General features: G+C 46.0%; 1 protein-coding gene across 1 annotated transcript; it reads right to left on the bottom strand.

Annotated features, from left to right (window-relative positions):
• Nucleotides 1-26,463: 26,463 nt before the first annotated feature.
• LOC140910956 (uncharacterized) lies at nucleotides 26,464-58,911 on the bottom strand. The gene is made up of 5 exons (XM_073343169.1): nucleotides 58,813-58,911; nucleotides 58,279-58,367; nucleotides 30,368-32,691; nucleotides 27,593-29,022; nucleotides 26,464-27,005 (listed from the first exon to the last, which is right to left on the bottom strand). The coding sequence occupies exons 4-5, from the start codon at nucleotides 28,149-28,151 to the stop codon at nucleotides 26,464-26,466; spliced, it is 1,101 nt and encodes a 366-aa protein (XP_073199270.1). The 5' UTR covers nucleotides 28,152-29,022; nucleotides 30,368-32,691; nucleotides 58,279-58,367; nucleotides 58,813-58,911.
• Nucleotides 58,912-72,089: the final 13,178 nt, after the last annotated feature.

Below are 72,089 nucleotides of genomic sequence, written 5' to 3'. Positions count from 1 at the left end.
TGTTGATTGGAGTCTCCCAAGGTCCACTATTAGCTAAGTACTCCCAATTACTTGAATAACCCCTTTACGCTATGTTAACCAAATCTGCCTTATGTGCTTCCTACAGCAAAACACTTTAAACACAAGCAATGAACCAACGCTCATAACTTCAGATATAAAAATGATACATGCATACAGATAGGATGAATATATTCAGTAGTTCATAACCTTTGCAAAGATATGTTACATGGCAAATCTAGTATAAAACATATTCCAGTTATGTCATATTTACACTCATAAGCATATTTCTATAAAGCATTATGGGGTGCAACATCACAGCCCCCTCATCAGTTGGTCATGTTGTGGGCCCTGTTTTCTCTTGGTGACTTGCAGTGATCCCTCTGTGTGACTCAGTCCTCCAGCCAAGTCACTACACAGCCCCCGCAGACAAGCTGTCCAGAGAGTCCACCACTAGGTCCACCACTAGGTCCTGTGCCACTTCCCAGGGGCCTGTATGGGAACTCGGGTCCATCCATAATGCCAAGTTCCAGCCCAGGAACCCTATAACTAGCCATCCAGATCTGCTCAGTCTCAGTTTCCATGGGCTCCTTCCTACCCCACCTCTCTACCTCCTGGATATCTCTGCGATTACCAACAGAACTTCCTCTGCCCCCTCGGGATACTTCACTCCTCTTGGCTTCTTGCCGGACTCCATAGTCCAGTGCATGAATCCAGGACCTCTGGACTCCCCGCCCTTGTCCCTGACTGAATCACAGAATCATAGAATCATAGAATATCAGGGTTGGAAGGGACCCCAGAAGGTCATCTAGTCCAACCCCCTGCTCGAAGCAGGACCAATTCCCAGTTAAATCATCCCAGCCAGGGCTTTGTCAAGCCTGACCTTAAAAACCTCTAAGGAAGGAGATTCTACCACCTCCCTAGGTAACGCATTCCAGTGTTTCACCACCCTCTTAGTGAAAAAGTTTTTCCTAATATCCAATCTAAACCTCCCCCACTGCAACTTGAGACCATTACTCCTCGTTCTGTCATCTGCTACCATTGAGAACAGTCTAGAGCCATCCTCTTTGGAACCCCCTTTCAGGTAGTTGAAAGCAGCTATCAAATCCCCCCTCATTCTTCTCTTCTGCAGGCTAAACAATCCCAGCTCCCTCAGCCTCTCCTCATAACTCATGTGTTCCAGTCCCCTAATCATTTTTGTTGCCCTTCGCTGGACTCTCTCCAATTTATCCACATCCTTCTTGAAGTGTGGGGCCCAAAACTGGACACAGTACTCCAGATGAGGCCTCACCAATGTCGAATAGAGGGGAACGATCACGTCCCTCGATCTGCTCGCTATGCCCCTACTTATACATCCCAAAATGCCATTGGCCTTCTTGGCAACAAGGGCACACTGCTGACTCATATCCAGCTTCTCGTCCACTGTCACCCCTAGGTCCTTTTCTGCAGAACTGCTGCCTAGCCATTCGGTCCCTAGTCTGTAGCTGTGCATTGGGTTCTTCCGTCCTAAGTGCAGGACCCTACACTTATCCTTATTGAACCTCATCAGATTCCTTTTGGCCCAATCTTCCAATTGGTCTAGGTCCTTCTGTATCCTATCCCTCCCCTCCAGCGTATCTACCACTCCTCCCAGTTTAGTATCATCCGCAAATTTGCTGAGAGTGCAATCCACACCATCCTCCAGATCATTTATGAAGATATTGAATAAAACCGGCCCCAGGACCGACCCTTGGGGCACTCCACTTGATACCGGCTGCCAACTAGACATGGAGCCATTGATCACTACCCGTTGAGCCCGACAATTTAGCCAGCTTTCTACCCACCTTATAGTGCATTCATCCAGCCCATACTTCCTTAACTTGCTGACAAGAATACTATGGGAGACCGTGTCAAAAGCTTTGCTAAAGTCAAGAAACAATACATCCACTGCTTTCCCTTCATCCACAGAACCAGTAATCTCATCATAAAAGGCGATTAGATTAGTCAGGCATGACCTTCCCTTGGTGAATCCATGCTGGCTGTTCCTGATCACTTTCCTCTCATGCAAGTGCTTCAGGATTGATTCTTTGAGGACCTGCTCCATGATTTTTCCAGGGACTGAGGTGAGGCTGACTGGCCTGTAGTTCCCTTTCTGACTCCCTTTCTCCCTAGGAAGTGACTTCAGGTCTCTTCCCTGCAGCCTATTCCGGCTCTCACTTACTGGCTTTCTAATCCTGTTCCAGCTGCCCCCCTCCCAGAGCTTGATTGCCAATAGGCTTTACCAGGAGCTGGCTCCCCTCGAGATGCAGCATATAAGGCTAATTGGCCCCTTCTGGCCCACTTTAACCGGCTCAGGGCTTGTGCGGGGTGAATGGCCTGTCACAAGGATGCTAATGCTTGTGAGGAAAAGCTGAGACAGAACTGAACCCTTTAAAAAAAAAAAAGTTGAATTATGTAAGTAAAACAGCATTGGGGCATTGCTTTGTCTTTGTTTACCAGAAATGGAGTTGTGGTCACTGCCATCCTTAACAGGTGGATTTGTTTCCATCACTTTCAAGCAGTTTTTAAATTTGTTTGAATGTTAGTTTATACGACCCTTCAGATGCAACACCCACACTAGGGGGATGGATGAGGGTGGAGTTTCCTGTACCTGCCCTGATGTTAACCTCTGCTGGAGACAGAACGCTGGACCAGACGGATCCCAGGTCCAATCTCGCAGGCAATTTCTATGATCTTGATTTTGAAGAGTGACCAGAGATTTTGAGAGCCCAACTGGTAGGGTTGCCAACAGTCGCTTATTACAAGGGATGTCCCTTATTTTTTCCATCTCTGTACAAGATCAGGAGTTGCCAAGTGCTACCAAAAGTGGCAGAAAATACCTCTGGCAAATGTGGGCGAGTGTTGCTTGTTAATTAATATTAATAATATTGGGAGAAGGGGTGGGGGAGGGATACAAAGAAAAAAACATCTCTTATTTTTGAAAGACAATGTGGGCAGCCTTTCTGAACAGTTTCTGGAACTCAGGCCTGTTTAAAGCATCTCAAGTTAAGCACCCAAAAATGAGGCACCCAAAATCACTAGCCCCTTATGAAAAACGTGGCCCCAAGCAGTCTAAAAAACCTTTTCCCTGCAGCGCAAGCTGTCCTGCTTGCATGAGAGCTGGTAGGGATGGGAGAACAGGGCGGGAATATGAGGCTAACAAAACCATTCATAGGGACTTTCTGAAAATATTTCCCTGCTTTCTCAAGAGAGGAAATCAAAATACCTTAGTCCAAGCAGATCGATTAGTAGATATATTTATTACAGTATGAAAAAGGACACATCGCACTGTCAGCCCTCTGGCTTGATGGATCTCCCAGGGCTGGCTGACTCATCAATAGCCTTCTCTCTACTCGGAGGACTTAGTTTCTATCTCCCTTGCTGCAACGTCCTTGCCTGTTTAAGGTGTTATCCTCTCTCCACCAGCTGCCTGGACCGTACGTTTTGGTAGTGCTAAGAAGCCATAACAGAGATCAGGACCCCAATGTCCGAGGTGCTGTATGTACACCTATATTGAGATGGCCATTGCCTGAAGAGTCGACAGTCTAAATCGGCAAAAAGGAAGCATGGGTGCTCCTATGTTACAGGGGGATCAAAGGGGAGATTTTCAAAGGTTCGTTTGGAACCTAATTGCCAGTAGAAATCACTGACCTCGCTGGGGTGGGATGAGACTTATCTACCTCAAGGGGCTGTGGTGATGCTTCTTTAATTAAATGTTTGCCAAGCACTTTGCAAAATCATGGCTGGATCCAGAGAGAATTGCCTGTTTACTAGTGAATGTGAGAATAATTCTTTAGCTTCTGGACACTACAGGACAATGCAGCAGCTTTAGAACAAGAGAAAAAACAGTTTTTCTTTTTGAACTAAGGAGAGGTGAGGATTTTATTTGAAATAGAGGGGATGCAAGCTGAAATGCTCTTAATCTCCCAGCAGACATGCTATGTCCCACGTGAGAACAGCATGCCACTTACGGATCTGACCGACTATTGCACATCATTCGGCAGGGGCAGAAGCTACAAAAAGTTACAAAACAGTGTAAGGCTAGAAGCACATGTACATTCCTGTGTTGTGCTGGGCAGAAAGAATAATGGCTCGGTTCTGGTTCTGACAAGTTTGCAGAGAGATTTTTCAGACAGCAAAAAGACTAAAAGCCAAGATTGAAATCCTAACTTCCACAGGGCCAGAATTTCATCAGAGATTTCTAGATTTTTGAAAAGGTGGCCGTATAGTTCACGGACCTGATTTTCTGTGAGCAGGATTCAAATGAAAATATTCCTATTTTTTTCCTCTCTCTCTCTCTCTCTCTCTCTCTCACACACACACACATGCGATTAAAAGCTTGAAAGAGACAAGGATTCCAAGCTATCATGATTTAACTAACTACCACTAACTGTGGTAGACTTCAATAGCTGTCTCTTGTGCCTAATTATTCTTCAGGACAACTAATGAATATGCCAGGGTCCCAATTCAGAAAAGTTCTTCATCATGTGCTTAAGTCCAGTGCTATTCAGGAAAGCACTCGCCATGTATAAATCCAGTGCTATTCAGGAAAGCATGTGCATAAGTCCATCAGTATTCAGGAAAACATATACACACTTGTTTAAACAGGTGTTTAAAGGAATTTCAACACATCCTTAAATGCTTTCCTCAATAGGGATGCGTGCTTGAATTGAGGCCCAGCTGAACTGATGTTTCCAATTATCATGGAGCCATGTGCACAGCTCCACAGTTAATGTTATGACCAGGTTTCACCCAAACTGAAACTGATAAAAAAAAAAAAAACACACACAACACAAGGGGGAAAATACTGAAATATTTCATGCAAATTTTTTCCTTTACCAGAATTTGAAATGGCAATGAGATATCTTGTGGATATTTCATAATTTGAAAAACAACCACCCACCCCAGAGGTGGCCAAAACCCTTCCTTGTAAAAAAAAAATCTAGTCCAAATTTTTTCATGAAATTTGAAATTTCAATTAAAATTCTCATCAAAACGTTGAAATTTGAAAAATTTCACCAGCCCTAACAACAACCTCCACTCTTGCTGGTTTTTCATTTTGACTAGAAAAGTGGGTTTTCCTTGAAAATTGGCAGATTTATTCTGACAGCAAGAATTGTTCTGAGAAGAGGAGCTGACAGGAGCAGTGGAATCTAGAGAGGCTGGTGTTCGTTTCACAGCCTATTAACAGAGTAGATAAAAACCTTCCTGGAAGCTTGCAATACAACATTACTTTAGGTCTAAGAATGTAGAAGAAGAACCCAAAACCAGAAAGAGAAAAAAGCAGGCTGCCACCTAAATCAGAGAAGCACAACTCTATCCACTTGTATTAAGTTGGCTATTTGTGACACTTTGCTGCAGAACCCCCTAGCCTGCAGGAAAGACCAGTGATAGCTTGCAATTCCTACAGTTCTTAATACAACACAGCTGGATTCTCATTTATAGTAAGGTGTTTTCAGGCTAGACCTCAAAATGGATGTTAATGAAGGATGCAATTTACACCCACTGCCAGACAACCTTTGTGTAAATGAGAATCAGAGCCTACGTGTTTATTGAATAGCAACAGCACAGATTCCTAAAAAGGGAAAAACTTGCACAATGCCATCTTCTTTCCCCTAAGCACACTTGAGTTGGTTGAAGGACACAGGGCCCATCTAGCCTGGGTCCATACAGTGACCTTTACAGCAACCTTTACAGCATTTGTCCATTGGTCCGTCTGTCTAAATGATCTGTATTTATGAATTTCCTACAGCTCTAGGAAGTGGAACAGAAATACAGGGAAACTGTGCTATTCATCTAAAAGAGACTCTGCATTCTCTGGCCTTCTCTTTCTGTTGGTTTCTATTGCTCTTTGAGGGCAGCAACTGGCTTTCTGTAGTCATTTGCCAAGCGCCTTCAATCCAGGAGTGAGTCTCACGGTGAGCTGATGACAAGAGCTGGGAGACCATGCTGACTGAGGACATGCAGACCTGCATGTTCTGGGCCATCTCATGGTTGCTCCTATGTACAGTAGATGTACGCATCGCGTCACAAAGGAATCTTGTGAGAACTATTGACGTGGAGACGCAGCTGCCCAGAAAGACTCACTGAAGTCTGATGGGAAGAAACAACAGTGATTCCATCCATTCCTGCCCAGAAACGCAGAGGACTCCAGCAAAACCTTGTGATCTACAGTCTAAAAGGCAGCCGAGAGGTGGAGGCAGCCAGTATTTCTCTTTGGTCCCTTGCCACAAGGAGGTCATCCATAAGCCCATTTCTGAGCCGGACATCCGCTTCACGGAGATCTGGGATACATGCGCAGGTATCTGCTGTTGCTTGAGCCAGCTTGCTGGGACTTTTTTGAGAATCCCACCCAGGAATGAGAGATCCGAGTCTAGGCAGCAGTTGGTGAGGGCAGAATAATTTTCGTGACAAAACACAGCTAGTTTTACCCAAAATTACACATATTTAGATGCCTGCTCTCAGATGGCACCTGAAATTGGGGTGGGGGCAGCAGACTTATCCCAGACCCTTTGTTTGAACTCACTGTGTTATTATTGGTATTACGGTAGCACCTAGAAGCCCGAGTTGAGATCAGGGCTTCACTGTGCTCGGTCTTGTACATCCACGTGTGCTGAGATAGCTGCTGCCCCAAGACTCTTGCAGTCTAAACAGACGAGGGGAGGATGGGAAACAGAGGCGCAGAGAGATTAAATGACTTGCCCAAGGTCACACAGCAGGTCAGTGGAAGAGATGGGATTAGAACAACAGGCTTAGGCAGGTCACCGGACACCAAGTTCGCCGTCCAATCCTCATTGCTTCATCTGAAGAGTGACACAGCTGGTACTTCTAGTGCCATCTGCTGTACAACAGGCTGTCACAAAGGAACCAGGCAGCCCCAAAGGTGTCGTTTCTACAGGCAGGTTTGTCATGTTCTCCTGCAGTTCTAAGACTGAGATCTTCACAGGACTGTAACGGGCCCGCATTCTTCCTCACCACTTGCTGCGGCTGTTACTACAACAGCCATTCCACACCAGCGCTGCTCCTCCGTCCTGTGTGTCTCACTCGCCGCTCTTCCTTCTCCGAACCAGTTTTCTACCCAGACTGTGACTGTCACAGCTCAGACCCCGACATTAACCTCATGCCTGGGCTGCTGTCAAAAATGCTTTGAGTCCCCCGGGGGGGGGGGGGGTCACCTGACGTACAGGAGCTGTGGCTAGCGTTCAGAAGCATTTCCCGTTCGGATCGACACGCTGGAGCCGATTGATTTCGGAGCCCTCTTGGGGTGGAGCCAGCGGGATTTCTGAGGCTCATCACCTCAGTGGGTCGGTGTAAGGAAGCAAAAGAGCCCAAAGCAAACCTCTGCAGGACATAGACGAGTTACGTAACAGCCCTACTGGAAGAATATGCTGACGCACATGGGTAGCTCAGAGAGTATCTGTTCAGGATGCTCCTTATGCCAATCCCATCCTGATCTGTCACCACAGTGGGCTGCAAGACGTGCAATGAGCCACCCCTCCTTCCTCACTGGATTCCCCACTCCTCCCCTCCACCCCCACTCCACTCACGGCTTCTCCTCCCGACCCATACCCTGGCACTGGGTTCTCTGCCTTATCCCCCCAGTAACACTTGTGAGGCCCGCTGGAGAATGATTGCAAAAGGGGCTGGGGACAAAAGCACAGTGGGGCAGGAGCTAGGGTTGGTCCCTGGAGCAAGGGAGGGGCCAGGGGTAAACTGCAAGTGCAGCAGGGCTGGGGAGGGGGTAAAGAGAATCACAGACACACACCCCCGCATGGACCGGGTACCGACCTGGCTCTAGCCCATTCTCTTCGGCTCTCTCTGCACCAAGCTGCCCCTCCTCCCGCAGCAGCAGGACCGGTTCTCTTCCAGCCCTCTGGGGTGGGTGTTGGGAGCAGGAGGAGCGGAGGCTAATGTGGTTACTCCTATAACCGGACTTTTAGTTTCCGGTCAGCTCTGCTAACCGGACACTCAGGTCCCGTTTTCTACTGGAGTTTCCAGGCTAAAACTGGACACCTGGCAACAGGGCTGCCAGAAAAGCCTGATGGGGGGGGGGGGGGGGGGAAGCAATCATTTTTAAAAGTGAGAGGGCTAAGCCTTAAGCTGGGGGCCGGGGTGGGAAGCCAGTGGTGGGTGGGCTAGGGAGTGGAGAGGAGCCATGTCTGCTGCACTGCCCAGATAGGTTGGAGACTGTGCGGAGCAGCTGACACAGTATCCCCAGCCCAGGTGACGTGACAGCCAGTGGCGGATTTAGAGTGAGAGTGGGGGGCCCCCAGCCCTGTGCTCAGCTTCATTTCTGGGGCCCCTCCTTGGGACCCAGCCAAGAAAAAGAACGTTCTCTGTGATCTCCCCCCGCCCCTGTTTTTCATTTTTTTTCCTTCATCCTCCTATAAGTAAGAGCAAGTAAATGAAAATAAAGCACGGTACCTTGATTAGTCTAACTTCTTTTTCCCACAGATCGCTTGAAAAATTGCAGAGGGTCTCGACGGACCACTGAATGATCTTTAAATATTGTATTTAAAAAGTTGGGGTCCCGGGCCTGCCCAGGAGCTAGGGTGAGGAAAGGGGCTCAGAGTTGGGGCAGGAGGTTGGGGTGTGGAGCACTTACCTGGGGCAGCTCCTGTTTGGTGCGAGGGGTGCAGGTGGGAATGGGGAGGGGGATGCAGGAGCTCCCATTTAGTGCTCAGGATGGGGGTGGGGCTATGTGGGGGGGTGCATGGGTCGGGTCAGGGCAGGGTGTGTATGAGGGGGGTGGTAACAGGGTGGGCAGAGGGCTGGGGTCGTGGGGGTGCCCACAGCAGGGGGCTGGAGGGAGTATGCCCCGATTCCAGCCCCTTCCCCAAGGTCCCGCCCCTGGCTCTTCTCCACCTCCTCCTCCTCCCTGGAGCGGCGAACGCGCTGAGGCTCCGCTCTTCCCCCTCCCTCCTGCTGGGAAACGGCTGTTCAGAAGCAGGGAGAGGGGAAGGGTGGGAACACAGCATGCTGGGGGGAGAGGCGGGGGAGGAGCTTGGCCTGCTGCAGCAGGAGCTGGCAGCATCAAGCTTCTGCCCCCACAGAAGAGAGCAGGGGCCGGAGAAGAGCAGGCCAGGGCCCCTTTGGACCGTGGGCGTGGCGCCATGGTAAATCCAGTACTGGTAACACTTCTCTTTTACCCTGTCCCCAGCAGCTGGTCCCACACATGAATCCAGTACAGCTCAGCAGCTCCCTTCCCTTGCCAGGATCAGCACAGACTCTAAAACCAGGTTCTTCTGCTTTGTTTAGGGGACAAAGGGGGTGAGGAAAACTGCAGCATCGGGATGGGGGTGTCAGATATGGGATGTGAGAGTTGCCTGAGGAAATGGGGCAAAGGGATTGGATGCAATCTGTGCATCCCAGCCTTTGACCCAGTCAGTCCACCCCTAAGGTAACTCATGTACCAGATCTTTAATTGCAGTGATCTCCAGATGAACACAATCTAAAAACATGCTAGCTGGGACCAAAATCCAGAGGTTGGTGGAACTGTGATGTCAGAGGCAAGTGTCCCCGTTCATTTCTTCCTGCTTTGTCCTCCCCCCCGCCTTTTCTTCCTCTGCACCTGCCCTATAAATAGCTCATTCTTGAGGGACTAGCATGGAGTGCAACCTTCCTTCTTATCATCATAGCAAAGACAGAGAGAGAGACTGTCTAGTGGATGGAACTCGTGCCATCCCGATTTCTAATCCCAACTCTGCTATGGTCTCCCCTAGGCAGATCCCTTCACCTCTCTCTTACCTACTTCTAAACGGGATGATCAGAGCTGGAGGGGAGCAAGTCTCACCTTAATTTTATTCAGTTTTTTCCAATTTACAAAATTTCAGCCAACCACCTCTGCTAAGGAGTGAGTTCATTCGATACATTGCTCCTCTTTCTGTTTGCAAAGTGTTCACAAAGCAGATCACAAATGTCTCTAAGGGCGGCTCAATCATTTTGGCAAATAATTCTTGCTCTGCAGAGCCTCTTGTGACTTGGGCAATCACAGTGAAAATACAGTGAGTCCTGCAGACCCATTGGCACTTTAGGTACTGCCCTTTGGAGGCCTTTTCTCATGTACCACACTGTTGAGCTTATAATATCTAACAATATCACAGATTGTAGTGATGGGACATCAATAGAAGCATTCATATCCGGGACAGCCTTCGAGTCACCAACTGGCCACATCTGTAGGATTATGATGTTTTAAAATCTTATGATGCTTATGACTAAACAATACATATCTTCTTGATCATGGCCTTAAAAATCTATTAATCTGCTTTTGATCTCAGACCGGCTTGGGGCAAATTTCTTTGCCTTCTCTTTAATGGACTTTTTAATTGCTAGGCAGGAAGATTGGTTGTTTGTTTGCTCTTTGAAACAGTTGATGGGCTTGGGAAACGATTTCTATGCGATACATACTTGGCTACTCATTCGTTCAGTGTGCCACATATTTGAACAAGAGGATTATAGCTTCAGAAAGGCATGAAAGAAGCTCCCTTTAGGTCCTTGCACATTCTTTCAAACTGCCAGCCACTCAGTGCCAAACTGCGTTTCACGCCAGTAGCTGAAAGGCTTCACTTGAGACATTCCATTCAGTTATTGTGACTGCAGACGTACAATGCAAATGTCTCTCTGCTTTGCAGGCAGGAGCACAAATATGCTTGGAGTTCCCTGTTTGGTTAACACTATTTAAGTGTACCCGTAAAGAGAGAGGGAGACCATACACAAGACTCGGCAGAGACATAGGAGAAGTTCCAAAGCTGAAGACTGGTTGCTAAGGGAAGGCGGATAGTTTGGCATATGGGTAATGGTGGTTCTTCCATTCTCCTCTAGGTCAGTGGCTCAAATTCAGCTTGGTAGAAACTAAAAGCTGTTATCAGTTACCACCTGATGGCCTTTAGGGAAATGAGTTTGGTCACCTCAGCCAGGCTTCTAAACAGACAGCTATGTGAGTCAACAAGGGTGCCCTCTGGTTATTGGTAACACTTACAGCAAGGTGAGTCTTCTGTGGAAGACCTCTGGTGCTGGGCTTATGCCCATCGGCATATGCAGCCTTCTGTAGGGACCAAATGATATTGCAAGTGTTAGTATGCTGGACTCTTGATCCAGGCTTTCGCGCCAAAACCCATTCCTCAAATCACAGACCATAAAGATTCTGGCTTTGGAAAGTTTGGAGAGTTCTGATTTAGTTGGGGATTGGTCCTACTTTGAGCAGGGGGTTGGACTAGATGACCTCCTGAGGTCTCTTCCAACCCTAATATTCTAGAATTCTAAGATGTCATCAATTGTTGGCAGTGGATAGTAACATCTTTTCAATACCCAGTTCAGTGGCTTTGGGTCTATGCTGACATGTAATTTGCCAGATGGCTTCTTTACCACCACCATATTTGCTTGCCCAGATAGTCTGCAAAGCCTGGGTATCCTAGCACCTACAGAGGCCAGGACATTTTTGCTCCTCGTATACTGGATTATGTAGTGCTTCTGGAATTTTCCTTTATGGTAAACACACATATTCCACTGTGGTGCCTACTTCCAGTCGTAGCTTTCCTTCAAGGCACCTGTCGCCTTTGAAAACATCCCCATGTGCTTTTTGTCTCCTCTGCCCCAGGATTCCCTCTTTAACTTCTTGCAGTGCAGTTATAGCATTCTGATGCTGCACCCTGATCAGCTCCATGGCTTGTACGGTTGTATTGTTACCATCCGCCACACACTTCTGTCGGTACTCTATTTCTCAGGTTCGTTACTACAAGGTCACATTTTCCTCTCGACAACAATATGCTCTCATTGTACTTTATTAGATGGCACCTGCTCTTTGTAATGGGCATGTTCAACTCCAATTCTCCCTGAGGAATCACATTGCAGGAGGCCCCGCCACCCAGCTAAAAATCACACAGGGCGTTTCCGTATTACCATTACTGCAGGCACAGAGGTTGGTTTTATCGCTTCCCTGTCCCGACAGTCTGAATGCGATATGCTGTCGGACTCAAGGTGCTAGTGATGATGTCATTACTACTCTTCCGTGCCATCCCCCTTTGGTACAAGTCTATCTCCATCTTTCTGAGACTGTCTTCTGGTCTAGCACACACTGCTCCACCTTGCCACATTCCTTACACGCTGTCCTAGTGCAGAGCAGTTCTCCTTTACCCGCTCATGCTGTCTCCCACAGTAAATCTGTCTCACGATGGGTATGGAACTCTGGCCACTTGCTCTCCTTTGTAGTCATCTCACTGCATGTATTTCTGGGGGTGTGGTGCCTCCCAGGGCTTTCATCTTCTCTCGAGGCTTCTGGTGCATGCTCCGTGTCTAAGCATCCTGTCTAATGTGAGATCACTTTCCCGGAGCAGCTCCTCCACCAGGTGGTGACCCCAAGCGCTGCAGACTATCCTCTCCCAGATTAGGGAATCAGTCTCCAAAATAGCTTGAGAAGCAGTGCTCTATGCTATCTGATGTGGGGGACTGGCAATTTTTTTTTTCCAATGTGCACACAGACTGGCAGCCGATGGCTTGCGGACCGGCAGCTCTCCACGGACCACCACTTTGAGTAGCACTAGCATAGAGCAGTCACTGTGTGTGTAAGGCGGTAGTAACATACTGTGTGTGTAAGGCAGTAAGGTAGTAGAGGTCTATCCCCTCCCCTTCAAATTGGTCTCTGTTGTAAAACCTTGTGTCACTCCACAAGTGTCATACGGCTTTGAGGAGCAATAGGTCCCCCCTACTATGAGGCTTCGGGCATTGGTGAGCTTCAGCATGCTGCAGACCACTCTGCCTTGTTCCCCAATAAGGTAAAGTAACAGTTTTACTATCCTGCTGTTTTCAGCCTCCTGCATGGCCAGGCCTGTCTACAGCTGGAATGCCTCCTTCCATGGGTCCCATCACTGGGCTAGGTCTGCAAAATCCAGGGCTCTAGAGGGCTTCAGACCAAGTTCCATGGCTCAATCTGTCAGCTGCTGCACTGCAGAGAACACACACTCAGATGCAGCCACCGTGTTTAGTTAGCAGAGAGAGATGCTGAATGCAGGTTACGTTGAACGAGCGGAGTTTTATTAAACCTTGTGCACAGTTCTGTCCATGTGGCCGAATTGCTTCCGGCCTAACTCCCCGTGTTCCTGGTGTCCCCTCAGTAACAGTCCTTCCAGCAGACAGTGTGCTCTCTGACTCCAGTTCCACTCATTGTGATTCCCCCCACACACACAAAACTCATTTGGCTCCAGGTTGGGGGGAAGACGTTATCCTGCCTCTTACAGCTCTGATTGGCTATTCTTCAGGGAGGCAGGGAAATGGGGATGAAGAATCAAAAAGGGGTTTCTCCTTGGCAGGGCTGGAGCTTCTCACCTCATCACACTGGCTCCAGCAGGGGCCAAAAATCACCTCACTTGCAATTAAGGCATGAGAGTGTTGGCAACAGTGCAGTTTTCAGCTGAAACAATTGAAGGTCATTTGTGACATAATCACCTTGCAGGAGGCCTTGCTACCTCGCTAAAATTACCATTGTTGCATGCACCGAGGTTGGTATTATCCCTTGTTGCACGGATCAAGAGACACCTGGCTTCCTTTCCATATATCAAAGATAAGTTATAGTTTCAATGAGGGGAACACGTCGCTGTGAAGCCAGGGGCATCCTCCCACAGGTAGACAGTCCCAGAGTTTTAAAAATAGCAACATTCAGTGGAATGATGGGGAACCTCAACAGGTGCAGAGTTCATGTTTGATTCATCCAAGCCAAGTAGACCTTCAGAGTCGGCAAGACTGGGCTCGGGAAAAGACTCATGATCACAGCCACTCCCGCAATATTTCGGCACACCTGGCACTTGAAAGCCAACAGGAAAAATCTTATCTAAATTCAGTTGTAGAAAGGGCTGGAAAATAGCACAAATATGCAGGGCTGACGTGAGCATTTGAAAAGTTCTCTCCTTAAGAGGATATGGAGTTTGGGTGCCCATAGCAATACCTTCTTAGGGCAAGATGAGTATGGTCTTGAGGGTGCACTGTGATCTGGGAGGTATTATGGGCACACTTCAGAAGCACACAGTTGTGCAAATTAGACTGTGTGAGCTGTATTTGCTGTAGACTTGCAGTGGGGCCTTACACAAATCACTTTACCTCTCTTCACTTCACAGGTTTTAAGTTTATAATAATTAATTTAGGGCGGACAGTTGGTTTTCAATGGGAATTCAGTGCCTTACTCCCCTTTGGTGCTTTTGAAAGCCCTATCCTAGTGTTTTTTAAAAGCTCCTCTGATGGAAGGTACCATAGGGTGCATAGGGTCAGTTGAGACTTACATTTTCAGAGCCACTACTGATTTTAGGCATCTCAGTTTTCAGGCTCCCAACTTCAGACACTTTTAAGGTCCGATTTGCAGAATGTGATCGTGGCCTCAAAATGGGCCCCTCAAAACTGAGGAACCTCAACTCACTAACGGCTTTTGAAACTTAGCCCCGTAACAGCTTAAAGTTAGTTTTGTTGCCCCTAAAGTACCCAGAAGAAAAATGCAGAGACAAAGAGTTGTTGATTGAGGAGAGACAAGCCAAAGATAATCTTTGTAGAGAGAACAGCCTCTGTCCTCAGAGAGATCTGGAATCCAAGTCCACACAGAGTGAAATTTGTAGATTTCAAACTTTGGGCCTGAGTCTCACTTATGATGAGACAACCTCACACCACAGTGGCAAATTACATTTATCCCCACGGTGGGTATTTGCCCCACCATCATAAACCTGTGGACCTGGGCTGGGACACTCACACGCAGATGCAGAGTAGACATACCCTCTCAGGCCCCTTTGCACAGCTTGAGTGATGTAAAGTGGCCTTAGTATAAATAAGAATTAGGCCCTTTGTCTTCATCAGATCAAATCTTTTGCTGAAATGAATAGAAATGTCTCCACCTCTATGGGTAAGTCTATTTAGGAGAAAGCAGTGCTCCATTTGTGACGTCACTGGGGGGTTTTGCAGTATTGGGGATAAACTGGTTTCATATACCCCATGAGAGTTAATAGTTTAATTCTCTAACACAAGTTGAGCTAGAGGTTATGCCATTAAGCTGATTAAAGTTAAGTTGAATAATTAAGGAGAGGTCATGGTGGGTGGACAGCCCTGTGAGGCTCTGAGTTCCCCACCCCCACTTCAAGTAGATGAGTGTTGGAATTGCTTCATGTTAGCATCTTCATGTTAGCATCTGGAGTAAGTTTTGCTGTGGCATTGCCAGGAAGATTATAGCAGAGGAGGTCAGGTTGCATAAATAATTAATGGAAATTTGTGGGCTGTGACCATTGTCATGCAATAGAGTTCCCCATATCTCCAGCAAGGTCCTTGTTATGCTGCAAAGTGTTAATGGCTGCTATCAAGCAAGTCTTTGATCTATAGAAAATCACAGGCCAGACCTGCTAAGCACCCATCTTTCAGGCTGAATGGAAGGAGCAATTAAGCCCCTTAATGTAGCAAGATAGGTGGAGACAACAGAAGCCACCACCCAAGGCAAAGGGCAGCCTGACAAAGCCTGACCTGAAGCTAAGGACACATCTTCACCAGCAATGTTAAACTGCTGCCACAACTCCCAGCGCTCTAAAAAAGCCACCTCCATGAGGGGAACTTTAGATACTCCCAGCACTGGGAACACGGCTCAGTGTGATGCACAACAGTAGTAACAAATAATCAGAACTGAACCCAGGTGGAAAGCATGTTGCTTGAGCAAGTCACAGATTGAAAAGTTTTTGTATGAAATACCCATTGATTGGTTTCAAATAATGAACATGAAACTGTTAGTCAACAATAAATTTTCCTTCATTGTTTTTTCCTATGTTCAACTCAATGAACAGTTTCACAGAAAGTATCTGGTTTCTTCGTAATTTTTTTTTTATTTTTGCATCAGAAAACTGAAGAAATGAAAATCAAAATGTTTTGGCTGAAACCTGAAAAAAAGTGGGCCAATTTTGTTGTTTACTTTCATCAGGTTTGGACTGAAAACTTTTGGTTTGCAGTAGATAAAACACTGGGGGGGGTGAGTAATTTGGGTGGGACACGAGGATTAAGTTAAAATTGTTCACTGAACACTGACAAAACTAAAAACTAAATGTTTTCATCAAAAATTTGTTGGGAGGGAGAAAAAAAAACAAACCACCACACACACACACTCTCCATTTTCTTACCAGCTCTCTCATTAATATTTCGGAACCCAACTAAACTGGTAGAATCAAAGATTTAGAGTGAAGGGAATGATCCGCAGTTCAATAGTTTCTGCATACAGCAAGTGCTTCATATAAATAGGTAGATGTTTAAGGCCAACAGGGGAACTTATGAAGACCTAGTCTGACCTCCTGTATAACACAGGCCAGAGAACTTTAAGTAATTTCTGCCTCAAGTCCATGAGAGAGAGAGAGAGAGTTATAGAACTTTAAGGGTACGCAAAGTAAAACACTGCCAAAAGATTTAGCAAATATGTTAAGATTTTCAACATAAACACAACCAGAGCATGATTCAAGGCACTGTTCTCAGAAGCAAGTTGCTACAGGCATAGGTTATCATGGGGAAACAGATCACATGCCAATAACCACCTCTCTAATAAAAAGAGGTTTAATTTCCTCACTAGGTGTGGGTAAATATTACATCCTGGCTTGTTTGACTAGGTGGGGAAGGAACCTTTTCCTGGTGGATATGAGGTGTTTGCCTGGGATACTGTGTGTGTTCTAGGCACCAGCACAAGCCTCTAAGACAAACAGAGCAATCTGTGGAAAATGCTAGTCTCTAAGGTGCCACAAGTCCTCCTTTTCTTTTTGCAAAGACAGACTAACACGGCTGCTACTCTGAAACCTGCTTATGGATAGAAACCAGGTGAGGAGCATTTGTGATGGAACAGTCAGGGGGATGAGCACTGGAAGAGCTTGAGTAACCAGCAGATCCAATAAGCTACCCTTATACGTGCTGCACCTTACTGCGGGAGGAGTCCCATGACGAGTCTGTGTAGAGGAGTAGCAGGGTGTAAAGGGCCCTTTTGTTCCTCTGCGTAATGGGTCTCAATGCAGAGGGAGCAGCTGCTACCAGGCTACTGCTACTCCTCCTGCAGAAGTCAGCCAGGAATGGGTGGGTAGGGCTGCAGAATGTCTCTGCCCCCAGCACACTGGTCTGTGCAGCTACAATGGGACAGAGGGGGGAGTAAGCTGTACTGGGATAAAGTGCTCCTGCAGATTACGTCCTGCCCACAGAGCAAGGGGCCAAGCATATTTAGGCAAATGCTTACAGCTAGGCATGAGCTTAAGTGCTTTGCTGGACTGGGACCTAAAATTGCTCAGTGACGTTTCCGCTCATTTAAAATATAAAAGTTTTAATAGTCGCACCAGTCATTGAACTGATTATTCACCAGGGCTTTAAAGAAGGGCGGCATGTGGGTGGGGAGGGGGAAGGGTCGGCCCTCATTCTGAAGCAGTGAGCCATCGGGTTCAAACCCTTAGCCTGGTGACTGCAGCGTTATCCGGGTAGAAAGTCAGTAGAACGCTTCCCGTCATCAGGCTGTTGGATTCCCACCAGGGACTCCAATGCCCTGAGCTACAAGGCTAATACAGGTGGTCTACTGCACCACTGAGCCCTGTCTACACCACTCACAATAGCAAGTATCTAAAGCTACCTGCCAGGTGATTCAGGCGATTCGTCACTACCAAGCCTTTAAAAATGGAGAGTCACTGCCCCCAAAATCATGATATTTAAAAAGAAAAAACAAAACAAAAAAAACCAAAACACTTTAATTGCCTTCTGAGCTCTTTGGGTCCACTCGGGTCACATTCACGAGCTTTTCTCCGCAGCCATAAGTGCTCAAAATGTGCTATTTTAAAATGAAAGCTGGGGATTTAAGAACCATGCCAAATATTGCAAAACTCTTATGAGTTGGCAACGCCAGGTGACCTAATGAATGTCTAGGTGATGCTTTTGTGGAGGTCTAGCTCTGCACTGCTTCGCACACTGCCACTTACAGACAAGCTGGGAACGGGAGTCTGAGAGGCAGTTACTGCATTTCTAAGCTATCCGTCCTGCTTCTCCCACTCAGGAGGGAAGTGTTTGGAGTGGGGAGGCCTACACATCCTGCAGGTCCTGGAGCTCTGTGGGGGGAGGGAAGCCGCTTCCCCACAGAGAGCGTGAACCCCCCTGCGGCGACAGCTGACCCGGAGCTCTAGGGACCCCTGCGGCAGCTGCCATTTCCACACCAGACCTGCGCATGCACCTCCCTTGCTGAGCGGCTGCAGGCGGACATGAGAGCTAATGCGGTATGGAGCAGCGTTATCTCTCAGAGTTATCCGCTTGGCTAGAGAGGAGCAAGGCCCAGACGGTGGCTGTTGCTCTGGCCCATGGAGCTACTGTGGGCTCAGCATGGGAGGGAAGGCCGTACCACAGAGTTCCTGCTACCTGCTTCCACCCACCCCTAACTTGGATCAGCTGGGTTCTGCTCCCTTCCACTCACTGTAGAAAAGGGGCATGTTATAGCCCTAGAGGGAAATCATAGCCTTACTCATATTGGGTAGAGCTGTTACTCGGTGAGTAGGCCCGTGGGAATCCAGGTACAGTAGAACGGAATCAAGCTAACTCTTTGAATCACCTTGAGGTCCGATTCCCATTGGTGACCTGCACACCACTGGCTGCAAGATTAAAGCAGTTCATCTACTGTGCCACCATCTATCATCTCAGCATGAGTAAAGGGATCAGAATCTGGCCCACAGTAGCTGGGAGTTTTAGCCATACACTCCATTTACAGTAATAATAATAAAAGCTATCCAAACAGGCTAGGGATCTTGGACAAATATTTAAAAGTACATTTTAAACCCCCCCTAAAACCTAACACTACTAAATAAATAACCAGACAGCACAAAAATATACCAGATTCCCCACTTTCCCCTTCAAATTCTCTAGCCGCTGCTACCTAATGACATGCAAGATAAAGGAAAAGGAAAAGGAAAAAATCAGAATAATTTCATCACAGTGTGCGGGCAAAGTGCCATAAACCACAGCCCTAGTCACCCTTATGGAACACACCCAGTGGAAACCATTGTTGTGATTGTTTGGTGAGCTTTTCTAGAGTAGCTGGGTTTGGATATCAAGGTACTGTAAAGAAAAGAAAAATGGGGGCAAGCACGAAAGCCAATATATGAATAACAGAAGGTAGTAGCATCCCAGGTATGCATTCAGGTGGGTGGGAAAAGAATGAGTCATTATTCTAATGAAGAGTTACCCCGGCAATAAATGTATGAGTAAGCATAAAACGACAATGAATCATGATTGCATGGGCAGAACTGGAGCAGGTTCGTTAGGGATGGGCACAGTTCAGAATTGAAGATTGGCCGTTCTTTGGTTAACCACACTGGGTTAGGCCAGTGATCCATCTAGCCCAGGATCCCGTCTTCCGCTAGTAGTCAGGGCTAGATGCTTCATAGGGAATGAACAGAACAGGGCAATTGTAGAGTTCAATTCCTGACCATCCTGGCTAATAGCCGTTGATGGACCGATCCTCTGTGAGCTTATCTAGTTTTTTTGAACCCTGTTATGTCTTGGCCTTCACAACATCCTCTGGCAAGGAGTTCCACAGGCTGATGGTGCATTGTGTGAAAAAAATACTTCCTTTGTTTGTTTTAAACCTGCTGCCTATTAATTTCATTCAGTGGCCCCTAGTTCTTATGTTATGAGAAGGAGTAAATAACACTTTCAGAGAAACATCCACGAAGTAGGATGCTTATGCAAAACTCCACTGAAGCCCCCTGAATGATTGCAGCCACCACTTCCAAGCAACCTCACCCCTCGGTTTTCTTCACTAACCCTGCCCCTCAAATAGAATCTATCTTGCCTATTCCTAGTTGGAGACTTCATTTGGCAGAGAGGCCAAACAGCTAGCTAGTGCTTCCAGATCTTTACAGGGGCCAACTCTGGCAAAATGGACATTTCTAAATAGCACCAGAGAAAGAGATGGGAAATATTTCAGAATCTCAAAAAGGTGAATGTTTGGCAGGATGGGGCTTATTTTTTGCCAACCTCTGAACCAGTTCACCCATCCCTGCACCTGAATTAGATTACACAACAAAGTCAGTCCTGGTCCTATACATGCCCATAGGGCAAAAATTGTGTCCCGAGTGCTGCACGTCCAGAGAGTCACAAATGGCATCCTACAGGTGTGCTCCTGGTCCTCTCCATTAGCAAGCAGCAGCTCTCCTGGTGTGTATCAGTATCCCAGTGTCTGGCAAGAGCCAGCTGAGATGACGAGGGAGGTGACCTGATGTGGGTAATGTTATTATATTGGTTTCAGAGTGGTAACCATGTTAGTCTATATCAGCATAAACAATGAGGAGTCCTTGTGGCACCTTAGAGACTAACAAATTTATTTGGGCATAAACTTTCGTGGGCTAGAACACACTTCATCAGATGCATGGAGTGGAAAATACAGTAGTAGGTATAAATACACAGCACATGAAAAGATGGGAGTTGCCATATCAAGTGGGAGGTCAGTGCTAATGAGACCATTCAATTAACAGTAGGGTACCAAGGGAGGGGGAAAAAAATCACTTTTGTAGTGGTAATGAGAGTGGTCCATTTCAAACAGTTGATAAGAAGGTGTGACTAACAGTAGGGAGATTTAGGTTTTGTAATGACCCATCCACTCCCAGTCTTTATTCAGGCCTAATTTGATGGTGTCCAGTTTGCAAATTAATTCCAGCTTTGCAGTTTTATGAGTTTGAAGTCACCTACTACAGGACAGGCCCAACAAAGAAAGTAACAGAACGCCACTAGCCGTCACGTACAGCTCCCAACTAAAACCTCTCCAGCGCATCATCAAGGATCTACAACCTATCCTGAAGGACGATCCCTTACTCTCACATACCTTGGGAGACAGGCCAGTCCTCGCTTACAGAGAGCCCCTCCCCCCAAACCTGAAGCAAATACTCACCAGCAACTACACACCACACAACAAACCCCGGTGCCAACTCTGTGCACATATCTATTCAGGGGACACCATCATAGGACCTAACCACACCAGCCACACCATCAGGGGCTCATTCACCTGCACATCTACCAATGTGATATATGCCATCATGTGCTAGCAATGCCCCTCTGCCATGTACATTGACCAAACCAGACCATCTCTATGCAAAAGAATAAATGGACACAAATCTGACATCAAGAATTATAACAGTCAAAAAACAGTAGGAGAACACTTCAACCTCCCTGGTCACTCAACAACAGACCTAAAAGTGGCAATTCTTCAACAACAAAAACTTCAAAACCAGACTCCAACGAGAAACTACAGAACTGGAATTCATTTGCAAACTGGACACCATCAAATTAGGCCTGAATAAAGACTTGGAGAGGATGGTTCATTACAAAACCTAATTTCCCCCATACTAATTTCCCCCTACTGTTACTCACACCTTCTTGTCAACTGTTTGAAATGGGCCACTCATTACCACTGCAAAAGTCATTGTTTTTCCTCCCTTGGTATCCTACTGTTAATTGAACAGTCTCATTAGCACTGACCTCCCACTTGGTAAGGCAACTCCCATCTTTTCATGTGCTGTGTATTTATACCTGCTACTGTATTTTCTACTCCATGCCTCCGATGAAGTGGGTTCTAGCCCACGAAAGTTTATGCCCAAATAAATTTGTTAGTCTCTAAGGTGCCACAAGGACTCCTGGTTGTTATACGGATTACGTGATCCTGGGAGTCACACATCTCTTTGGGGGCCAGGAGCCGTGGTCACAAAAACAGACCCTGTTCGACCACACAGCTAGCCTTCCAGGCAGACTAATGCAGGTTTAAAGTTGAGGGCTTGCTTCCTGCTTATTCTAAAGCGGTCACATGTTATTTCTCAGCAACGCGTGGCACGTGGCAGGACTGGGCAGGAAATCCAACGATGCGGTTAACGGACAGAAGGAACGTGCTTCGAGAAGCCATCCATTGGTACTGAGGTTACCTCTGGAGGACATGTGGCGACCATCAAGGGCTGTTGTGTAGCCCCATGTAGCTCCCAACCAAGTTCCTGACTGACTGGTGAATCCAGCCTGTCCAGGGCAAATGTTCCAAGTTGTGAGTCCAGTAGCCTCCAGGCAACTTATGGCCTAGCCTGTGTGGTGTAGCACACACAGTTCTCCAGTGTGGTGTGATGCACACAGACAGCTAGGAAGCTGCTCTGTTGTCTGTCTGCACTCCATCAGCTAAAGGAAACTCCATGCCACTGTCATGCTTGTGGCATGCGTGGCAAAATCAGGTGACAGCCCATTGTGTGGTTTTGTTGTTGCCACCAACAGCCCATCGGCACTTTCAGGGCACGTGGGTTTGCTGTTGCTGACCAGTGGCTTCGGGGTACGGCTACATGGGGTGAACATTGCATCATGAAGGCAGCATGGTGATACAATTGCTACGGAGGCTTTGCACAGGCCCCTTCAGCGTGCATGCATGAACGCTGGCAGCCGGCTCTGTGCCATGGCCAGGTGCACTTTGCTCCTGTGTGTAGGCATATGCGCCTGTGAGCTCAGAAGTAAGATAGTCACCACTGAGGGTGACTATTAAGTGCTTATTACAGCATAGTGCCGTGGGTGGTCAGGCAGGCTTGGGTCACAGCATCATGTTCAGTCCTGCAGTTCTCCCCTCACGTGACTTGGAAGGAGACATGAGCCGACTGCTGTACCCATAGGTCTAATTCACGGGGCAGTCACTTGGTGCGTGGTGTCACATGTTGTTTGGAGCCTAGCAACTGATCCTGCACCGGATGTCAACTCCACACCGGGGCCTAGTTTAAAAAAAAAAAAAAAAACAACCACCAACTAGCAATTGTGCACATGGATGTGTCACTTTGTGGGAGCCCAGCTTGAGAACCCTGAACAAAGCCAGATTTTGAGAGTGGGGATGCTTGTCCCTTTAGAGGGGTCTCTGTTTTTGGGGGCTCAATCAGAGGTGCCCAAAATCAATATTTAAAAAGCAGGCCCAGAATTTCCTCAGCGTTGTGCATGTCAGAAAGTGAAGGTAGCACGTTGCATCATCCTGGTTTGTCAGGACTTTGTAGGCACAGCTACACCACAACCTCTTGCAGTTGCCAAGCTAGGGTAAGGTATATTCAGTGTTGAATACAGATCATGCTGTATCATGCTACTTCTGGGACCAGATTGAATGTGCTGGTGAAAGGAGACTGGCTTAGTCCCAGGTGTTTTCAGATGTACAGGAGGTCACAGCTGCAGCTGGCCCCTTCTGGTACCTACAGAGAAAGGGCAGGTTTCAGAGTAGCAGCCGTGTTAGTCTGTATCCGCAAAAAGAAAAGGAGTACTTGTGGCACGTTAGAGACTAACCAATTTATTTGAGCATAAGCTTTTATGAGCTACAGCTCACTTCATCGGATGCATAAAGTGGAAAATACAGTGAGGAGATTTATATACACACAACCATGAAAAAATGGGTGTTTATCATACACATTGTAAGGAGAGTGATCACTTAAGGTGAGCTATTACCAGCAGGAGAGTGGGGATGGGGGAGAGAAAACCTTTTGAAGTGATAATCAAGGTGGGCCATTTCCAGGAGTTAACAAGAACATCTGAGAAACAGTGTGGGGGGAGGTGGGAAGGAATAAACAAGGGGAAATAGTTTTACTTTGTATAATGACTCAACCACTCCCAGTCTCTATTCAAGCCTAAGGGTATGTCTACACTACGAAATTAGGTCGAATTTATAGAAGTCGTTTTTTTTTAAATCGGTTTTATATATTCGAGTGTGTGTGTCCCCACAGAAAATGCTCTAAGTGCATTAAGTGCATTAACTCGGCGGAGCGCTTCCACAGTACCGAGGCAAGCGTCGACTTCCGGAGCGTTGCACTGTGGGTAGCTATCCCACAGTTCCCGCAGTCTCCGTTGCCCATTGGAATTCTGGGTTGATATCCCAATGCCTGATGGGGCTAAAACATTGTCGCGGGTGGTTCTGGGTACATATCGTCAGGACCCCGTTCCCACCCTCCCTCCCCCCGTGAAAGCAAGGGCAGACAATCATTTCGCGCCTTTTTTCCTGAGTTACCTGTGCAGACGCCATACCACGGCAAGCATGGAGCCCGCTCAGGTAACCGTCACCCTATGTCTCCTGGGTGCTGGCAGACACGGTACGGCTTTGCTGCACAGTAGCAGCAACCCATTGCCTTCTGGCAGCAGACGGTGCAATACGACTGGTAGTCGTCCTCGTCGTGTCCGAGGTGCTCCTGGCCACGTCGGCTGGGAGCGCCTGGGCAGACATGGGCGCAGGGACTAAATTTGGAGTGACTTGACCAGGTCATTCTCTTTAGTCCTGCAGTCCTATTGAACCGTCTTATGGTGAGCGGGCAGGCGATACGGACTGCTAGCAGTCGTACTGTACCATCTTCTGCCAGGCAGGCAAGAGATGAGGATTGCTAGCAGTCGTATTGTACCATCTTATGCCAGGCAGGCAAGAGATGAAGATGGCTAGCAGTCGTACTGTACCATCTTCTGCCAAGCAGCCATGAGATGTGGATGGCATGCAGTCCTTCTGCACCGTCTGCTGCCAGCCAAAGATGTAAAGGATAGATGGAGTGGGTCAGAACAAGAAATAGACCAGATTTGTTTTGTACTCATTTTCCTCCTCCCCTGTCTAGATCACACTGCAGTCAGTCACAGAGAAGGCGCAGCGAGGTTAATCTAGCCATGTATCAATCAGAGGCCAGGCTAACCTCCTTGTTCCAATAACAACGATAACTTTGGTGCACCATTTCTTATTGGAACCCTCCATGCAGTCCTGCCTGAAATACTCCTTGATGTACAGGCACACCCTTTGTTGATTTTAGCTCCCTGAAGCCAACCCTGTAAGCCGTGTCGTCAGTCGCCCCTCCCTCCGTCAGAGCAACGGCAGACAATCGTTCCGCGCCTTTTTTCTGTGCGGACGCCATACCAAGGCAAGCATGGAGGCCGCTGAGCTCATTTTGGCAATTAGGAGCACATCAACCACCACACGCATTATCCAGCAGTATATGCAGCACCAGAACATGGCAACGCGATACCGGGCGAGGAGGCGACGTCAGCGCGGTCCCGTGAGTGATCAGGACATGGACACAGATTTCTCTGAAAGCATGGGCCCTGCCAATGCATGCATCATGGTGCTAATGGGGCAGGTTCATGCTGTGGAACGCCAATTCTGGGCTCGGGAAACAAGCACAGACTGGTGGGACCGCATAGTGTTGCAGGTCTGGGACGATTCCCAGTGGCTGCGAAACTTTCGCATGCGTAAGGGCACTTTCATGGAACTTTGTGACTTGCTTTCCCCTGCCCTGAAGCGCATGAATACCAGGATGAGAGCAGCCCTCACAGTTGAGAAGCGAGTGGCGATAGCCCTTTGGAAGCTTGCAACGCCAGACAGCTACCGGTCAGTTGGGAATCAATTTGGAGTGGGCAAATCTACTGTGGGGGCTGCTGTGATGCAAGTAGCTCACGCAATCAAAGATCTGCTGATATCAAGGGTAGTGACCCTGGGAAATGTGCAGGTCATAGTGGATGGCTTTGCTGCAATGGGATTCCCTAACTGTGGTGGGGCTATAGACGGAACCCATATCCCTATCTTGGCACCAGAGCACCAAGCCGGCGAGTACATAAACCGCAAGGGGTACTTTTCGATAGTGCTGCAAGCTCTGGTGGATCACAAGGGACGTTTCACCAACATCAACGTGGGATGGCCGGGAAAGGTGCATGATGCTCGCATCTTCAGGAACTCTGGTCTGTTTCAAAAGCTGCAGGAAGGGACTTTCTTCCCAGACCAGAAAATAACTGTTGGGGATGTTGAAATGCCTATATGTATCCTTGGGGACCCAGCCTACCCCTTAATGCCATGGCTCATGAAGCCGTACACAGGCAGCCTGGACAGTGGTCAGGAGCTGTTCAACTACAGGCTGAGCAAGTGCAGAATGGTGGTAGAATGTGCATTTGGACGTTTAAAGGCGCGCTGGTGCAGTTTACTGACTCGCTTAGACCTCAGCGAAACCAATATTCCCACTGTTATTACTGCTTGCTGTGTGCTCCACAATATCTGTGAGAGTAAGGGGGAGACGTTTATGGCGGGGTGGGAGGCTGAGGCAAATCGCCTAGCTGCTGGTTACGCGCAGCCAGACACCAGGGCGGTTAGAAGAGCACAGGAGGGCGCGGTACGCATCAGAGAAGCTTTGAAAACCAGTTTCATGACTGGCCAGGCTACAGTGTGAAAGTTCTGTTTGTTTCTCCTTGATGAAACCCCCCGCCCCTTGGTTCACTCTACTTCCCTGTAAGCTAACCACCATCCCCTCCTCCCTTTAATCACCGCTTGCAGAGGCAATAAAGTCATTGCTGCTTCACAGTCATGCATTCGTTATTCATTCATCACACAAATAGGGAGATGACTACCAAGGTATCCCAGGAGGGGTGGTGGAGGAGGGAAGGAAAATGCCACACAGCACTTTAAGCACAGCACTTTAAAAGTTTACAACTTTAAAATTTATTGAATGACAGCCTTCTTTTTTTTGGGCAATCCTCTGTGGTGGAGTGGCTGGTTGGCCGGAGGCCCCCCCACCGCGTTCTTGGGCGTCTGGGTGTGGAGGCTATGGAACTTGGGGAGGAGGGCGGTTGGTTACAGAGGGGCAGCAGTGGCAGTCTGTGCTCCAGCTGCCTTTGCTGCAGCTCAACCATACACTGGAGCATTCTGGTTTGGTCCTGCAGCAGCCTCAGCATTGAATCCTGCCTCCTCTCATCACGCTGCTGCCACATTTGAGCTTCAGCCCTGTCTTCAGCCCGCCACTTACTCTCTTCAGCCCGCCACTTACTCTCTTCAGCCCGCCACCTCTCCTCCCGGTCATTTTGTGCTTTCCTGCACTCTGACATTATTTGCCTCCACGCATTCGTCTGTGCTCTGTCAGTGTGGGAGGACAGCATGAGCTCGGAGAACATTTCATCGCGAGTGCGTTTTTTTTTCTTTCTAAGCTTCACTAGCCTCTGGGAAGGAGAAGATCCTGTGATCATTGAAACACATGCAGCTGGTGGAGAAAAAAAAAGGGACAGCGGTATTTAAAAAGACACATTTTATAAAACAGTGGCTACACTCTTTCAGGGTAAACCTTGCTGTTAACATTACATACATAGCACATGTGCTTTCGTTACAAGGTCGCATTTTGCCTCCTCCCACCGCGTGACTACCCCCTCAACCTTCCCCCCTCCCTGTGGCTAACAGCGGCGAACATTTCTGTTCAGCCACAGGCAAACAGCCCAGCAGGAATGGGCTATACTGAGTGTCCCTGAATAAAGGCACTCTATTTCAACCAGGTGACCATGAATTATATCTCACTCTCCTGAGGATAACACAGAGAGATAAAGAACGGATTTTGGTTGAATGCCAGCAAACATACACTGCAATGCTTTGTTCTACAGTGATTCCCGAGTATGTGTTACTGGCCTGGAGTGATAAAGTGTCCTACCATGAAGGACGAAATAAGGCTGCCCTCCCCAGAAACCTTTTGCAAAGGCTTTAGGACTACATCTAGGAGAACCGCAAATGCCAGGGCAAAGTAATCCTTTCACATGCTTGCTTTTAAACCATGTATAGCATTTTAAAAGGTACACTCACCAGAGGTCCCTTCTCCGCCTGCTGGGTCCAGGAGGCAGCCTTGGGTGGGTTCGGGGGGTACTGGCTCCAGATCTAGGGTGAGAAACAGTTCCTGGCTGTCGGGAAAACCGGTTTCTCCGCTTGCTTGCTGTGAGCTATCTTCTTCGTCCCCAAAACCTGCTTCCGTATTGCCTCCATCTCCATTGAAGGAGTCAAACAACACGGCTGGGGTAGTGGTGGCTGAACCCCCTAAAATGGCATGCAGCTCATCATAGAAGCGGCATGTTTGGGGCTCTGACCCAGAGCGGCTGTTCGCCTCTCTGGTTTTCTGGTAGGCTTGCCTCAGCTCCTTCAGTTTCACGCGGCACTGCTTCGGGTCCCTGTTATGGCCTCTGTCCTTCATGCCCTGGGAGATTTTCACAAAGGTTTTGGCATTTCGAAAACTGGAACGGAGTTCTGATAGCACGGATTCCTCTCCCCAAACAGCGATCAGATCCCGTACCTCCCGTTCGGTCCATGCTGGAGCTCTTTTGCGATTCTGGGACTCCATCATGGTCACCTGTGCTGATGAGCTCTGCATGGTCACCTGCAGCTTGCCACGCTGGCCAAACAGGAAATGAGATTCAAAAGTTTGCGGTTCTTTTCCTGTCTACCTGGCCAGTGCATCTGAGTTGAGAGTGCTGTCCAGAGTGGTCAGAATGGAGCACTCTGGGATAGCTCCCGGAGGCCAATACCATCGAATTGTGTCCACAGTACCCCAAATTCGAGCTGGGAACGTCGATTTAAGCGCTAATCCACTTGTCAGGGGTGGAGTAAGGAAATCGATTTTAAGAGCCCTTTAAGTCGAAATAAAGGGCTTCACTGTGTGGACGGGTGCAGGTTTAAATCGATTTAACGTTGCTAAATTCGACCTAAAGTCCTAGTGTAGACCAGGGCTAAGTTAATTGTATCCAATTTGCAAATTAATTCCAATTCAGCAGTCTCTTGTTGGAGTCTGTTTTTGAAGTTTTTTGTTGAAGAATAGTCACTTTTAGATCAGAAACCGAGTGACCAGAGAGACTGAAGTGTTCTCCGATTGGTTTTTGAATGTTATAATTCTTGATGTCTGATTTGTGTCCATTTATTCTTTTACGTAGAGACTGTCCAGTCTGACCAATGTACATGGCAGAGGGGCATTGCTGGCACATATCACACTGGTAGATGTGCCGTGAACAAGCCTCTGATAGTGTGGCTGATGTGATTAGGCCCTGTGACGGTGTCCCCTGAATAGATATGTGGGCACAGTTGGCAACGGGCTTTGTTGCAAGGATAGGTTCCTGGGTTAGTGGTTCTCTTGTGTGGTTGCTGGTGAGTATTTGCTTCAGGTTGGGGGGCTGTCTGTAGGCAAGGACTGGCCTGTCTCCCAAGATTTGTGAGAGTGATGGGTCGTCCTTCAGGATAGATTGTAGATCCTTGATAATGCGTTGGAGAGGTTTTAATTAGGGGCTGAAGGTGACGGTTAGTGGCATTCTGTTATACAATGTGTATGATAAACACCCATTTTTTCATTATCTGTGTGTATATAAATCTCCTCATTGTATTTCCACTTTATGCATCCGATGAAGTGAGCTATAGCTCACGAAAGCTTATGCTCAAATAAATTGGTTAGTCTCTAAGGTGCCACAAGTCCTCCTTTTCTTTTTAGAGAAAGGGCAGTGAGGCTGACTAATATGGTTTCAGTTTCAAAGTAACATTATCTCTTTGCTCTGCCTGGAGATGCGAGCACTGATAAAGGATCATGCCTCCTATATAAACTTTCTGCTTCATCCCTAGAGCTGACTTGTGGTAGACTCGTCTGTGGCCTGTACCCCTAGAGATGAGGTGCTGTGCGTGAGCGTAAGGTCAGTCTAGGTTCTCATAGAGCCCCCCCCTCACCAGGGTATCTGGTCATAGCAGGTTTGATGGGTGAAAATTCTTCCTGCATTTGACATTGTTGTCACAAATATGGCAGTGATTTATTACGGGATCACTTCTGAAGGTCAAGGATGATCTTCAGCTACACAGAGAGCAATGCTACTTATAAGGCCATCACCACCCTAGTATCTGAGCACCCCATCCCACCACTGAATTCATCCTCAGAACCCCCCTGTGAGGTAGGGCAGTACTAATATCCCTGTTCCACTTGGGAAACTGAGGCACAGAGCAATTAAATGACTTGACCAAGCTCACACAGGAAGAGAGCCAGCCACAAAATAATAATCCGGGGGAAAGGTCCCCACCACAAAAAGAATGGACATTTTCAGTTTTTAATATGAAAACTAAATGTTTTGTTTTTCCAGTGGCTGGGGTGGATAAAAACACAGAGAAAGCATTTTCCACAATTTCAAAACAAAAACATTGTAAGGTCTCCTTTTAAAATTCGTTTCAAATTTTTGTGGAGGAGAGAAGTAAAACATTTACCTCTGAAAATTTTCAAAAATGGGGTTTGGTCAAAACAATTTTCAAAAACCAACTTTAGTCCCAAAGCATCAGTCTGGAAGCCTCCGGGAGAGCTGGGAATCACACCTTTGTCAGCTGTTCTTGCCTCACTAAGGCCTATTGCCTGGGTGGCGCACCTCGCCTTGCCATAGCGTATGGGCAGGGAAGCGATTAGTGTTCTGGGAATGGTGTGTCAGTTGCACAGGCCTATGCTGAACACATGCCAGCTCTGGGACTGAAGCAGCTTCTCAGGCTGGCTGTGGCAGCTCTCCACCCCTCGTTCATTTCAGGGGATAGGGTATGAGGGCTTGGCTAACCTGAAACATCCAAAGATCACACCTTGCGTAGCCTAGAGCCAGCAGCGGCTGTATAGGGGGTTCAATCTGTATCCAACGCCAAACTTCTCCGTGGTTGTGTGAGAATGATTCACTTCCTCAGGGTTGGCCAAATTCTGATGCTCAACAGCAGTCAGAGCAAAGAGACAAGCAAATAACAATACGCTCAGGCTTCTGGGTGGGGATGCTGAGGACTCTTTGTAGCTCACAGAGAAAAAAAAAACCCAACACCACTGAATCAAATCTAGAGAAAATAAAGAGAACTTCCCCTCTCCCTTATAGGGCATCGCACAAGCCAAATGACAACCAGGTAACCCCAAGTGCCACACACATGTAAGAACTTAGCAAAGTATTATCAATGTCTAGTATTATTTTATTCAATTATATCTTTATAAAAGGTATTTCTCCACATTTTGAACTACTCTCCTGCCAAACTTTGGTCTCTCGTCCAGGACAGCTGCCAGTGCTATCTAGCAATGAGACAGTTTAACAAATGTTCTGCAGGAGCAAATATTTTCAACAAAGGAACCAATCAAGCCACATGGCAGTGGATCCAGATTCTTGATAAGCAAACAAACTGCATTAATTTACAGGAGAACAACAATATGGCTAGTTGGGGATTAAGTTCTTTCTTTCACTAGATGCCCTAGTCCATGGCAGACATACTTTAACTGTACTGATCCAGAACACCCACCTACAACGCTCTTAAAAACGTAGATTAGAAGCGCTCTTTCTGAAGAGCTGGATACCTGCATTAAAGAGAAACAGGGCTCATTTTGCTCAGCCCAACAGTTGTAAAGTTGTACACATAAGAAGCACTCGTCAACAGGTATTGTGAAAGGTGTTTGAAAATTAAGGCCAAAAGTTTGTCATCTAAATAACAACCTCAAATAAAAGCGGCCCAATGTGTTTGTACAATGTTGAGCACAGGGGGTCCTGCTCCATGACAAGGCCCCTGGGCACTACAGGAATACAAATCAATCAATAATAATGTTTCAGAAATAATGAGCCTGCCACTACATCCAGCAAAGTCAACGGGAACTTGAGAAAAATCAGGCCACTTTTATTTACGTGCCTTAAGTATGACTCAGGTATCCATTCAGCAATTCTATCTGTGACAAAATGGTACGGTGGGGTGGTGTCCTAGCCCTTCCAGCATGCTTTTCTTGGCGGAAGGGCTAAGACACCACCCCATTCCCCACTAGTAGCCTAGGAAGCTTGTAGAGAAGGGAAGGGGTCTGGGTTTGTTTCTCACTCTGAGCCACAGCAGGTTTGTTTGTTTTTTTAACCTTCTGCCCCCTTAGGTAGGGTTACCCTACATCTTTGATGCTGGGGCAGGGTCTCCCTTCCTCTGGTTCTCTGGTCTTTAACTTGTCAGCAACACACCTCCAAGCTCCAGTCCTCTCTCCTTCCTCACTCCACCCTGTCTGCCTGAAGCAGGGGAGGTTTATTAAGTTCCTGACAGAGCCTTAATTGACTACAGGTGCTCCAATTAACCTGTAGTAACCTTCCCTAGTCTATAGGGAGCCACGCCTTAATTAGCTTAGGGCATATATATCTCCCCTCTCCCACTGCTCCCTGGCCTTGCTGTATCACATATCCCATTCAGCACTTGTTTAAGTCCCATTAATTTAAATGGGATTTAAGCACATAAAGTTTAGCATACATTTAAGGGCTTTGCTGAATAGGTAGGGATTTAATCCTGGGCTTTAATACTTAGCTGAATCACTATTTAACAGCCTAACTTTGGGCACCCAATTTTGAAAATTTAGGCCTAAGGATTGTACTATGATTGACATTTCTGAATTGCTGCGGGTGATGGCCATCGTCTTGAGGAACAATATAAATTAGGGACAGACAGCAGTCTATTGTAGTAATTGGATTTACAAATCTACCCTGTGAGCTCAACTGTAAAATAATATATGAAAGTGATAACAAATGCTGATGGGAAAAGGTATGAAAGGGAGGCAAATACTGAATTAGTGCAGATAAAAAGACCTCCTGATATAACAAGGACTGTCCTAGGATCATGCCTGGAAAACAAGAACAACATGGGATCGAAAATTAATGAGCCAAAATTGGTGTGTTGAAAATTAGGCTTAATTGGTGGACAAAATAATAAGGGGATGGGCTAATCCACCCATCACTCCCTTTAGGGAGACAGAAGAGCTACTGGTGCAAGTTTCACCATTATGGCTGCTACCCCCACCGTTTCCTAGGACCCCAAACCTTTGTTGTCCCAATCCTTAGAGATGTCCTGACCAGGCGCAGAGAGAAGAATCCAGATGACGTCACCCCTACCAGTTCCAGCTGAATCCCCAACTCCACCTGGGATGAAACAGGATTGGATTTTAACAGCAGCAGCTCCTGCTCATTTCAACTAACTTCTCTTTTCACTATAAGGACAGTTATTGTCCGCTAAGTCAGTGGTTCTCAACCAGGGGTCTCTGCGCGCGAGAGGGGGGGCTGTGAGCAGGTTTCAAGGGGGCCATCAAGCAGGGCCAGTGTTAGACTTGCTGGGGTTGAAGCTGAAACCTGAGCAACTTAGCTTTGCCATGACCCCTGTGGCACGGGGCCCCGGGCAATTGCCCGGCTTGCTACCCCCGAACGCCAGCTCTGGCTTTTATATGCAGAAAAACAGATGTTGTGGCTCTGGTGGGCCGTGGAGTTTTTATAGCATGTTGGGGGGGCCCTCAGAAAAAGGTTGAGGCCTCCTGTGCTAAGTGATTGTCCAGCAGGGGGCGTTTCCTTCTGTCCAGCTAAAGGGAAAGAGAACAAAGGATGTTGTTAAAATGAAAGCCGTGTTTAACCCTTTATATTTCAAACACCGTAACGGTTTTTCCCTTCTTTTCTTAATCTTTAATAAAAAGGTTAAAAGGATTTTTAATGGTGGTTTACCATGGTACGAAATAGACTAGCGTCCCTTTATACCAAACCTCTAACCTTGTTCACCGCTCTTAAATGATGGACAATGACTTATGTTTACACAGTTAGCCCTTATATTTCATCTAAATAAATACAATAATTCCCCACCGCATGTCTTGGCAGAGACTACGATCCATTTTCCACCCTGTTTTTATGTTAGTTTTACAACTAAAAGAAAAACACTGTTTTAAATTCAAATACTTCATCTCAATGTCCGTATTATTTTTCAGAAGAAACCAATATTCCAGCATGATGCAAACAGAGTTACAGACTGTCTTTTCAATGGGTTTCTACATTGCCAAGCTTGGAAACAAGATCATTTATAAGTAAGAGGCCTCCGACCAACAGCAGGCCCAGAAATGACATTCTCCTTTTTTTCCCGCTCGAATGGCAAAAGACATTTGAAAAAAGCTTCTAGTGATATTTTCATGGTGTACAGAACCCAGGTTTCATGGTATAATGGACCATGATTTCATTACAACTAGAGCTGTTCAGAAAACAGGGCTTTCATTTATTCATTCATTCATTTTTTAAAATGTAGACAAACATCTAAAATATTTAATACATTTCAGTTGGTATTCTATTGTTTAACAGTGCGATTAAAACTGCAATTCATCTTTTTGAGTTTATCACGTGAGCTAACTGTGATTAATCACCAGCCCGACTAGAAATCCCTTTACTTCTCTTCTCCTTTTCTGTTTGTTATTTCTCAACAGCTCTGCCGCATGCTGTGGACTGCGGCACTTAATTGCTTGCCACTTTGGACTTGATTCTTCGCTTCCAAATTAAAAAAAAAAACAAAAAAAAACAAAAAAAAACCATACCACAACCACAAGTCATTTTGCAAGCCAGCAACTGATCGAACGTTAGCTGCGTTTCTTCAGCATGACATGTGACAGAGCAATAGCGGTGACTTGCACAGACATACACTGGTGTTTTGTTATAATTCTGGGCACAGTCCTACACCTTTGACATCCATGGCACGTTTACTATTGGCTTCGGCCACTTATAACCGCAAAGCTATACAGCTATCTACCACCCTTTATTCAGGAAACCTAGAAACACATTTTACATTGTCCAGTACAGGAGCCAGGAAATTCAGTCTTTATTATGATGTCCTATTTATATTGCAGTGGTGCCAAGGAACCCTAATCAAGTATCAGGGCCCCCTTGTGTTAGGGAATATACAAACAAGTCAGTTTCTGCCCCAGAGAGCTCAAAATCTGTAGGTAGACAGGCGGATGAAACAGATAACAAGGTGGGGGAGTTGGATGGGATAACGGTAAAATTAAGAGGGTGAAATCCTGACCCCATTGAAATCAATGGCAAAACTCCCATTGACTTCAGTCAGGTCAGAATGTCACCCAAAGACTTACTCATAATACTGTAAGTCTCAGCTCACGACTGGCCTAACCAGTGACAGATGGCATTTATGATTCCCCTGCATACCTGGGTGCAGAATGCAGATAGTAAATGGTTAGTCATACTCAGAGTTTAAAGGGCAAAAGGGACCACTAGGTCATCTTGTGTGATCTCCTGTACATCACAGGAGCCCTCCCTCTGCTCCCCTGCAGGATTCTGATTGTCTTTTGCCCTTGGATAGGACCTGCAAGATTGGGAGGAGGTTCCATGCACCTCTGACCCCATGCACGTGAGCAAGGGACATGGATAATCTGTCCCTGTACATAGCTGATCTCATTTCCTCCTTCCCTTTAATTGCATAGGTAGAGCAGATTCTGGGAGATGCAGAGGCAGACAACAAGAAACCAAGACCTGAAACCTGGCCACTCAAGGCATCTTTACCAAGGATGAGGAGTGAATTCACCAGCCAGTTCTTTGGACCGGAAGTATATGAATCACACTCTGTTAATTACATGAGCCAGAACCGAGTCCCAGTGATTAAACTGCAAGTATCCTAAGAGTTTGCTTGGAAGTAAAAACTTGGTAACAAAACAGATTATTTGGATTTGACCCCAATAATTGGCTTGGCAGAATGTACACTGTGATGCAACCACCAACCTTCTGGCTGAGGACTGGATCATACACTTGTAAGTCCATTACTACTCCTCCATATTGGCCAGAGAATTCACCATGACACAATGTGAAACATTCCCTGCATGCCAGCAAATGAGCGCTGTCTCCACAGAGCTCCAAGCCCCTGCTAGCTCAAGGACAATGAGAGTGGGACCAGAAATTGACCCACCTGTACGCTGCCTAGGACGCTCCTGCTAAGTCACTACATGGTCATTAATCATCTGCATGTTAGGTGGCACTGGCTATCTATTATTTATTAGGTCAGAGGTAACTTTTTGCAGTCCTTTGACTTTGCCATAAAAACAAATAATTCTCAAAAAGAACAGGAGGACTTGTGGCACCTTAGAGACTAACCAATTTATTTGAGCATAAGCTTTCGTGAGCTACAGCTCACTTCATCGGATGCATTCAGTAGAAAATACCTCCACTGAAATGCATCTGATGAAGTGAGCTGTAGCTCACGAAAGCTTATGCTCAAATAATTTGGTTAGTCTCTAAGATGCCACAAGTACTCCTTTTCTTTTTGCGAATACAGACTAACACGGCTGCTACTCTGAAATAATTCTTAGTGCAACCTTAAAAAAATCATCATCAGGAAACATCACAGAAAGACACATGGTACTTTCAAGACATGCTCCCAAGTCCACGGGCTGAGGCTGGTAGTCATGACTTCGGAGACTTAACATTGCAATGCAAAGAAAACTTGCATCAGCACATTGTCTAAGTCAATATAGAATTCAATGGCAATGCTATCTCAGGGGACTAGATGAATGAGAGCCAAAAGTCAAAATCAGCTAAGAGTGAGAAAGACTTGGCAAGAAAGGAAATACTGATCAGGAAGTGGATATAAAAATCACTGCAGACAAAATTGTGGATGACACAAAGACTGGCAGAATGGTAAATAATGATGAGACTGGTACATTTATGCCTCAATATTAAATACAAAGTGGTTAAGTATGTTAGCTGTAGATGCCATGTTTTGAATGTCCTGATCTTTGTGCATTTAAATTCTCCATAACAACATCAAATCAAGGGATATTTTTTTTCCTTTTAAGATTTTGCAACATAGACTCAATTCCAGTATACTAGCAACCCTGAGAAAAATTGGCTCCAGGGCAAAAGGAAATCTGCGGGTGATTATTGCATTAAAATTATACAGTTTGTGTGCTGGGGACCAGAAATCCCTGACTTTCAAACACATCTATCATAAGTGAATGTGCAATTAAAGCCCCAATGGGAATGCTAAGGTATCGATTTTCAAACAATGACTGCTCAGTATTTTCTAAAGTTCAAACTCTTTAAGGGGTTTCAAGTTGGGCACCCCAAAAAATGGAAGAACCCAAGTTCACAAACACTTTAATTTTTTTAACTATTAAGGCCAATATTTTTAGGCATATATTACATTTATACTCAGGCTAAGAGCCCTTTACACGGCCAGAAAGGTGCGAAGATGCCACTGTGTAATTGCAAATCAGGTCCTTAGTATTCTGTCTCAATATTAATCTTATTTTTCTCCCAGTTTTTGAACAGGTACCACAGCAAGCTGGAAACCGCATTGCTGCTCATGTCACTTTCTTGGCAACATTTCCTCTCCCAGCAGTGTGCTCCCAAGTGCCAAACGTAATTAAAACCTATTTGCAAATCCATTTCGCCGTGGTTCACGCTAGGTGAACCTTTCAGAGAAGGCTGGGCAGAGCTCTACCGATCTGTTGTGGAAAATCCATGTTCAGACTGAGCTATCTAATAAACCAAAGAGCAATCCTGAGATGCTGCCTGAAGAGGAAATTTTCAAAAGCTCCTAAATCCCATTTTCCAAAAGGGATTTATGGAGTTAGGAGCCTAAGTATCATTGAAAGTCAATGAGACCTAAGCTCCTAAGGTTCTGATTTTTATAGACATTTAGGTGCCTAAAGACATAGACAGACATTGAATGGGATTTTCAAAAACACCTTGGTGTCTAACTCCTGTTGAAATCAATGGGAGTTAGGCATCTAAATACCTTTGAGGATCAGGGTATTTAGCCAAAAGAACAGGAGGACTTGTGGCACTTTAGAGACTAACAAATTGATTTGAGCATAAGCTTTTGGGGGCTACAGCTCACTTCATTGGATGCATGCAGTGGAAAATACAGTAGGATGATTTTATATACACAGAGAACATGAAACAATGGGTGTTACCATACACATTGTAACGAGAGTGATCAGTTAAGGTGAGCTATTACCAGCAGGAGAGAAAAAAAACCTTTTGTAGTGATAATCAAGGTGGGCCATTTCCAGCAGTTGACAAGAACGTGTGAGGAACAGTAGGAGGGAAAAATAAACAAGGGGAAATAGTTTTACTTTGTGGAATGACACATCCACTCCCAGTCTTTATTCAAGCGTAATGTAATGGTGTCCAGTTTGCAAATTAATTCCAATTCAGCACTCTCTCATTGGAGTCTGTTTCTGAAGTTTTTTGGTTGTAATATTGTGACTTTCAGGTCTGTAATCGAGTAACCAGAGAGATTGAAGTGTTCTCCGACTGGTTTTTGAATGTTATAATTCTTGAAGTCTGATTTGTGTCCATTTATTCTTTTATGTAGAGACTGTCCGGTTTGGCCAACGTACATGGCAGAGGGGCATTGCTGGCACATGATGGCATATATCACATTGGTAGATGTGCAGGTGAATGAGCCCCTGATGGTGGGGCTGATGTGGTTAGGCCCTATGATGGTATCCCCTGAATAGATATGTGGACACAGTTGGCAATGGGCTTTGTTGCAAGGATAGGTTCCTGGGTTAGTGTTTTTGTTGTGTGGTTGCTGGTGAGTATTTGCGTCAGGTTGGGGGGCTGTCTGTAAGCAAGGACTGGCCTGTCTCCCAAGATCTGTGAGAGTGATGGGTCGTCCTTCAGGATAGGTTGTAGATCCTGATGACGCACTGGAGAGGTTTTATTTGGGGGCTGAAGATGAGGCTAGTGGCATTCTATTACTTTCTTTGTTGGGCCTGTCCTGTAGTAGGTGACTTTCTCAGCAGTCTATACCCTTCTGTATAACAAGTCACCATGCCAGCGACTTGGCAGCTACAGAGAGCTAATGGTCACATGCTTGGTCCTTTCAGTTGATATAAACGTAGACTATTGTGAACCACTGTGACTGTTCTTTCTGGTATACTATTCCTAGGCCCCAGTTCAGCAAAGTACTTCTGAAACACATGCTTCACTTCAACCTTCTGAATAGCTCTGTTGATGTGACTGATTCTACTTATATGCTTAAAGATAGCCATGTGCCTCGATACCTTGCTTCATCAGGCTTCTCATGCAATATGGACTATCGCTGCTTGTCAGTGCATGATGGTCTGATTGTCCTTTGTGTCACACAATAGCCAACAGCAAGAAGGAGTAACTCCAGAGACACAGATCGTGCATTTTAAAAGTTTGAATCATAAAGGTCAATGTTCCAACACTACGTGATAATAAATTATCCTCTAATCCTCGGTCTTTGATGATAGCATCTCAAATGCATGCACATCGGCTCGCTGTGACCACAGGCTGGGTTTCAGAGCTCACCGTGATTGCTACAGCAAGGTGGCTATTAGCCATGTGTAGTTTAAAAAGAGCTCTGACACAAGAATACTTCCGTGGTCACCTTTCATCCCCAGATCTTTGTGTGCTTTACAAACAATTAATTAAGCCTCATGGCACTCCTGGGAATGCAACCAAATTAATTTCCCATAAGAAGCGGTGACACTTAACTAATTTATGTGGCTTGGGAAATTAGATAGGAGGTTCAAGGTGTCATTCCCCCTCCCCTCCTCCAGCATAGTAACTGTTAGAGTTACTGTTGCCAGCTTTCTTGTCCAGGGACCTGAGTTTATATTTATGGGGGGGGGGGCGTCGCATCTAAAGTGAATAGAATCATAGAATATCAGAGTTGGAAGGGACCCCAGAAGGTCATCTAGTCCAACCCCCTGCTCAAAGCAGGACCAATTCCCAGTTAAATCATCCCAGCCAGGGCTTTGTCAAGCCTGACCTTAAAAACCTCTAAGGAAGGAGATTCTACCACCTCCCTAGGTAAAGCATTCCAGTGTTTCACCACCCTCTTAGTGAAAAAGTTTTTCCTAATATCCAATCTAAACCTCCCCCACTGCAACTTGAGACCATTACTCCTCGTTCTGTCATCTGCTACCATTGAGAACAGTCTAGAGCCATCCTCTTTGGAACCCCCTTTCAGGTAGTTGAAAGCAGCTATCAAATCCCCCCTCATTCTTCTCTTCTGCAGGCTAAACAATCCCAGCTCCCTCAGCCTCTCCTCATAACTCATGTGTTCCAGACCCCTAATAATTTTTGTTGCCCTTCGCTGGACTCTCTCCAATTTATCCACATTGTACCGTATGCTTTGAAAGGAAAACCATCAGTGAAGGAAATGAAGAGCCCAAAAACATTCAAGGCTCTCTTCTGGTAGACAGTATTTGAGTGGCAGCTGCAGACCCCCCCACACCCCTGCATTTCAATGTCAAACTCTTTTCCCTATAGGCCACGAGGAATGGCTCTCTGGACCACTAATGGTTCACCGAGCAGAGCGTGAGAGCCAATCAATCAGTTAGCTGGTTTTAATCATTCCCCCTTTTTCTAAAATACGCAACAAACTACTCCCACCTCACCCCAGGACAGCCAATGACTAAACACTTTCTTAAACCTCAGACTGGGCATTTGTTACCCACATGAACTGAAGACATGCTCCAGCTCAACCACAAGGCATGATTGGGATGCAATAAGTAATGGGTAAAAGTCTACAGGCCGTATTATGCAGTCAGTCAGACTGGACGATCATAATGGACCCTTCTGGCTTTAATGTCTGTGGATTATTTCCTACCATTCTTTACAGCACAGCTAGAAGCATTAAATTGCAAAATAAATGGTCCCTCTTAGGCGCCTATTAAGTATCTGGCCTCTTGGGACCTGATGAGAGAGTACAGCTGTGTCACCCTTGGGCATCAGCCTCAGTGTTTTCAGTAAGGTGTTCAGCTGACCAAGGTGAAAGGATTTCCACCCTGGGTAATGGGGGGGTTGAGTTTTAAAATTATGCCGGTGTGGTTCGTATGAGATTCCATCCAAGGGTTACCCACCATACCCATGCTCTCCGCCCTGTTGAATCATCCTGAAAGCAAGCACAGGCCTCCGCATCAGGAATCCTTTGAAAAATCCACCCCTCTGCCAAGGGTGAGCCATGCTGACTGTCACATCAGACCGCACAGCACCACTGAGCACACAGCACACCTGACCTCCACAGGATAAATTTGGGGGAATTCAGGGCTGGGGGAGGGACCTCAGAGCGTAAAGGTAGGTATATGCAGAGACCCGTGGTGGATGCTGACAGATTCAGAGGGTTCCAGGGCAAGTTAAGGCTGACTGTCACAATTCTTTAAAAAAAGAGGGACGCAGAGACAAAGAGCTCCAACTCATACTGTGTTGTGTTACAGTTCCATATATCTATGCAGCCAAATCAGTCACAAACACCCCTGGGTCTTAATTCATCCATTTGCTACAGTTATCCAATAGACAGTTCATTCAAGAAAGCAGATCTCACACTGTGGCTTGTGCACAATACCAGGGACTGAACCATTGTGGCTTCAAGCCCTGCTACTGCCTCAGTTTCCCCTTCCCCTTCTTCCTTAGTTAAGAAAAAAAAAAAAAAAACTTTGCCATGTAGGTGGCAATAAACTCTGCCCTTTTGGGAGTCTAAAGGGCTGAGTCTAAACTAACACTCTAAACCTTCCAGCCATCTTTCCCACGTTAAATTAGTTCTTTGCCGCTTACCATGAGTCAGAGGTGTGTAAAGAAGGGAATCAAGCCCTAGAGATCCCTTTACACACAGCTGAGATATTTTCGGTGTTTATCTGAATACAATCTCCGCAACCTTTTGGAGTTCTCCCATCACTATAGGGCTTGGTCTACCATGTAAGAAGAGTGTCCACACATGGAATGACTCCAGAATAGCTATTCTGCTTTAAATTCACACCCGGCCTTAGTCCAGAACAGCTTTCATACGTAGACAAGCCCTAAGTAAGCAGAGGTTCCATTCCGCCTGTGGCTTTACAATCAGTTTCCGACCTCGGCTTGTAGGTTCATCATAGGAACTTCCATTCCATGCTTTCTCTTTTTGCAGATAAAATGTCCTGTTTTGCTGCAGGACATAATGTGTGATCCTTTCGTTGGCTGCTACCTGCTGACACTTGATGCTGCGTGAATCCAGAGAACAAATTCCTGCTGCGGGAAGAGGGGATGGAGATTTATCAGAATCAAAGGTCACTGAAACAAGGGTGCTACATGGGGCATGCTGCAGCTGTTCTCAATATCCCACACCTAGGACTGGGATGCAGGCAGCACGAGATGTTGTTTTGTTTTTCAGTCTTCATGAATGACATCTATGCACGGCAAAGGGCCTTTGTCGAAGAAGCCACTCAAACTGCTGGCATGTTGTAACAATCTGGGAGGGGAGGAGAATTATAACAAGATTGAATTGACTCGGGTTGAGACACAAACCAGCCTTATTAACAGAAGACCTTAGGCCAGGGGTGGCCAACCTGGGGCTCAGGAGCCACATGTGGCTCTTCAGAGGTTAATACGCGGCTGCTTGTCTAGGCACCGACTCTGGGGCTGGAGCGACAGGCGCCAACTTTCCAATGTGCCGGGGGTGCTCACTACTGAACCCCTGGCTCTGCCCCAGGCCCCAACCCCACTCCACCCCTTCCCGCCCCCTCCCCTGAGCCTGCCTTGCCCTCGCTCCTCCCCCAGAGCCTCCTGCACACCACAAAACAGCTGATAGCGGGAGGCGGGAGACACAGGGATGGAGGGTTAGGTGCTGATCGGTGGTGCTTCTGGCAGGTGGGAGACACTGGGGGCAGAGGGGGAGACGATAGGGGGCTGCTGACGTATTACTGTGGCTCCTTGGCAATGCACATTGGTAAATTCTGGCTCCTTCTCAGGCTCACGTAGGCCCCCGCTGCCTTAGGGAGATCCTCCGCTGGTTTAAACTTTAAATCACTGCAGCAACATTGACTTCAGTGGAGCGACGACAATTCATATACCAGCTGGGGATTTAGCACATGGTCTAATTAGATTGCGGTAGCGTTTGTAGAAGCATGGGGCACTGCCCCATAAAGAACATCTAAAAGTTCAACCTTCTTCCTATGTGGGATGGATCTAGGATTTCTGTTAGCAAAAGAGAGATGGACTATGTAGGTGTTCTATTTTCTGATGATGACTGTGGCCTTTTGGGACCTTCTTTGGGTAGAACGGTCTCCAAGCCGGTCCTCTGCTTCTGCTCAATGCTTTGGTCTGGCAAGTCATCTAGCCTCTCCCAGGATACCGATACTGGTCCCCAGAAATTCAGAGAGAGAGTTTCTTGGATCCCCCAATCCTGAATGAATCCACCAATTTTACAGCCAGATCTGGGTCTCCCACCTCGGCCTTCTCAGCTATAGTAGGACCCATACCCAGTACAGCCTTCAAACTACAGCATGTCACAAGCATAATAAAGAGTCATCATCCGTCTGGGAATGAAAAGGCAATAGGGACGTGTTGCAGCAGTCTAGCTTTCAAATTCTGAGCATCAGGTGAGCTCTTTCGCTTGTGTTCCTAGAAGGAGGCGACAGGTTCAGATCTGGATTCTTCATTAGACTCCTGTGTTCACAGTCAGGCACCTAAAAAAGGGGGGAGGGCAGCCTGATTTTCAAAGGTATTGAGCATCTGTAGCCTCCAGGGACTGGAATTGAACCCTACTGCTTGAGCCCCTGAATGGGAGTCTAGTGTTAGAAACGCAGGTTTGAAAAGGTTGACCTTGTTTTTAGGTCTCAATCCTCGGTTAACAGAAAAGAAGCATCAACCACAAGCCAGTATCGAACCTCGCTCCTTCAAGTGCCACAGCCCCTTCCAAAACCCACGTCTCCCCAGCTCGCGCCTCTGAATTTAATAGCAACATCTTCTGTGCATCAGCCAGCAAAAGATGCTTGTGGAGCGAAGAGCTCTCATGCACCCATTCTTCTGCCCTTCCTGCATCACAGACGAAGTCCCTCACGTGGTAACTAGCTTGAGCTGTTTATTCTTCATAGTTTGCATGAGTGTGTCAAACCCAGCTGTGCTGTTCTCAGCTTGGGGATGGAGGGGGAAGAGAAGGGACTAGTAATATCGTGAGGTAAGGGAACGTGAGTCATTTTGACTCATTCACCCAGAAGCTTGTTTACAAACATCATTCCTGTCCTCAGAATTCCCGCACTCGGTCTAACAGAAAAATAGATCATTCTTGTGGAAGACTACGTATCCGTTTCCAAGATGAGACTGCAGCCGTGTCATTCACTCTGGATGAGGTAACCAAAACAAAAACCCCACCTGCAGATCATATGGTCAACAAGGATTTTATGCGTGAGTGTGAAACCAAGAGGTAGACGCTACTGACAGACAAATAGGGAAAGGGGAAGGTAGAAACGGATCTCAAATGCCAATCGCAAAGAACTGGTGTCAGAGTTTAAAAAAAAATAAAAACAACCTCTGAAACAGGAAACAATTCAGCATGCAGGTAGAGACAGCTGGGTCCTAGCTCCCTTGGTACGTGACTCCACTAGAGAGGGGCCCAAGACTATGAATTAAGACCTAGATTCAGATCCAAATCCAAATCTCCTCAAAGTTTGCTTGTTGATAGATCAAGTATTTCCATTCATCCCATTACAGAGAGAAGCTTGAAACTAGATCCAACTTATCCATAGCTGAGTGGGATGGGAGGGAGCAGTTCTGATCCAGCATTCTAGTTCAGGCCAATGTCTAGTCCTTACCAATTACATGCAAGGTGAAACACTAAGGGTAAAGTTTTCCTCTTTGAAACTGGCTGCCGATCTCTCCTCCTCGGTACAGAGACCTGTTGCACATTCAGTAATCCTTTCACTGGCACCAATGGAAGTGTCTCACGCAGACTGAATGCAAAATTGCAGTAAGATCTACTCAATATGCGGCAGCAGTCAAGAAAACAAACAGAATGTGGAGAACCATTAGGAAAGGGATAAATAATAAGACAGAAAATATCATAATGCCACTCTATAAATCAATGGCATGCCCACACCTTGAATACTGTGTGCAGTTCTGGTCGCCCCATCTCAAAAAAGATCTATTAGAACTGGAAAAAGTACAGAGAAGGGAAACAAAGACGATTAAGGGTACGGAACTGCTCCCATCTGAGGGGAGTTTACAAAGACTGGGACTGTTCAGCTTAGAAAAGAGGCAGCTAGTGAGTCTCAAACTTTATTGGTGATCCCTTCCACACAGCAAGCCTCAAAGGGCACGACCCCCCCCTTATAAATTAATAACAGTTTTTTATATTAACCAGTATTGTAAATGCTGGAGGCGAAGCAGGATTTAGGCATGGAGGCTGGCAGCTCATGACCCCCCACATAACCACCTCACAACCCCCAGTTTGAGAATCTATAAGGTCTATAAAATCTATAAGGTCTAAAAAATCATGACTGGCATGGAGAAAGTGTTATTTACCCTGTCACATGACATGTGAACCAGGAGTCCCCAATGAGATGAATAGGCAGCAGATTTAAAACAAACAAAAGGAAGTATTTCTGCAGACAACACACAGTCAACCCATGGAACACATTGCCAGGGGATGTTGTGAAGGCCAATGGTATAACTGGGTTCAAAGAAGAATTAGATAAATTCAGAGCTATTAGCAAAGATGGTGAGGGACTGAACTCTATAATTGCCCTGTTCTGTTAGTTTCCTATGAAGCACCTGGCACAGACCACTATTGGAAGACAGGATCCTGGACTAGATGGACCATTGGTCTGACCTAGTATGGCCATTGTTATGACCTAACCTATGGCCTGGAGAACACTATTTATCCCTAACTTTTTTTTTTTTTTTTTTGCAGGATGAGGATGAAGGAGAACAGACGTCAATGTCTTTATGTTTATTTATTTCAGCAGGGGGTTTGCCCACCCATTTATACTCAGACTAAGCTTCATTCTGCAGAAACCGGCTGCTTTTTCCCTTGTTTGTGCCTGTAAAGTTAATGGCACCAGAAATCTCGAGTCATAAAACAGAAATGGCATTAGGCAACACAGTGCTATCTCAAGCTCTGCCCTCTTTATAGAAAATATTAACTCTTTTTAAGGTCTTTGTGACACATTTTAAAGGCCATTGTCACAAATGTAGCCCTCGGCAAGTTAGGAGGGGAATGGTCGCTTCAGTTGATCGATTGATTGAGCCATATTAGCAGTTTCCTTTCCCGCTTCCTTTGTCTTTTTTTTAATGACAAAGTGTGGATTGACCCTGGGATAGCTACAGTCATGGTAAATTCCACCACAAAAATAGCAGTTACGTGATTTGATGCAGCTCAATAACGCAACAGAGGAGCACACAGGAAATGAGAGGGAAGCGTGATTTATGGGAAATGTCATTTTGGAGAAGTTAGGCCACTTAGTGAGGGTCTGTTAAAGAGCCACTCAGGCCATAGGGAAAATGTTGCACAAATGGAAGCTCTTTCACTATTCCAGGGCAGGGGAATTCCACTGTACTGGCGTACTTTGAAATGTATGTTTGTTTTAATGAAGCTAGAAAGGGACCCCAAGTGAAATGTGAAATCTGAACAATCCCAGATTTCCAAGGGAGATTGAGATTCAAAATCCAAGCCCAGCCTTGCAATTTTGAGGCTCATTTAGATCACAAAATAGACATGTCATGTTTTCAGGTTTCTGTCAAGTTTGAGCCAAAATCTTACTAGACCCCCTCACAAAAAAAAAATCACAGCACAGGAAAACTTGTGATATGCCCTAACCCTGGAGTAGCTTGAATCTGAACAAGGAAGCCTAACCTAACCTCAGTCCAGATCTGCGTCTCAACCTGCCTCCTCAGCATACAGCTAACGAAAGGGGATATTTGTTTCTTAAATAGGTTCTGGTGCTTGTTCCCCATTAGAATTCACATGTCACAGTGAAGATGCCAGGTGGAAAAAAAGCTCTAAGAACAAGTGAACCACAATGATCCTTTTATTAAAATGTAAATTGTTCCTAATTGTTCCATAAAGAGGAAAATCTACCCACCTCCTGCATTCACCAACCCCAATAGCTGACTCCCACCCTACTCCTACATGCTAGAAACGCACATAATCCCTCCTGACCACACCACCTCTCTTGACTGTAGGGATCCTTCCAATTTCCCCTGCTCCACTTCATGCCTAGCCCACGCCCTATCACCCCTGCCTCCCAGACACCAGAAATGGAAACTTCTCTCTGCCATGTGGTAATGGTAAAGAATCACAGAAAGAGTTGGGTTCCTCTAACCCTGAACAAGGAACTTGGTTAGAATCATGGAAACAGCTAACGCTACCCTCGCTACCTTTGTCCTTCACTATAGAGCTTCTGTCTTTTCAAGTCCCTCCTACCTATCGTCTGGCTACTGGTTTAAAGAGACAGCACACACATCTTTGCAGACCCTACTGATTCCCTCCCTGAAATCAAGACATCCCACTGAACTTCACCCTCCCTCCCATTGCTCTCATTCATGTTATCAGACGTCCTCCCAATGGGCCAGTCCTGCCCCTTCTCCCTATTGGTAGCAATGAAAAACCTTGGATTCTCCTTTCCAACCAAGCACACAGGGATGGACTATAGACTCAAACCAAAATTTTCTGAACACAGAAGGCATGCACACATGTATCTGCATTTGGCTTTGGATTCCTACTCAGCAGGTTTCTACTGTGCAGTCCTGAGTAGGAATCCAAACCCAACTGCAAGTGGGCATTCTTGTTTTATATCCCATGGAGCACGTATGGCCTCTAGGGGAAAACACACGCACACACACCTTATAGAGTAAAAATAATTCTACCCGTGAGCGCCAGAAAGGGACATCAGAATGCTTGAACTGTAGCAAAGGAGCAGTGAGTGGGGCTTTATTTCTTCACTGCGTCGTCAAGTAAATGTGGAACGTATGCAACAAACTGCAACTGGTTGCGTCTCTCCCGGCTTTCCGTCCAACAGAAAAATCAGGCCTGTTCAAGAAATGGTGATTATCTTCCCTTCCAATGCCTGTTGGTACAGGGCCAAATCCACAGCTGGTGTGACTCAGCAATGCTTAATTGCTGTTGATGGAACTTTGCTGATTCACACCAGCTGAGGATCTGGCCCATGTGCTACTAACAATACTAGTGACCAGCATGTGTGGTGAAGTATTCATTGCAATTTTTTTTTAAATAGCTTTTCAAAAAAATATGACAATGTGCCGTTCCCTGAAAAGCTTTTTGACCCATTCACTCAGGCTAGTGTGAGAGAATGTAAGGAGGAGCAATGCCCAGCAATCTACACTAAAGGAGGAAGTGAGCCTGCCAGCCACCAAAGACCCCACTCAGGGTCCTCCTTAACAGGCAGTTAACACCGTTAACTTAGTTAAGTTAACTTGCTTGGATTCAGCGCTCTTCACATGGGATTTTAGGAAACACACTTTGCAGAATGGCAATAACAAAACTCCCGCTACAAGCACGAGGCCTGTAGGAAGGTTCTTTTACCCATGATCCTCTGAACATCCCACATGTTCCAGGGGAAGTGAACTCTGCAGCTTGCTTACCGATTGATGTTACACCTACTCCCCCACCATGATCATGTTGGGGCAAAGTGTCTGAATTAATGGGTTGATTTCAAGAGTCAACTATCCTTTAATGCAACCCAAGCCCTCAGACAGCAGTGCCTGACGCCCTGAGGGAGGCAGCAGTTGGCATCACTGCCAGAGGATACTATACTTCCATTTTTTATTGCTCCAACCAGCAAGTGAAAGAGGGAAAACCAATCACAATATTAGCCACAAGAAGCCACTGCAGGGGCATCCGTAAGGGGGTGTGGGTGGCTCTGCCTGATCTCTAGAAATGGTCTCGTCGCATTTTGATTTTTTGATAAATATTTTGTAGAGATTTGGACAAACTTTTTCACGAAAATATATGGGGAAAGTGTTCCCATTGATCAACCAGCTCTACTGATTCCTAATGCAATCCAATGAACGTGTATTTTATACTCCATTTCTGTTCAACTGCAGGCATTTTGGGGGAGGTAGTATCATCTGTGACCCCCTCAAGCCCCTAAAAATGAATCACACATTATCTTCATTGGCATGCGTTAGCATCCAGACAGTCCTCTAAGGCACAAAGCCACTGAAGACACCCTGACCTAGGATTCCAGAATAGCTATCTTCACTAAGGATCATATCCTAGCACATGTTGTAAATGCCCCACCTGTGGCACCCAGCTCACTAAGCGAAGGTGGGAAAAGTACTGCTAGGATCTATACATGCACGCACCCGGATCAGTCACCTTGATCATGTGATGCAATGCAATGTACCTAGCAAAGGCTGCGTGAAGGACAGCTACCAGGCAGGCACCCAATCCGTCTCTGCATGTGATGGGGCATATTGGGTCCACCCACAGCAACCAAGGGATTAGTAAATTGCTGTCTGATGAGTGATTAAATCTGACAGCGCTGAGAATTCTATCCAGGCTGGTTTGATCACGGTTCCATCACAGCTCTTGCGGACAAAACAGAAATAGGTGTCTATAAATAGTACCCAAGAATCACTGTTGCAAGGTGAAAAGAACACCTCCATTGTTTTAGGTCCTAAAACGACCAATTAAGCGCTAAGAGGAAATTGTTCAAATATTTGCAATGTATTGTTTTTTCCAGTCACCATGGAGAATACTTCACCTGAACGGTATGCTGATTCCAAAAGGGTCCATTATGTTTCCAGTGGAGAAAGGTATCCATAATTACAGCCTGGCTATACTGTAGCTAAAACGTGCCCTGTGTTCTGAAACCAAGATAGTACAGTGGAAATATCCTAGTGACAGGTAAGAGAGGCCATTTAACACCTGAACATCCTTGCCATTCCATGTGGACCACCTTGCATCCGCTTTGAAGAGCATGAAGATTGTGCCAGGCTATTCAAGCTACTAGAGTTAAGATTTAATCATCCCCTTCTACGTTTCATTAGGTAGAGTGGAGAGCCAGATGGCAAGACTAAAAATAAAATGTTTGTGTGGTAGACGTGAATCGTGGGGAGAGAGAAGGAGGATAGGAGACTACAAAGGGAAGTAAAGAATCATGAGAAATGCACCCCTGTGCAAAGCAAGCCAGTTCAAGGTGGGTGCACCACTTCAGTCCCACTTAAGCCCTGGAACATTTGCATGCAGAAGTGGCACGGAAGTGGTGTATTAGGCCCGCCACGGTCCCTAGACACAGGCATGAATTTCACCCAGAGGGAAGAGAAGGGAGCGTTGGAGCTAGTGGCATGTCCTAGAGAAGAAAGGAACCAGGGAGGTAGGGGAGGGTTGTGGAAAAAGCAGGAGAGAGCCTGCATGATCAGAGACAGGGGAAGGAGCTCTGGCCTGATCCAGTTGTCACTGAGGGTTAATGAAAAGACGGCTATTGAGTTCAGAAGGAATGGGATCTAGCCTGGGAGGATGAATGTGGCACATGTTGGAGGGTGACAAAGACACATAGGCTGGGCGGTACTGTAGAGTGATGGATGGGGAGAGGAAGTGCTGGCTGGCTATAGAGAGGGACGTGAGGGACAGAGAACTACAGAAGAGTTACAGAGAGGGAGCTTCCAAAGGTTGGGACAAGCATCCCTACTTGTCCCTGGTTATCACTGTCCTCACTGACTCTGACCAGGACCCTGGCAATCATGCTGGTGTCCTGTTCCCTCCCCCCCCCCCCCCCCGCAATGGGATGCAATAGACCCTGGTTTAAATCAAACACTGCACTGCCTTCTCGGTGACATGGCAAAGGACACTTCAAATAGGCAACCCTGGAGAGCAAATATCCCCTGCCCATTGGAAAAAAAACAAGGACTTTTTTCTGGCTAAGACATCACTACATCTGGTTACTTTCCATTTAATTCAAATCCCTATTTTTATTTATTTTAGATGTGAGAACTTTTTGAGCTAGTAAAATAAGAGACTGGCACAAGGTCTAGAGCCGACAAATGCTGAACAGTCTTCCCAGGTAACTCCATAAACTCCCTGCTGAGCTGCCATAAGCCAAGGTCTCCAGTGCAGGGCCTCTGATGAGCCCAGACTAGCAGGGCAGTGGCTTTGTAATGGAGATGAACAATTTCTAGAGATGACTCTACACTACGAGCGACAAGAGATTAACAAGTCTCCAGGGGCGAACAGCTCATACATCAATCACACACTAGCCACCTAGTCCTAGAAAATACTGAGTCCTCAAGGGGTGAATTTCAGCCCTCTGCAGAAAGTCAGCACAAAGCCTATACACCACTTAAGTCCTCAAGATAGGGTCTGAGTGGTGCCTGGGCTTCATGACGCTCTCTAGGCCCAGACGAATTCCACCCTAACTAATCTACCAACCAGAAAAAGGCAGAGCAAAGTGGAGCTGCTATTTTTTAAAAGCCTTAAAATTCTTCTTTCATATGGACGCTAGCATCCCATTGACGCTGGGGTCCTGGAGACGACCGAACCAATGAATTTCAAAGATGTGGAGCAACGAAGTGAAAAGCAGTCTGCATGAGGATATGACTCCCTGCTCTGTCAGTGTAAGGTATCAGTGAATGCATTGAGCTGCCTTTAGTCATTTATAAATGGAGTTGTGTCATTCCTTAGCGTATGACCTCTTCTCCATTCAGCTCTCCAGCTTGCTTAGGACACCCTCTCCTTTTCCCCCACCCTTCTGGGCAGGGTTCCAGGGAGGGGTGTAGCACAATGGTTGCTTAAGAGATGTGGTGACACAACATTGAACCATGGTGATGCAATGTCTGCCAAACTGACCTCCTGTACCTAGTTCAGTGGATTCAAACACACTATGATGCAACTTGTGGGCTCTGCTTATCAGGCTGGCTAATCACAATGCTAACTGCTTCCCTTGCAGAGCTCCCCCAGCTGGTAAGAACACTCCATCCAGCAAAGATAAAGCCTGGATAAAGCCTTCATCCAGAAAAGATAAAGCCCGGATCGGGCTGAACAATTGTTACCACAATCTGACTTGGCTTGAGTTTTTGCTTCCCTGCTTACAACGTGGCAGCCTGTGACAACTACAGCCCTGAGCCAGAGCAGACTTCCAACTACCCAGAGTAAGCAGTGATTCCAATGAAGTCAATAGGGTTACATCAGTGTAAGCCCGGAGGATGAGATCAGAGATTCATTCCCAATATGTGTACTCCCATCTTAATCTCCTCTTTAAAATTTTTACATGGAAGTGAGAACTGTGTTCCTCCAATTCTGATTTGTATTGTATTAGCACCTAAAGGACCCAACATAAATTGGGGCTCCATTGTGCTAGGTTCTGTATAAACAACTGGTAAGAAACAGGCACTTCCCCGACAGCTTTTGGGCAGGGACTTAGACTTGCCCTAGGTCACGCAGCAGATCAGTGGCAGGGCTGGGGATAGAAACTACCTCCAGAGCCCCACGTTAGTGCCACTATTCATTGAATGACACTGCAGAGTCTACAGAAATCACTGGGTTATGGGATACCCCAACTGCTACTCAGCAGTCATTTATGATTGGAATGGACAAAGCCTTGGAGAACACAATGCTGAGACCTACCCTGCATCAGCGGAGGGTGAGGAGAAGGGATGCACCAGGTAACATAATGGGTCTTTTTTGCTGGATTTCTGTGATGTTCCCTAGTTTTTCTCTGCAGCCATAAGGGATAATACATGTCCAGGGAGGTTAACCTGTGTGCCACTGACTCCCACGGCACTGAAAGTACACAATTTCTCTTCTCTCCTTCCTTTCCAAAAAAAAAAAAAAAAAGCCACTTTGAACAGGCATTTCAGCTCATACCTACCAAAAGAGTTGGCTGGATCGCCCATTCCATGAGTCTCTAAAACCCTCCCCACAGATTTATCGTATTCACACAATCGACCAGTGGATGACAGGAAAGAATTGTGATTTTCATTATCAAGCATAAGTGCCTAAATCTGGGTACCTAACTCCATAAGTAGGCACATAAATAGGGAGTCCCAGTAGTTGCCAATGCAATAAGTTAAAATCAGGCCATTTATTGAGACGTCTATATATTTGTATTATGGGGCCATATTCTTACTTACATTGAAGCCCCTTCACATTGTCAGAGTGGTGTAAAGGGGCCTGAGTGTAAATGAAAATCAGGAACTGGATGTCTGACTCTAGGCCCTTGGGTTAGAAAATTTTGGCCCATGTTTAAGGTGACTAGGACCCCATGATGCATGGTCAAGTTCAGTTGTTTCTACGTAGTTTGCCCCCATTAAAGCAAAAGTAACTATTAGAGCAGAAACCTACAGTAACAATGATAATAACCAGCCAACACCAACCAGAGGTGATAGCTTAGTGGTTGAAGCTTGGATTGTAAATACATATAGGGCCTAATTCTTAGGGCCTCTTAGATTTTACCAGTTTTATTCAGTCTTCACTGAGGTAAACTCCTAATGAAGCTGATAGGAGTCTGCCTGAGTTACAACTCAGTGAGGACCTCACAGTTTGGCCCATAGAATCACAGGTTCAAATCCTCTCAAGGCTAGTTCAGTCCTTCTGAAGCTCACTGATTCTATTTAATTTAGGGCGTGAGCAAAGTGCAATGGGAGAGTAGTTTTTGGATAAGATGTTCCAAACCAAACTCTTGCCTTACTGAAGTGCTCAAAGCGACTCTGGTTCTGTATGCATGCCGAACCGATATCTGTGCCAGCAGATGTGCATCTTCATATTCAAGTGGGGCTATGCTCCTGTCAAACCAATCTGCACAAGCAATTACCAATTTGTGCATGCAAGTCGGGCAGTTAGATGCGTAGCTACAAGATTTGCATGTTCAAATCTCAGCTTGCATGCACCACATTGGTGATCCTATTTCCCTTAAACCAGTCCTAAGATTGCAGGCACCGCCATTTGAGAAAAATCTTGTTATAGGTCATTATTCTCCTCCACTTACTTATGAACCTCTTACAAAATGGTGTCAGAAAAACAAACCCAGCTGAGTTGTATATATTTTTCTTACAGTGCAAAGTTTTAGGGTGAGATTTTCAAAAGCACTCAGCATTAGCCTAAATCTGAAATTCCACCCTAATACAATGAAAGATGCCTTTTGTCACACAATCTATCAGACAAAGCAAAGGCATGGTCAGCTCCCAGAGAGCTTTTGCTAGAAATATATTTCTATAGGGATAATACACCCCATAAGCTAACACTTGCCTTTGTTGAGTTTTAAGGTTGCCACATAGCCTGTGGAAGAGATTTAATGAGCTATTTCACATGAGCTGTACAAAGAAAGAGGAAGAAACATGTCACAGAAATGGGAGCGGATATGGTTTAGTTGGGAATAAGAGAGAATATGGAAATCTGAGCCATGGGCAAAAAAGAGTTATAGATAAAGTCACACATCTCCTTTCTGCTCCTTTGCCAAAAAGATATAAGCAGCTAGTTTGGAACCTGGGCCAGGACTTTGAGATGCCTACTGAAGACATCATAAAAGGCCTGATTTTCAGAGGGGGTGCTCAGCACTTTCGGAATGTCAGACCCCTTTAAGGTGTCTTAAATTGGAAACCCAAAAATTAAGGCATCTGAAATCACCAGTCACTTATGAAAATCTTGGCCCAGGGCTCAGGCTGAGGGTAGAGGAGTTTCATGAGGCTATATGTGGTTTTCCTGCCCCACCATGTCAATGTCTACACAAAACAGCTGTCTAACTGGAATATTAGCCTTCCAACATTCCAGATCCTATCTTGCTTAGGGGACCAGGTCAATGGTACACACCCCACCAAACCTGGGCGTTGAAAGGTAGGGGCCTGGCTCCATATTTAGGCATCTAAATGACTGGCTTGATTTTCAGAGGGGCTGAGTCCCTGCATCGCCTTAAGCCCCCAGCTTTGAAAATACTGACATAATATTTTATTACATTATCGGTACAATCTGCTCACTGTTGATGTACAGATGGAATTACACTCTCACCCTTCCAAGTTCTGAAACATCAACAGGGAGGTACGTTGGTAGCTTGTTGTTGCCTTGTCCCAGAATAATCATGCCAGGCCATGAAGTTTGAGAATGAAACTGACAAATCTTACAGGGTCCTTTGTAAGGGCTTGAGAGCTTTCTTCACCCTTACAGAGAAGCTTACACTGAGCAGAACTTGTATGTAAAGTCTTCTCTGGTTGAGCTGTGACTACCAGTCCACTGGACCCCTGCCCTTTCTTCCCACATTCCTGCCACCATGGACAATCCAGGCCATAACTCAACAGTCCTGTCTGGGAAGCACATCCCACCCACCCCCTGCCCAAGTCCTTCACGGAGAGAAACATTTGACTCTGTATCCAAGAGAAGACAGTTATCAGATTAGCCAAGCTGTCTTCTTCCAGAATCAGTTCTGCTGAAGGGCACTTCCCCACTGACACCATGGCAGAGGGAAAATACTTTCTTTCATTGCCATAACAGGCACAGCGGGGGGCAGGGGGCCTGGATTAGCGTTCACTTTGCACTCCCCATCAGTACTCAGCAAGCTAATGATCCAACCAGCGGACCAAATTCAGTGATGATGAATCCTGGTCACATGCCACCTCAAGCATGTTGCACATATGCTAAGAAGAAGACGACAGCCCCAGCAAACAACTTCCAAAAAATTCCTTATGTGGTGAGTAGGGCTGGTCAATATGTTCAAAAAGAGTATAAAAATATTGCTCAGGCATGCAGGAGTGAAATCAGGAAGGCCAAATCACACCTGGAGTTCCAGCTAGCAAGAGACGTTAAGAGTAACAAGAAGGGTTTCTTCAGGTATGTTAGCAACAAGAAGAAAGTCAAGGAAAGTGTGGGCCCCTTACTGAATGAGGGAGGCAACCTAGTGACAGAGGATGTGGAAAAAGCTAATGTACTCAATGCTTTTTTTGCCTCTGTCTTCACGAACAAGGTCAGCTCCCAGACTACTGCACTGGGCAGCACAGCACGGGGAGGTGGTGGAGAAACCCCTCTGGAGAAAGAAGTGGTTCGGGACTATTTAGAAAAGCTGGACGAGCACAAGTCCATGGGGCGGGATGCGCTGCATCCGAGAGTGCTAAAAGGGTTGGCAGATGTGATTGCAGAGAAAATTGGCCATTATCTTTGAAAACTCATGGCGATCGGGGAAAGTCCCAGACGACTGGAAAAAGGCTAATGTAGTGCCCATCTTTAAAAAAGGGAAGGAGGAGGATCCTGGGACCTACTGGCCAGTCAGCCTCACCTCAGTCCCTGGAAAAATCATGGAGCAGGTCCTCCAGGAATCAATTCTGAAGCACTTAGAGGAGAGGAAAGTGATCAGGAACAGTCAGCATGGATTCACCAAAGGCAAGTCATGCCTAACTAATCTAATTGCCTTCTATGATGAGATAACTGGCTCTGTGGATAAGGGGAAAGTGGTGGACGTGTTGTTCCTTGACTTTAGCAAAGCTTTTGACACGGTCTCCCACAGTATTCTTGCCAGCAAGTTAAGAAGTATGGGCTGGATGAATGGACTATAAGATGGATAGAAAGTTGGCTAGATTGTCGGGCTCAACGGGTAGTGATCAATGGCTCCATGTCTAGTTGTCAGCCAGTATCAAGTGGAGTGCCCCAAGAGTCGGTCTTCGGGCCAGTTTTGTTCAATATCTTCATAAATGATCTGGAGGATGGTGTGGATTGCACAGCAAGTTTGCAGATGACACTAAATTGGGAGGAGAGGTAGATACGCTGGAGGGTAGGGATAGGATACAGAGGGCCCTAGACAGATTAGAGGGTTGGGCTAAAAGAAATCTGATGAGATGCAACAAGGACAAGTGCAAAGTCCTGCGCTTAGGATGGAAGAATCCCATGCACTGCTACAGACTAGGGACCGAATGGGTAGGCAGCAGTTCTGCAGAAAAGGACCTAGGAGTTACACTGGATGAGAAGCTGGATATGAGTCAACAGTGTGCCGTTGTTGCCAAGAAGGCCAATGGCATTTTGGGATGTATATGTAGGGGCATTGCCAGCAGATCGAGGGACGTGATCGTTCCCCTCTATTCAACATTGGTGAGGCCTCATCTGGACTACTGTGTCCAGTTTTGGACCCCACACTACAAGAAGGATATGGAAAAATTGGAGAGAGTCCAGCGGAGGGCAACAAAAATGATTAGGGGACTGGAACACATGACTTATGAGGAGAGGCTGAGGGAACTGGGATTGTTTAGTCTGTGGAAGAGAAGAATGAGGGGGGATTTGATAGCTGCTTTCAACTACCTGAAAGGGGGTTCCAAAGAGGATGAATCTAGACTGTTCTCAGTGCTAGCTGATGACAGAACAAGGAGCAATGGTCTCAAGCTGTAGTGGGGGAGGTTTAGATTGGATATTAGGAAAAAGTTCACCACCCTCCTAGTGAAAAAACACTGGAATGAGTTACCTAGGGAGGTGGTGGAATCTCCTTCCTTAGGAATTTTTAAAGGTCAGGCTTGACAAAACCCTGGCTGGGATGATTTAGTTGGGGATTGGTCCTGCTTTGAGCAGGGGGTTGGACTAGATGACCTCCTGAGGTCCCTTCCAACCCTGATATTCTATGAGTCTATGAAAATTCACAATGTTGGTGAAAATTTTTGTCCGAATTTCAATTTAAGAAAGGGGCAATGTTTGCACAAAAGTTTTGTCCCATTTTTTGCCCAGTTCTAATCATAAGTGGTCAAATTCAGAGCATGATTCTATTACTGGCACACTCAACTCCTTCCCCTGCCCTTACTCTATTGGGGGTCATGTATCTACCAAGGTGCCGTGTGAAGGTGCCATGAGGGCATGGTATTTAAGAGCTGCTTTATTAGTAACTGATGCCCTCTACAGCATGGATCACAGAGTTTTCTCCCTGAGAACTCTGAAACTCAGCTGGGCCAATTAATCTCTGGGATGGACCATTAAAAGTAGGTTCCCCCAATCCTAACAGGAGCATGAGCAATACCTCTCTTGAAACCACAGGAGGTAATTGGTCTGACTAATGCAACCCACCCTTCTCAAGAATAAAGAAAGCCTATTCTCTCCTTCTGACTTCCTTGATATAATCCCACCCACATTTCTGGGTGCACAAAGACTGCACCCCAATTCTCTATAGCTGCACTTCCTGGCAGAGATGCTCTTTCGGGGTCTGATTCAAGTCCCATTGAAGTCAATGGAAAGAATCCTATTGAGCTCAATGAGGTTTTCCTCAGGCCCTCAGGGAGGAAACCCCTGCCTTGTGAAGGTAACGAAGAAATTGGCCAGAGAAGAAAGGAAAGAGTTGACTTTCCACCATCTCTGTATGTAAAAAAACCTAAAACCCAGGCAGAGAATGTGACTTACTCAGTCACGGGTAATTGACCTAAGGTGAACCAAACCCGCTTATCTTTCTCAGAAGCAGGCAACTTCCACCTACTGGAAGGGTGGGTGATTTCCTGTCTGTGTTTAGTTTGTACCTGTTCCAGTGCTTGTGGTTTGCAGGGTGTCTTGCACCTTCAGTTATCACCTGGTGTATAGTTAAATGGTAGCATTGATTTCGCAACTGGGGAGATGACTCCTGAATTCCTCAACGGGAAAAATAGGAAGCTCTCATTTTGGCAGCTAATTTTTCTTTTCTTTTTCTCTTTGACTCTCACATTCAGCAAGTCAGGTCAAGTTGAACCTACACACTGAACATCATCTGTTACTCTGCCTCTGAAGGTTTGTACATGCAAATCATTTGGGGATCTACCATGGAAATATAAAAAGGAAAAGCAAAACAAAAGGAAATGGAACCACACCGGAAAAAAAAAAAGAGTATAATGTACAAAATCTACATGGATTTGTGACTTCGCTGAGGGGTTATGCAAAGAGGTGCATTATTTCCAAGGGCTGTAAAAGCTCAACCACACACAGGAATGGAGATATCTGAAATCTTCCCAATCATCATCTGAACCAGAATAAACTCTCCCATACTAAAAACGTATCCAGAGCAGATCGAACAAACCAAAACTTACCTCTTGCCATATATGACCCAGCTGCCAGCCCCAGTGGGTAGACTATAGCCAAGCAGACTCATTCTGAATCCATCTAGAGACACATTTAGCTGCAACAAAAAACAAAAAAACATCATACAAAACTAAAGGGGAACGTTTACAAAACCCCACCAGCCTGTTGACTTTGGTTGGCTGAAAATTTTTCACCTGAACTGTTTTGTGACAGACAATTGGGTTTTTGACTAAATGCATTTTTTAGGCGGAAAACATCTGCTTTCCATAGAAAATTTTGTCTGCTACTCAAAAAAAAAAACTGGAAACCCCAAAACTGAAACTTGAATTTTTCTGTGGGAAGTTTAGATTAAAACTCTCCCCGCCCCCCACCCTAATTCTCTTCTAAACTTTCCAAGGGAAAATAAACCCTTTTCCAACCAGCTCTGTTGCTGACATGACCCAGAACTACCTTCCATCAGCTAGAACCAAAACAGCCTGAACCACCCAACGCCACTTTTAATACATTCATTAATAAAATTGAGCATGGATCTACTACTGCACCATCATGTGGCTCCGATTATTCTAGCTTGGTTAGACGTGATCCTGTCCTCCATGCTCTGTAGCAAGCTAGAGCTAAAATTCGATGCCAACGTTCCTGAATTCTGTGGCACTCCTGGAAATTCTGTGGCAGCTTCATTTAAACTAAAAGCCGAGGTTGTCTACTGAGTTAATGATTAATACACTCAGGACAATTGTTCCTCTGATCTGTTGATGTTAAATCCACTTGTTTTACATTGGCCCCACATCTTCCACTTTTGAGGTGTCAAAGGTTTGTCTATTGACAGCATGTCACGCCCCCCTAGACTGTGTCAGCGGATCAGCTGGAAGTTTTAGCAGCTGTGTACATCTGTTTCAAAAGGCCTACAGACGCAAGCAAGCAGCTGTCCGCATCAGGTACACTTGGTTCATGCTTGCAAGGTTTTCTTTATAAGCAGAAGGGTTAGAAACAATTTTTTTTTACATGAAAGCTTAGCTTCATTGTATGGATTCTGTGTCATGCTCAGAAAGTCTTGGAGCACAAGGGGTCCTGAGTACGATAGATCCTACAGAGTAACTCTCCACTGCCTTGTGGTTTATGTAGTCACTTACACCTTCTTTGCCCACGTGTAAACAACTGCACAAGGAAAGGTTGCATCAGATCTGATGCTTCTATGTAGAGGAAGAGATGAAGCAGCTTACAAGAAGTGGAATATTGGACAAATGACCAGGGAAGAGTATAAAAATATTGCTCGGGCATGCAGGAGTGAAATCAGGAAGCCAAAATCACACCTGGAGTTGCAGCTAGCAAAAGATGTTAAGAGTAACAAGAAGGGTTTCTTCAGGTATGTTAGCAACAAAAAGAAAGTCAAGGAAGGTGTGGGCGCATTACTAAATGAGGGAGGCAACCTAGTGACAGAGGATGTGGAAAAAGCTAATGTACTCAATGCTTTTTTTGCCTCTGTCTTCACGAACAAGGTCAGCTCCCAGACTACTGCACTGGGCAGCACAGCATGGGGAGGTGGTGGAGAAACCCCTCTGGAGAAAGAAGTGGTTCGGGACTATTTAGAAAAGCTGGACGAGCACAAGTCCATGGGGCGGGATGCGCTGCATCCGAGAGTGCTAAAAGGGTTGGCAGATGTGATTGCAGAGCCATTGGCCATTATCTTTGAAAACTCATGGCGATCGGGGGAGGTCCCAGACGACTGGAAAAAGGCTAATGTAGTGCCTATCTTTTAAAAAAAGGGAAGGAGGAGGATCCGGGGAACTACAGGCCAGTCAGCCTCACCTCAGTCCCTGGAAAAATCATGGAGCAGGTCCTTCAGGAATCAATTCTGAAGCACTTAGAGGAGAGGAAAGTGATCAGGAACAGTCAGCATGGATTCACCAAGGGCAAGTCATGCCTGACTAATCTAATTGCCTTCTATGATGAGATAACTGGTTCTGTGGATGAGGGGAAAGCAGTGGACTTTAGCAAATCTTTTGACACAGTCTCCCACAGTATTCTTGCCAGCAAGTTAAAGAAGTATGGGATGGATGAATGGACTATAAGGTGGATAGAAAGTTGGCTAGATTGTCGGGCTCAACGGGTAGTGATCAATGGCTCCATGTCTAGTTGGCAGCCGGTATCAAGGATCAGTCCTGGGGCCTTTTGTTCACTATCTTCATTAATGATCTAGAGGATAGCGTGGATTGCACCCTCAGCAAGTTTGCAGATGACACTAAACTGGGAGGAGAGGTAGATACGCTAGAGGGTAGAGATAGGATACAGAGTGACATAGACAGATTAGAGGATTGGGCTAAAAGAAATCTGATGAGGTTCAACAAGTGCAGAGTCCTGCACTTAGGATGGAAGAATCCCATGCATCGCTACAGACTAGGGACCGACTGGCTCGGCAGCAGTTCTGCAGACAAGGACCTAGGGGTTACAGTGGACAAGAAGCTGGAGAGGAGTCAACAGTGTGCCGTTGTTGCCAAGAAGGCCAAATGGCATTTTGGGATGTATATGTAGGGGCATTGCCAGCAGATCGAGGGACATGATCATTCCCCTCTACTCAACACTGGTGAGGCCTCATCTGGACTACTGTGTCCAGTTTTGGGCCCCACACTACAAGAAGGATGTGGAAAAATTGGAGAGAGTCCAGCGGAGGGCAACAAAAATGATTAGGGGACTGGAACACATGACTTATGAGGAGAGGCTGAGGGAACTGGGATTGTTTAGTCTGTGGAAGAGAAGAATGAGGGGGGATTTGATAGCTGCTTTCAACTACCTGAAAGGGGGTTCCAAAGGGGATGGATCTAGACTGTTCTCAGTGGTAGCAGATGACAGAATGAGGAGCAATGGTCTCAAGTTGCAGTGAGGGAGGTTTAGGTTGGATATTAGGAAAAACGTTTTCACTAGGAGGGTGGTGAAGCACTGGACTGCATTACCTAGGGAGGTGGTGGAATCTTCTTCCTTTGAAGTTTTTAAGGTCAGGCTTGACAACGCCCTGGCTGGGATGATTTAGTTGGGGATTGGTCCTGCTTTGAGCAGGGGGTTGGACTAGATGACTTCCTGAGGTCCCTTCCAACCCTGATACTCTATGATTCTATAATTCTATGAAATGTTCAAGCAAGAGATGTTCAACCTGTCACACGGTAAGAGTCCAACCCAACACCCATTCCAGTCAATAGAAAGGCTCCCTTTGAACTTTAGTGGGAATTGGATTGGGTTCAGTAGGAACTGGACATGTTCAGTACCACACAGGACTGGGCCATGAGCAGGCAGCCCAACATTGCAAAAAATCACTTAAAAAAAAAAAAGAGTGGATTGTTATTAAAGCTCTGGAAATACATAGACAAGGAAGCCAAATCGGCCCCTTTCCCAAACTGTGGGATTTGCGTCATTCCCTGGAATGTGCACTTTAGCGGTGCTTTTTGCGTTCTGATGGTCACTAAGAGCCTTCCCTGCGTCAGCAAGCGCACCACTGAGTCTGAGTCAGCAGGCTTTGTGGAAAACTACCCGCCTCACTAACACTAGTGACGTTTCAGGTTAAAGGTCACTTTCTTTCTCAGCCCACAGTCAGTGGAGCAATAGTTACATCTATAAACTTGGTGGAGCCCAGGAAATGTTTCCACTTTGGAAGAAATGCCTCTTTAGCCCTTGATTTTGTACTTCCCAGCCAACATATGGCTGGTGTTTGGTTTGGTTACAAACATGAAACTCATCCCACATATTTTTAAAAGCTTATAACCCCTCCAAGTAGGGTGACCAGATGTCCCGATTTTATAGGGACAGTCCCGATACTGGGGGGCTTTGTCTTAGATAGGTGCCTATTACCCCCCCACCCCCATCCCAATTTTGCACACTTGCCGACTGGTCACCCTACCTCCAAGAGACTGTGGGCCCAGTTTTGAGAAAATCTAGGTCAATTCATGTTTCCCATTGCTGCCATGTGTAACTTGGTAGTTTGGGCTGACTATGAGCTTCTGGGTTCATTCAACCCCCAGAGTCAAAGGTTAATTCAGAGACTGCAAAGCAAACCCGAAGGAAAGGATTCCATGGACCAAAGCCACCACATTTCTGGGAACTCTGGGGCAGCTGTCTTTTCAGAGAAGGCAATTCCTGTAGGTTCTTAACAGCTTGGAGAGGACAACCACCATGATATGATAGACAAGACAGACCCCTCAGACTCATCCTGCTATATTTTTCTAATTGCACAGGCATTAATAGAGTTAGCAATTACAATCTAGAGGGCTTTGCTTTACAAAGACCAGATAACATGTGGTGGTAGTAAGTGCTTTGTACAGACCTGGAGAGACATCGTCTCCATTTTATAGATGGGGTGAGTGGAGCACAGATGTTGCAGACCTAACTTCCTCGTGCTGAGCACCCCCGGTTCCAGCTGAAGTTGGTGAGCTGAGGTACACAGCTCCCCTGCAGACTAGGCCCTAAGTGGCTTTGCCCAAAGCCACATAAAAAGTCAGGGGAAGAGCTGGCAGCTAGGAACAGAAGCACTGACTTCCAGTGCTGTCCCTCTCCACCAGACCACACTGCCCTCCTCAATTCACCCAAACTATACATAAAATCCAGTCCAATGCAGAAAAATCTTAAACCCCAGCTTCATGAACCAAACAGTGATTTCATCTCATGCAGCCGATTGCCAGGATATTGCAATAGGTTATGTTCTGTTTACCCAGTGCAAGGAGCTTTATTGTCCCACTTGGTCCGGAGCCAGTTACACTAGAGCTCTGTTTATAACGGTTGCTAATTGTTTCTGTTCTACATGCCTGTGTGCTGACTGGTGCCATTTCTCTGGGCCAATGCCTTCTAATAATTAACTGTGTGATTGCTGCTGCTGAGCATGCCAGACATTTCAGCCAGGACTGGCCTAGGAATTGCAGAGCCCTGTGCAAAGCACATGCAAGAGCCCACCCCGTTCACTCCCCACTTATGGGCACAAAGGTGTGGTGGGACCTGCCATAACACCTCTCTCACTGATCCTATCTACCTGCAACCCCCTTTACACATCTGAGGCTCTGTGGCCTGTGGCAACCTCCCACATTGAGTAGCGGAAGGCAGTAAGGAATCTAGTGTTTGAGGTCACCGATTCACACAGTACCCAGACAGAGCTATGAAGGAGGAGTCTGGGATGGTGCAGAGACACCCCTGCAGGTGGTGCATGGCTCTTGGAAAAGCAAGACCTCCAACTATCGCAGTCCTAAGGCTGCTACTGGAACCATTGTTTTCTGCGAGAGACACCGGAGAAGACCCACCAGATCACTGATTCCATCTTCAGGTTATAGCAGGTAGAGGGAAGTGCAGCAGCAAGTCACTCCTAGGCTAAGTCCCTTCTAAGACAGTGCCCCCAAACTCAAAGTCATGGACCTATTGGCAAGTGTGGCCCCGTCTTAAGAGCCAGTGCAGTAGTAGGGAATTGAAGGACCATGGCAGACTTGTCTCCTGAATACTTTTGAAAATACTCCATCAAAGATTGGCACAATGAACCTCCCATGAAGGAAAGGTGGGAGCCTCAGTAAGAGGTGGCAAAAGCCACTAGGATGGCTCCATGGTGTGGACTCCGCAGGAGAAGGGAAGCAGAGACAGTAAAAAGCCACCATTCCTGGAGAAATACATGAGACAATGTCCTCTGTTTTAATGGTAAGAGCAGAAGCGGCCCAGGGATTCGGTCTTCTCTCACTCTGTCCATTTTGCTGCTTCCCAAGGTCAGCAAGCGGTTTTCCAGACCAAAGTGCAGAAGTGATGCAATGGAAGGTTTATACCCCATGAAGCACTTAAGCCAAACTATCACAGGACCTACAGCAATCATCTTACTACACTAGATGACAGCACGGGGCCCAGTGAGTGACCTTGGCTTAGACAATCATTTACCCTTCGCATGCATGGGAATAGCACCACTTCCTCTATGTCTGAATAATGATTTTCACAGGTGATGCAAGAGGCCAAGGGCTTATCTCATGGTTTAATCTTTGAACCTTTTCATAAGCTACCTGGTGTCTGGCACATGTTTGTCATAAGACCATCTGCTTTAGTAACATCACAGGTTTATGGCATAAACTGTGGATATAGTGTACTTAGACTTTCAGAACTCCTTTGACACAGTCCCTCACCAAAGGCTCTTAAACAAACTAAGTTGTCATGAGATAAGAGGGAAGGTCCTCTCCTGGATTAGTAACTGGAAAAAGGGGTAAACAGTGAGGTGCAAAATATGATACAATATTACTCAAGATATTTAAATCTAAAGTAGACTGCAAAGAGTCACAAAGGGATCTCATAAAAGTGGGTGAATGGGCAACAAAATGGCAGATGAAATTCAATGTTGATAAATGCAAAGTAACACACTTTGGAAAACAACCTCTACTAAACAGATAAAATGATGGGGCCTAAATTAGCTGTTGCCACTCAAGAAAGAGATCTTAGAGTCATTGTGAATAGTTCTCTGAAGACATCCACTCAATGTGCATCAGCAGTCAAAAAAGTTAACTATGTTGGGAACCATGGGAAAAGGGATAGATAATAGGGCAATAAATATCATAATGCCACTATATAAATCCATGACATGCCTACACCTTGAATATTGCATGCAGTTCTGGTCACCCAATCTCAAAAAAATATATATTAGAATTGGAAAAGATGCAGAGAAGGGTAAAAAAAAAAAAAATGATTATGGGTATGGAACAGCTTCCATATGAGGAGAAATTAAGAAGACTGGGCCTGTTCAACTTGGAAAAGAGGGGACTGAAAAGGGATAGGATAGCTATAAAGAACATGACTGGTGTGGGAAGTGTTATTTACCTTTTCACATAACACAAGAACAAGGGGTCACCCAAATGAAATGAATAGGCAGCGGGTTTAAAACACAGAGTCAACTTGTGGAACTTGTTGCCAGGGGATGTTGTGAAGGTGAAAAGTATAACTGGGTTCAAAAAAGGATTAGCTAAGTTTATGGAGGACAGGTCCATCAGTGCTATTAGCCAAGATGGTCAGGGATGCAAACCCATGCTCTGGGTGTCCCTAAGCCTCTGACAGCCAGATGCTGGGACTGGATGACAGGGGATGGATCACTGGATAACTGCCCTATTCTGGACATTCCCTATGAAGCAGCTGGCATTGGCCACTGTTGGCAGGCAGGATACTGGGCTAGATGGATCATTGCTCTGACCCAGTATGGCCGTTCTTATCAACCGTATGGAATGTGACCAGTCATACAGCTGCTGGACTCAGCCAAGGCACTTCCATCAATAGTATAGCTCTTCAAGGCCACTGCTCAGCTCTAGCCTGATAACCCCAGAATCAGTGGCAGGATCCATCAGCACCATCCAGGCAGCCAGTGGAAGATTGAGGCAGGATCCTTTGAGCCAGATGGAGCAATGAATCAGTGACCATCAGTGGGATTACCTGATTGTTATTAGCCAGCCACCAGATGCTGGTGCAGGACTTAGGGGAGAGAATAGCAGCATAGGTGAAGTATGGTTTCAAAGCAGTTACAGAAGTGTAAAATCAGAATCTTGCCAAGGTGAATCAGGTCCTTTATATCACATGACAGGGGTCTGGGTTACAACAGGCCTGACGGTCAGTAACCTCTAACTTCAGTGGCTACTGGTACCCCCACCCATGGCGTGGATTGGTTGAGTACAGCATGGCATGGTGGACGGGCATCTCTCTCAATCTGCTATCTTTTTCTTTAACAGCCCAACTTCCCTTTAAAAAGGGACAATTTCTAGGTGTAAGAGTTGTGGAGAAAAACCTCAAAAACATGACCCAAGTATCTGCAGAGTTAGGAGCAATGGGGATGAGAAATGGCCCATTTGTCTCAGCTGGGGGTTCACTCACACGCTCACGGATGTTAATTGAAATAGCAACATTGCTGACTATTTCACCCCTCCTGTAAAAAAGGAGAGGGAGGGTCACAGATCTGCACAATTTACCATGCATGAGATCTAATTCTGTGATCTGCATAAGAGGCAGTTAGGAGACACCACTTATTCCCCACTCCTCCAATCAAGACGGTGCTTAGTGACATCAACATATTATGAATATCAGCACAATCTACTGTGAGCCACATCTCATTTTGGTGACTCACATGGGTGGAGCTTATTGTGTGGGTGAAGCTTGGAAGAGTACCACCCCCTTCCTCTCCCCACTGCAATTTTGACCCCTGTATCCTCCATTGAAAAAAAAAAAAAAACAAAAAAAACAAAAACAGCCATCTTTGGAATAGAACATGGCAGCCATTCTGAGAGAGGCTATTCACCTGCATGCACCCCTGGTGGATGCTAGGAAGAGATTAGTCACAGTTGGGAACGGAAGTGGATGGATTTAGGCAAACCCAGAATGATTTATCTTCCAGATGCCCTGTCATCTCTCGTAGATGCTCTGCGAGGAGGCTGTCTGTCTTCGATCTGCCCATATTCAATAAAGTTCAGACACTCCTCTTTTCAGTGCCAATCTCTCTGCCCTTTGTTATGCTCAGTTCAAGGGACTCTGTCTAGAACATGAGTGGGATAGCCGAGAAGGCCACTGCAGAGGATATAGGGCAATACTTAATGGCCGTGCTATGAATGCAAGATACGAGCATAGATTTTTGGACCTATCATCCTAAAGCTACAAAAGTGTAGTAAATGTTCTAAGTCACTCACCACTGATTATAAAACCATCTGGTGTTTTACTCTGTCTGAAGGTTTTTTGGTCAGAAGTCAGGTGCTAGGTTGCATGCACAAGAACCACACACATACACAATTACCACCGTTAGGATTTCTGTTCTTATTGAACTGTTAGTCTGAATCCCTCGGAAAGCATGCCCAGACTCTGCATCTCAGGGGTCCATGCACTCCTGCTAGCCAAGACATGCAGTATGTTAGGTCACTGGTAAAGGACTGATGGTTGCATCAAGCGTCTCCCCCATCTGTCACCAATTCATTTCCCTTCCTTTTCATATTAAAGGCTAAGGAGGAAAATTTCTAGCTATGGTAGCAATGCCCAGCACTCCAGTTCAATGCCATAGGATTTAGGAAAGGATTATGCTGGCTGGAAATGGAGAAACTATGGAACCTGAAAGATTTAATGTCTCTCCACCTGATTCAGAGCTTGTCCATACCCATTAGGGTCCGGCCCCTTAGGGTCCAGCAATCGAACCACCTCAAGAACTTGCCTTGTTGGGACTTTGCTTTTATAAGTGTATGTAAATGAGTTTTTCACTTACTGGTATTGGCACATTAAGAGAATATTCCTTGACTCATTGTACTCACATGTGCCCTGGCTCCACTGGCACAGGATGTTGGGGCAGGTGCTTCCTGGACACCAGAAACAGCGTCACAATTAGAGCTGGATGAACTTTTGTTTGTCAAATGAAAAATGCATTTCTCAGTGCTCCAAGGGACTCATAAATTTGGATTAAAGTCAATGAATAGTTTTAGCTGAGAATTTTTCAAAAATGTTAAAGTATTTCTGTGTTGCTGGTAGAATAGGTGTTCACTCATGCCAAAGCCCCAGGCCAAGTCACTTATGTGTTCGTATAGATTGAAGGGATTGCTAAAATGTATACAAGCATATTTGGTGTTTAAACGTCATGAAAACTAATGGGATGTTACTGGCATTGTTTCACTTATCTGTATCCCGTTATAACGTAATAGCACACATTTACACAGCGTACACCCCTGTAACTAAATAACCCATCAAGCAAGAAAGAAGCCTTGTGGAATGAAAATGAAGAACTTTAACAGAAAAGTGCTAATTTCAAAGCAAGTGGGCATTGTATGTGATGATCAGAAGTCAAAGACTCTAAATGCATTCCTCACTCTCCGTCATCAAAGGGTAGTGATCCTGTCAGCTTGTTTTCTGTGAGAAGAAACTCAGTATGGAGTATGGGAAAGTTCCTTTGTTTCTGGACTGATTGGACTCTTACAAAAGGTGGAGCAACTGAACGAGAAGACAGATCCCCAGCGTTATTTTGGGTAACCTTGAGAGACTTTTGGGAAACTGGCAGATGACTACATTTCTGCTACCATTTGGAATTATAGACTGACTCATCTGTACATATATTTTAACCTGCTTTAACCTCTCATTTCCTTTCCTTGGCTAATAAACCTTTAGTTTACTATAGAATTGGCTTCTAACATTATTTTTGCTGTAAGATCTAAGGTACCAGTTGATCTGGGGTGAGTCTCCTGGGACTGGAAGCAACATAAATATGATGTGATTTTTGGTGTAAGTGACCTTTTAATCACAAATTCCAGTTTGCCTGGGTGGCAAGACAGTCCCCTTAGACTCTCTAGTCTCTTTGTGGCTGGTATAGTGATCCAGAAGTTCACATTTGTTACTGGCTTGGTGAAATCTAATTACGGATCATACACATCAGAGTTTGGGGTCTCTGCCCTGTTTTCTGACAGTCTGCCTGAGGCCGGCACTCATGGTCATGAGTCATTCCAGATAGTATGACAATTTCATTTTGAACCTTTTTCTTCAATTGTTTCAAAATTGTTATTTTGAATTCAAATATGGACGGGGATTTCAAATATTGCTGGTGAGATTCACAATATGAACTCCCTGGCAATAGGACTAAAGCATGATCCTAGAGGCAAGGTTACTTCACTCTCTGATAGGAGAATACTGGCTTTCATTTAATCATGTGTAGGGCCCTACCAAAATTCATGGTCTATTTTGGTCCATTTCATGGTCATAGGATTTTTAAAATTGTGAAATTTCAGATTTAAATAGCTGAAATCATTAAATTTACAATGTTCTAATTGTAGGGGTCCTGACCCAAAAAAGGAGTTGTGGGGGGGTTGCAAAGTTATTGTGTGTGGCGGGGGGGGGCAGGTTGAGGTACTGCTACCCTTACTTCTGCGCTGCTGCCGGCGGCAGAGCTGCCTTTAGCTGAGCAGCTGGAGAGCTGCAGCTTCTGGCCGGGAGCCCAGCTCTGAAGGCAGAGCTTCTGCCAACACCAGCACAGGATGGCATGATATGGTATGGCCACCCTGACTTCTGCACTGCTGCAGGCCCGGTGCTGCAGGCCCGGCCAACAGCTGCCCCTTTCCAGCTGCCCAGCTCTGAAATCAGCGCAGAAATAAGAGTGGCAATAGACCCCCCCAACATAACCTTGTGATCCCCCCACGACTCCTTTTTGGATCAGGACCCCCAGTTTGAGAAAGGCTGGTCTCCTCTGTGAAATCTGTATCGCATAAGGTAAAAGCACACAAGAGACAAGATTTCACAGTGGAAGACCAGATTTCACGGTCCATGACATGTTTTTCCATGGCTGCGAATTTGGTAGGGCCCTAATCATGTGACATGTTCCTGTTTGGTGGTTTCATTTTTGGCCAGTACCAACATGGGGCCAGATGCAGCAGCCCTTACCAAAGGCTCTCTGAAGTAAAGGAATCATGCCTGGAGGCTACATTTGAGCTGGTGACCTAGAGATGACTCTGAATCTTATAATTAGGGCCAGGAACTATTCAGTTCCCTCCAAAAGAAGGGAAAACTCAAGCAGCTACATTGAGAAAAAGCAAAACTGAAGAACTTCAGTAGTCTATATAGTATGGTTTTAACTGCTCGAGTGCCTTAAAGTTGGCCACAGGACTAGGAACACCTTCATCTCTGAACACACCTCACATATGGTGTTGAAAATGTAACCTAAAATAGCTGCAGGAAGAAGCTAGACAGAGCTGGTATTTCTACTGCATGCAAACAGCCTCAGTGAGCGGGGTTCTGATTCAGATCCCCGTTCAAGCCCCAACAGATACGGATTTGGCTTTGCAGTTGGTTCTTAGTGACAGCTGCTCCTGCACACTCACAAATTCCTGCTAAAAGTCGGTTGTCTGTGCCCTGGCAGGAATGGAGGAACGTGTCAGCTACCTGAAGTGGAAGTTGCTCAGAAGGCAAGTCTCTTCACGTCAAGCGTCTCAACCCTTAACCTTTCCATCCCTTGAAGTGTGCAGCTGGGAAGAAGAGTTCTGATAAGATCAGTTCCAGGCAGACTATGACAAAAGTGGAGTGTAGGTGACTGGAAGATAACAGATATATTTACATATGCAAGGAGTTCTTAGAGCAGTGAGTGAAATCAACGTGCTGCCACATTCACTGTGGTATTTGCCCAAACAATCAGGGCTTGCTGGTACAATTCTCATTTCCTTTTGCAAAGAATGGATAATTTGCCTGTACATGTTAATCTGCTGAAAGATACAGAGTCAAAAGGTCTATTGAATCATTCACCTAGCTGTGCAAATACTTACATGATTATAAAGATCATCTATACCGAGATTTGAGACAGAGGGACAAAATTAACTAGTACAAACAATTCTCTTACTGCCACCGCTCCCTGCTTATCTCTTCCAAGTACAGCCACAGCGCTCCTCTGCTGTTCCTCCAGGCTAAAGTCTGCTGCCTCCTATTGCTGACTGCTCACAAAGCAACCGTCACTTCCCCTCTCAAGTGCTGACTCATCCCCCTTGACTTCCACAGCAGCCCTTGGCAAATTCAGGAAGCGATGAGTCACCAAGGCAGAGAAATGGAGCTGTTCCAGGGGTACAAGGAAACTATACAGACCAAGCAATATGAGATGGGAGGGTGGGTGCGGACCAAAAGAAGGTGGCTAGAGAAGAATACTTAACTCTTCCTTGGTGCTTCTCATTCATAGTTTCAAAAACATCCTTATCCCCATCTTAAGGAAGGAGGAATTAGGCACAGTGGCAAAGTGACCCCGGGTCAGTGGCAGAACTCGGGACAATCCAGATGGTCCAGTGTCCTTTCCCGGAACATGCTGCCAATCATTCAGTAAGGGTGAAGACAGTAGCGAGGTTGACAGAAGCAGTCTTTTGGGGAGGGGGTGTTCCTTCACCAACAGAAAAAAATCCTGTCAGGTGTTGTGTGTGTCTGTGCTCTGGGTTTATGTCAGCATAGGTACAGCAGTGCAGCTATGTTGGTATAGTCACTATAGCATATATATGGCCAAAGAGTAGAGCCGGGTCAATAAGTGATTTTTCAGTTCACTGGCATTTACAAATAGAAAAATATATATATATTATTTGGGGTCAAATTAACCATTTCATTTGATCCCACTAAACTGGGAAGAGAGGTAGATATGCTGGAGGGGAGGGATAGGATACAGAGGGACCTAGACAAATTAGAGGATTGGGACAAAAGAAATCTGATGAGGTGCAACAAGGACAAGTTCAGAGTCCTGCACTTAGGACGGAAGAATCCCATGCACTGCTACAGACTAGGGACTGAATGGCTAGGCAGCAATTCTGCAGAAAAGGACCTAGGGGTGACAGTGGACGAGAAGCTGGATATGAGTCAACAGTGTGCCATTGTTGCCAAGAAGGCCAATGGCTTTTTGGGATGTATAAGTAGGGGCATAGCGAGCAGATACACGGATGTAATCGTTCCACTCTATTTGACATTGGTGAGGCCTCATCTGGAGTACTGTGTCCAGTTTTGGGCCCCACACTACAAGAAGGATGTGGAAAAATTGGAAAACGTCCAGCGGAGGGCAACAAAAATGATTAGGGGGCTGGAACACATGACTTATGAGGAGAGGCTGAGGGAACTGGGATTGTTTAGTCTGTGGAAGAGAAGAATGAGGGGGGATTTGATAGCTGCTTTCAACTACCTGAAAGGGGGTTCCAAAGGGGATGGATCTAGACTGTTCTCAGTGGTAGCAGATGACAGAACAAGGAGTAATGGTCTCAAGTTGCAGTGGGGGAGGTTTAGGTTGGATATTAGGAAAATCTTTTTCACTAGGAGGGTGGTGAGACACTGGAATGGGTTACCTAGGGAGGTGGTGGAATCTCCTTCCTTAGAA

Source organism: Lepidochelys kempii, chromosome 4, assembly GCF_965140265.1.
Source record: "Lepidochelys kempii isolate rLepKem1 chromosome 4, rLepKem1.hap2, whole genome shotgun sequence".
Classification (NCBI taxonomy): Eukaryota; Metazoa; Chordata; order Testudines; family Cheloniidae; genus Lepidochelys; species Lepidochelys kempii.
The sequence above is the reverse complement of the archived record's forward strand: the minus strand, read 5'-3'. Positions and strand labels throughout refer to the sequence as shown.

Excerpts from the sequence above, each read along its gene's own strand:
- LOC140910956 (XM_073343169.1), bottom strand. The coding sequence starts at position 28,151 with ATGCAGAGCTCATCAGCACAGGTGACCATGATGGAGTCCCAGAATCGC. Across the intron at positions 27,006-27,592 it reads AGGCGGAGAAGGGACCTCTG|CTGCATGTGTTTCAATGATC; the intron begins GTGAGTGTACCT and ends TTTCTCCACCAG.